Genomic DNA, 60,948 nt, shown 5'->3' on the forward strand with positions numbered 1-60,948 from the left:
ACTACCATCCTACATCCACCCCACCCCCACCCTACCTGTTCTTCTATTTTACCTCTACTACTATCCTACTTCCACCCCACCCCCACCCTACCTGTTCTTCCATTTTACCTCTACTGCGATCCTACCTCTACTACTATCCTACGTCCACCCCCGGCCACCCTACTCCTTCTTCCATTCTACCTCTACTACCATCCTACCTCTACTACCATCCTACATCCACCCCAGCCCCACCCTACCTGTTCTTCCATTTTACCTCTACTACCATCCTACATCCACTCCACCCCCAACCTACCCATTCACCCATCCTATGTCCACCCCCACCCTACCCCTTCTTCCATTCTACTTTACTACCATCCTACCTCAACTACCACCCTACCTGTTCTTCCATTCTACCTCTACTACCATCTTTCCTCTACTACCATCCTACATCTACCCCTCCCTTCCTGTTCTTCCATTTTACCTCTACTACCATCCTACGTCCACCCCCACTCTACCCCCACCCTACCCGTTCTACCTCCCTACGTCTACTACCACCCTTTCTACCTCTACTACCATCCTACCTCTACTACCATCCTACATCCACCCCACCCCCACCCTACCCATTCTTCCATCCTATGTCTCCTACCACCCTACCTGTTCTTCCATTCTACCTCTACTACTATCCTACATCCACCCCACCCCCACACTACCTGTTCTTCCATTTTACCTCTACTACAATCCTACCTCTACTACCATCCTACGTCCACCCCCACTCTACCACCCTTCTTCCATTCTACCTCTACTACCATCCTACCTCTACTACCATCCTACATCCACCCTACCCCACCCTACCTGTTCTTCCATTTTACCTCTACTACCATCCTACCTCTACTACTATCCTACTTCCACCCCACCCCCACCCTACCTGTTCTTCCATTTTACCTCTACTGCAATCCTACCTCTACTACTATCCTACATCCACCCCACCCTACCCCTTCTTCCATTCTACCTCTACTACCATCCTACCTCTACTACCATCCTACATCCACCCCATCCCCACCCTACCTGTTCTTCCATTTTACCTCTACTACCATCCTACATCCACTCCACCCCCACCCTACCCATTCACCCATCCTACCTTCCACCCCCACCCTACCCATTCTACCATGATACCTCTACTACCATCCTACGTCCATCCCCCACTCTACCCCCACCCTACCCCTTCTTCCATTCTACTCTACTACCATCCTACCTCTACCACCACCCTACCTGTTCTTCCATTCTACCTCTACTACCATCCTTCCTCTACTACCATCCTACATCTAGCCCACCCTCCCTGTTCTTCCATTTTACCTCTACTACCATCCTACGTCCACCCCCACTCTACCCCCACCCTACCCATTCTTCCATCCTACCTCTACTACCACCCTACCTCTACTACCACCCTACCTGTTCTTCCATTCTACCTCTACTACCATCCAACCCTACTACCATCCTACATCCACCCCACCCCAACCCTACCTGTTCTTCCATTTTACCTCTACTACCATCCTACATCCACTCCACCCCCACCCTACCCATTCACCTTTAGAAAACTACATGGGGTATGGACTACGTTGCGTGTTAACTAGTAATCCCACATAATTCCTTTTTTAATTAAACTACTAAAAAGCAGTATCCCTCTAGACAATAAAACACTTAATAAATGATCACATCCAGACAAATTGCTTATGGTTAAAAACTGGTTCTATATTCTATAATTTCACATAAGAAACAATGATTACAGAATTATCAGAAACCTCTTCTGTCTATCTCAACAGTGACAGACAATTAAACTATCACTAGGCCCTTGGTAGTTACTATTAATAATCAAACATAGATAACTTCCAACAGCACATTAATGTAAAGGAGACTCAACTTAGGCACTATGGTATTAATGATTACCGCTTAATACAAGTCTCGAAATATCAGGAGTCCTGTTCAGTACAACTTAAGACAGTACTAAAACAAGTCAGTTAAATATCATGCACACTGCATGAATAATAACAGTCAAGAAAATACTACTCAAATCTAAGCTAGACAGCGTTTAGATTTACTTACATAGGCACGAAATATTGTGGTTCAAGAAACCACTAAACAAATCTCTACTTGTGTATGTGTACGGAATGCACAACACGAGAATACAACAATATATCAGTGGATCTAGACTATAGGCTATAGCAGATCTAGATCAGTAGACCAGGTATAGTCTAGGCCTAGAACTAGTGCATGTAAAATATGTGTTAGTAAGCGTACGCACTCAACAACAGGCACTCAGTCAGTCAAAATAAGGCATCACAATGATAAACAATGCAAGGCATAAATCACAATATAATTAACGTTACGTGAGTCATTGGAGTTGAAATTCAGAGTAGATCTTCTTCAAGTTCTAGATAGATGTAGAAACTAGCTAGTCGAAAACAGTGGTCGATGAGCTGGTTGTCGATCGCGTAGAAAATGCAGACGATGATCGACGCTAGATGAACGATAACAATGATACATGAAGACGATGACTAGTCTACGTCTACGGTGATGAAGACAATGATGGTGCAGATGATGATGAAGACAACGATGATGAAGACAACGATGATGAAGACAACGATGATGAAGACAGCGATGATGAAGACAACGCTGGTGAAGGCGATAAGGTTGATGATGATGATGAGACAGTCAATCGAATACAATAATGATGCAGTCGAGGTCAATAGATCAACTTGCGATGCAGGTCGAAGAATCAAAATGTACTCAAGACAAATATATATCATATGAAGTCGATGATAAAAGGTTGTCAAACAATAATGCAGGTGAGAAAAACGTTAGATCATATTAAATGTTCTATTCTCACTGCTGGTGAATTAAAGTGTCGTCAATGCTGAACATCGAGAGAGTCAAAATATATCTTGCAAAACGTACAAGATGTAAATAGGTGAGCACGTCCACCGGAATGGTCCGGGGACGTAGCAATTCAATCCTCGTTGGATACAATTTTTCAGGTACAAATATCAACACAATAACAGCATGTGTGTATACCAATATTAAAACAGCTCACTGATTCCCGCACAGGAAAATCAGAAGAGCGCCAATCAACTACAGCGCGATTGGTTCAAAACAAGCGCACATGTATGTTAATAAGGCACGTGATCTAAATACTTATGAATAAATACGCGTACATCTATGTTAATTCATCATGTGATGAAAATACTAATGAATAAACATCGTTATATAATAAATCGAGTTAAAACCAGTTCTGAGGACATGGCGTAATACCAAATCCTCGAACTCTCAATGACTTCTAAAGCGGCCATTTTGTATTAAAAACACAATATGTATACCAGTGAATTATAAGTGAATGCACTGTAACATTAGTCGCTACACACCCATCCTACGTCCACCCCCACCCTACCCCTTCTTCCATTCTACTGTTACGGCCCTCCATCCTAGAACGGGTCGTGGATGCTGGAGGGCTGGCCTGTCCCTTGCCTCTATTACCGTCATCTGACGAAGAATTTGCCATCCTGAATAATGCGAGCGGTTTCTATTTGGCTTGTAGTTTAGAGGCCCTGACGTGGCTCCGTTTTCCCAAAGTATATGAGTGTGGAGATGAGAGGTGTTTTGGATAGCTGGACGTGTATTCTCTATGAGAGGATTATATTACATCAGTCTATGGAGACTCAACTAATTACACGTTATGAAACGATGGATTGTTTAACTGTATACTTTATTAATACAAACATAAGTCAACTTCTCCAACACGTTATCATAGTTAACACCGACACCAATTACCTGGATTAATCTCAACAAGTAGTAAAGGCAGGTATTGCCTTTTGTAGGAACTCTATTTCTCGCTTCCAGTCCTTTTCCTTACTTTAGCTCAGCTGGAGCAAAGCGGAGAGTTCGCTATCTGACCAAGACGAGAGCCAGCGTCGAAGTGACGAAACCTGTGCTCGATACCGCAATTTATAGCATCTGAGACCCTCTGAGAGCTGCTTTACGCATGGTGCGTCCGTAATCGCGCTCTGAGCCCTTACGCCCCAAAAGCTTACTGCCCTCTACGTTTTCTGCAAGATAACTACCTGTAACGGGCTGGTCCGTTACACAGCACCCCTCTTCAAGGAATGTGTCCTCACATTGTCACCCTCACATTAATACGAGGGGTTTCCAAAAAATATCTATAATCACTAAAACATATTGAATTATGCATCGCTGTATTAACCATACTGAGAGTTAGGTCCTCTACTCTTTAAGACTACTGACATGCATATAACAATGAATGCCCTCTATATCTTTCATAATCTCTTTCTATGAAGTTCTCATATAAAAACAAGTTCATTCTATGGACATTAACTCTGAATATAACCATTACAACGAGTGCTTTCTATGCCAATTATTTTCATGAATTTTTGTGCATTATGACACATCCTTGAATTATCCCAAAAAGATAATGGTGTGGCGTTTTACAAAGAAATGAATAGCTTACACTACGACATAAAAATGATAAAAATATATCCATGTATAGATATAAGCAATAAGGATGCCTTTTGTTTCCTCCTGAAAGCTGTTGTCTTATTAACAGTTCATCTTTGTTTTTACAGTTAGTTCGTTTCCTGTCCTTCTAGGTATTCCTTGGCTCATTGTTCTTTCTCCTCTCTTCTCTGGTAATACGAGTGGATACTGTTCCATCTGGAAGGTAGTGACTCGTATCGGTAGGTGATCTTCATCCCTAGTGGAAATGTTCTGTTTTCTGCGTCACCTTACATCCGCCTCCAGCTTGACGCAGGCTTCTAGCGGCTCGGAACAGTTGATCACCATCTGTTTCTTCCTCCGTCTCAGTAGCGACGTCTTTCCTGTAATAAGGCTCTCTCGTCCTGCAGGTACAGTCTGCATCTCCGTAGTTACAATGCGGAAGCAGGTTGTGGTCTTGCCTTCATGGCGACACTGAACTGATCCCCATTTGGTCTCTAGAGTAGCCGTCTCCAAGTCAAGCTTCGCTCCTAACAACAGAAGATTATCCATGCCCAAGACTCCATCGCCGCATACATCAGCGATAATCAAAGTGACCCTTGCCTTTCCCTGGCCTATTGTCACTTCAGTGTGGATCTTGCCGTCCACCTTCATATTTGAGCCGTTTGCAAGCATTATTCTCTCTGTAGTTGGTTCAATGGAAGGCTGCTCTATCAGTTTCACATATCCTGCTTTGGAGATGTATGTATCGGTAGCCCCAGTGTCTACAAGAAAATGTAACTGTTGCCCGGCGATGATAACTGGTATATACATGCCCTTTAATGTTCCTTTGTGCATCTCGCTATTGTGCTTAGAGTTGCCTATTGGTTCTGTGGTATTTGTTATTGAGGGGCTGTCAGATCTTGCTGCATTGGCCGCACCATGCACGCCTCCCTGAGGTAGCCTTTCCTCGTTTGTTGAGACCTGTTGTTGCTGTTGTTCAGTTTGCCTTTGAGCCTCACTCTTCAGCCTTTTTCTGCACTTTTTCTTGATGTGCCCCTTCTTTCCACAGTAGAAGCAACATCCATCAGATACAGCTGATTTCTCCTGTTGCTGCTTTCCATCAGAGTGAGCGGTTTGGTGAGACGCCTGAAAAGCACCCTTTAATACCGCCACCAATCCTACAAGTTCCTCTTTCAGGCTGATCAGGGTGTTCACCACTTCAGAGGTTGGGTCGGCTGGCTGTTGATCCATTTCCTCTTCCTTTGTCATTCCCCTACAGTACTTTGAGGTCCCTCTAGTGCCCATCCTCTGATCTTCAGAATTGTGAAAGGCCTCAGCTACTACAGCTACATGAATCACCTCGTCTAGTGTCTTATCCTGAGAATTGAATATAGCCTCTCTGAGCTTGGGTTTCAGTAGAGCATCCATGAAATGCCCTTTCGCCAATCTCTCTCGTACAGCATAGTCCAACTCTGGATAAGCTAAGGAAGTTAATTCTTTGATGTTTTGCCCTAGCTCTTTGAGTGTTTCGCCCTCACGTCTCTGCCTTTGCTTAAGCTCCAGCAAATGATTTTCGGCTTGTCCGTCATCCGAAAACCTGTTAGCCAGCTTTTTCTTCAGATCATTGAAGCTCATTCTCTGCTTCTGTTCCCGCAGCAATCTCAAAGCCTGCCCTCTCAAACATGATGCTAAAATCTTTCCTGCTTCTTCATCACTCCAGCCGTTCACTGCACGGCAGGATTCAAAGTGCTCGCAGTAGTCAATCCATGACGTAGACCCATCATATATGTCAGGCGTAATAGAAATGCCTCTATTCCTTGGTATGGCTGCATGCAATGACTCATCCTTTCGATGTAGCCTCTTTATCCGTTGCTCTTCATTTACTTTCACTGCCCTGCTTGACAGTGACGAAGTCTGGATCCCTTCTGTATTCGAGGATTCTTCTTGTGACTTTAATTGTACTTCATCCGAACTTGACGTCACATTACTGGATATTTGCGTGTTGGTACGCCTTTTATGTTTCTTCTGCTTCGACCTTTCTTCGGTAGCCTTTATGTTTGAGAACCCTTGTGATAGCTCCTCAATCCTTGCATTAATTGCCGATATCTGCTGCCTCAATTCGGCGATTTCCGTCAAAGCCGTCGCCTTCTGCTTTTTCCTACTTGTTGAACGATGTACTCCAGAGTTAATGGAAACTGATTTATCTCTCGAAGTAGAATCACTGCCATCTGTTCCAGTTTTCCTCTCGTCCTCCATCCCACTTCTGACACCAAACGTGTTACGGCCCTCCATCCTAGAACGGGTCGTGGATGCTGGAGGGCTGGCCTGTCCCTTGCCTCTATTACCGTCATCTGACGAAGAATTTGCCATCCTGAATAATGCGAGCGGTTTCTATTTGGCTTGTAGTTTAGAGGCCCTGACGTGGCTCCGTTTTCCCAAAGTATATGAGTGTGGAGATGAGAGGTGTTTTGGATAGCTGGACGTGTATTCTCTATGAGAGGATTATATTACATCAGTCTATGGAGACTCAACTAATTACACGTTATGAAACGATGGATTGTTTAACTGTATACTTTATTAATACAAACATAAGTCAACTTCTCCAACACGTTATCATAGTTAACACCGACACCAATTACCTGGATTAATCTCAACAAGTAGTAAAGGCAGGTATTGCCTTTTGTAGGAACTCTATTTCTCGCTTCCAGTCCTTTTCCTTACTTTAGCTCAGCTGGAGCAAAGCGGAGAGTTCGCTATCTGACCAAGACGAGAGCCAGCGTCGAAGTGACGAAACCTGTGCTCGATACCGCAATTTATAGCATCTGAGACCCTCTGAGAGCTGCTTTACGCATGGTGCGTCCGTAATCGCGCTCTGAGCCCTTACGCCCCAAAAGCTTACTGCCCTCTACGTTTTCTGCAAGATAACTACCTGTAACGGGCTGGTCCGTTACACTACTCTACTACCATCCTACCTCTACCACCACCCTACCTGTTCTTCCATTCTACCTCTACTACCATCCTACCTCTACTACCATCCTACATCCACCCCACCCCAACCCTACCTGTTCTTCCATTTTACCTCTACTACCATCTTACATCCACTCCACCCCCACCCTACCCATTCACCCATCCTACGTCCACCCCCACCCTACCCCTTCTTCCATTCTACTCTACTACCATCCTACCTCTACTACTATCCTACATCTACCCCATATAGTCTACCCTATCCTACGTCTACCTTCTACTTGTTATCCCAGCCTACCTCTACTACCACCCTACCTGTTCTTCCATTCTACCTCTACTACCATCCTATGTCCACCCCCCCCCCCCCCACTCTACTCCCACCCTACACGCTCTACCTCCCTACGTCTACGACTACCCTTTCTGTTCTTCCATTCTACCTTTACTACCATCCTACATCCACCCCACCCCCACCCTACCCATTCTTCCATCCTACTTCTACTACCACTCTTCCTGTTCTTCCATTCTACCTCTATCCTATCCTACGTCTACCCTCTACTTGTTTTCCCAGCCTACCTCTACCACCACCCTACCTGTTCTTCCATTCTACCTCTACTAGGTGTCCTCCGCTGCATAGCTTTCCCAAAGTTCTCTCGTATAGTAAGCAACTCATCCTGTATGGACTCACTTCCTTGGAACTAAGGAATGAGCTTCTCCTTCGTTTTGGTGAAGGTTTGCTCCAGTCTGATCGTTATCGTAACTTTTTGCCCCCTACTAGACAATCACAGTCCCGTACGCGATTACAACTTCGGAACTCTCATAGTCTTGACATTCCATTTTGTAGAACGCAGAGATATAGGCTATCAACTATCCCTTCTCTGTCAGTCCTTTTGAATTCCTCATTGTAACGCAGTATATCAACTTATTTATTTATCTATTTATCTTTCTCCCTGTTCATAGCTGTGTTATTTTTGTGAGATTTCACGTAATATGCAATGATCTTCAATGATCATCTATAATGCAGTTCATTTTAATATGCAAACCTATTTATCATGGATATTCCCTGTTCTTTGATCTTATTCTACACTATCTTTACTCCCTTTTTTCTTGTCTTCCCTCTTCCCCTCTCTTCTTCTATTCGTATCTGTTTCCTCTCTATTGTTTATAAGATGCATGATTTTTCTTTTCCTTGAATGCCATTAGTTTTGAATTCGTCATTGTAACGCAGTATATCAACTTATTTATTTATCTATTTATCTTTCTCCCTGTTCATAGCTGTGTTATTTTTGTGAGATTTCACGTAATATGCAATGATCTTCAATGATCATCTATAATGCAGTTCATTTTAATTTGCAAATTTATTTACCATGGATATTCCCTGTTCTTTGATCTTATTTTTCACTTTTCTATACTCCCTTTTTTCTTGTCTTCCCTCTTCCCCTCTCTTCTTCTATTCGTATCTGTTTCCTCTCTATCGTTTATAAGATGCATGATTTCTCTATTCCTTGAAATGTCAGTAGGGTCATCACAATTTTCTTTTTTCCTTTTTTTGTTTGTCTTTCTTTCTTTCTTCTTTCTTCCGCCTTATAAGCAAATAGTTTTACTGTGTATCACTATCCGTTTACATGCAAGTGTATTGCCTTATTGTGTATTCTCAATTCTTTACTTGTATAATTATTCTCTTTAACACGTTGTTGACATATTGCACCTTTAACTCTAATAACTTTGATTTTATTGTTCTTCAATGTAATATACCCATGTTACTTTACCTCGTGCAATATCTTTTTGATAATATTATCCTTGTACTTTTAGGTTGTTACATTACGTGCTTTATCATGTTACTCATGCTTTGTGTGAAACCCCTTTTCCTTCCTCTTCTCTTAGGTCCTCATCTTTTTCTTTTTTCTTTCTCTTTTCTTAACCCCTTTCCTCAGCTATTATCACCTTTTCCCTCTTTCTTCTTTCTTTACACAATACATTTCTAGTTCCGTTTTTCTCTTTCTCTTTCTCTCTCTCTCTCTCTCTCTCTCCCTTTTTTTTGATGACACAGAAGGTTTTTAAGGTTTTTAATATTTTTAATATTTGTAATATATTTGAATTTTAACGTAATATTTGTAATATATCTCGAGTTTGATGTAATATTCGTAATATATTTAGATTTTGATTAAATGTTTGTAATATATTTAGATGTTGATGTAATATTTGATTCTCATTTTGCATAATTTATAGTCGTACGTTTTAGTCATTTATATTTTGTTCGTTTATTGTGTTGTATATTGACTTTGTAAATTGAATTATTTCAGCTTCCCAGCTGCATTTTCTTTTATTTCAATGAACCGAATCAAATCAAACTACCATCTTATGTCCACCCCCCACTCTACCCCCACCCTACCCGTTCTTCCATTCTACTCTACTACCATCCTTCCTCTACTACCATCCTACATCTACCCCACCCTCCCTGTTCTTCCATTTTACCTCTACTACCATCCTACGTCCACCCCCACTCTACCCCACCCTACCCATTCTTCCATCCTACCTCTACTACCACCCTACCTGTTCTTTCATTCTACCTCTACTACCTCTACTAGATTCGTACATCCACCCATGCACCACCACCCTACCTGTTCTTCCATTTTACCTCTACTGCAATCCTACCTCTACTACTATCCTACATCCACCCCACCCTACCCCTTCTTCCATTCTACCTCTACTACCATCCTACCTCTACTACCATCCTACATCCACCCCAGCCCCACCCTACCTGTTCTTCCATTTTACCTCTACTACCATCCTACATCCACTCCACCCCCACCCTACCCATTCACCCATCCTACGTCCACCCCCACCCTACCCATTCTACCATGATACCTCTACTACCATCCTACGTCCATCCCCCACTCTACCCCCACCCTACCCCTTCTTCCATTCTACTCTACTACCATCCTACCTCTACTACCACCCTACCTGTTCTTCCATTCTACCTCTACTACCATCCTTCCTCTACTACCATCCTACATCTAGCCCACCCTCCCTGTTCTTCCATTTTACCTCTACTACCATCCTACATCTAGCCCACCCTCCCTGTTCTTCCATTCTACCTCTACTACCATCCTACCTCTACTACCATCCTACATCCACCCCACCCAACCCTACCTTTTCTTCCATTTTACCTCTACTACCATCCTACATCCACTCCACCCCCACCCTACCCATTCACCCATCCTACGTCCACCCCCACCCTACCCCTTCTTCCATTCTACTCTACTACCATCCTACCTCTACTACCACCCTACCTGTTCTTCCATTCTACCTCTACTACCATCCTACCTCTACTACCATCCTACATCCACCCCACCCCAACCCTACCTGTTCTTCCATTTTACCTCTACTACCATCTTACATCCACTCCACCCCCACCCTACCCATTCACCCATCCTACGTCCACCCCCACCCTACCCCTTCTTCCATTCTACTCTACTACCATCCTACCTCTACTACTATCCTACATCTACCCCATATAGTCTACCCTATCCTACGTCTACCTTCTACTTGTTTTCCCAGCCTACCTCTACTACCACCCTACCTGTTCTTCCATTCTACCTCTACTACCATCCTATGTCCACCCCCCCCCCCCACTCTACTCCCACCCTACACGCTCTACCTCCCTACGTCTACGACTACCCTTTCTGTTCTTCCATTCTACCTTTACTACCATCCTACATCCACCCCACCCCCACCCTACCCATTCTTCCATCCTACTTCTACTACCACTCTTCCTGTTCTTCCATTCTACCTCTATCCTATCCTACGTCTACCCTCTACTTGTTTTCCCAGCCTACCTCTACTACCACCCTACCTGTTCTTCCATTCTACCTCTACTAGGTGTCCTCCGCTGCATAGCTTTCCCCAATGTTCTCTCGTATAGTAAGCAACTCATCCTGTATGGACTCACTTCCTTGGAACTAAGAAGGAATGAGCTTCTCCTTCGTTTTGGTGAAGGTTTGCTCCAGTCTGATCGTTATCGTAACTTTTTGCCCCCTTCTAGACAATCACAGTCCCGTACGCGATTACAACTTCGGAACTCTCATAGTCTTGACATTCCATTTTGTAGAACGCAGAGATATAGGCTATCAAGTATCAACTATCCCTTCTCTGTCAGTCCTTTTGAATTCCTCATTGTAATGCAGTATATCAACTTATTTATTTATCTATTTATCTTTCTCACTGTTCATAGCTGTGTTACTTTTGTGAGATTTCACGTAATATGCAATGATCTTCAATGATCATCTATAATGCAGTTCATTTTAATATGCAAACCTATTTATCATGGATATTCCCTGTTCTTTGATCTTATTCTACACTATCTTTACTACCTTTATTCTTGTCTTCCCTCTCCCCCTCTCTTCTTCTATTCGTATCTGTTTCCTCTCTATTGTTTATAAGATGCATGATTTTTCTTTTCCTTGAATGCCATTAGTTTTGAATTCGTCATTGTAATGCAGCTATATCAACAATTTTATCTATTTATCTCTCTCACTGTTTATAGCTGTGTTACTTTGTTGAGATTACACGTAAAAATGCAATGATCTTCAATGATTATCTATAATGCAGTTCACTTTAATTTGCAATTTATTTACCATGGATATTCCCTGTTCTTTGATCTTATTTTTCACTTTTCTATACTCCCTTTTTTCTTGTCTTCCCTCTTCCCCTCTCTTCTTCTATTCGTATCTGTTTCCTCTCTATCGTTTATAAGATGCATGATTTCTCTATTCCTTGAAATGTCAGTAGGATCATCACAATTTTCTTTTTTCTTTTTTTGTTTGTCTTTCTTTCTTTCTTCTTTCTTCCGCCTTATAAGCAAATAGTTTTACTGTGTATTACTATCCGTTTACATGCAAGTGTATTGCCTTATTGTGTATTCTCAATTCTTTACTTGTATAATTATTCTCTTTAACACGTTGTTGACATATTGCACCTTTAACTCTAATAACTTTGATTTTATTGTTCTTCAATGTAATATACCCATGTTACTTTACCTCGTGCAATATCTTTTTGATAATATTATCCTTGTACTTTTAGGTTGTTACATTACGTGCTTTATCATGTTACTCATGCTTTGTGTGAAACCCCTTTTCCTTCCTCTTCTCTTAGGTCCTCATCTTTTTCTTTTTTCTTTCTCTTTTCTTAACCCCTTTCCTCAGCTATTATCACCTTTTCCCTCTTTCTTCTTTCTTTACACAATACATTTCTAGTTCCGTTTTTCTCTTTCTCTTTCTCTCTCTCTCTCTCTCTCTCTCCCTTTTTTTTTGATGACACAGAAGGTTTTTAAGGTTTTTAATATTTTTAATATTTGTAATATATTTGAATTTTAACGTAATATTTGTAATATATCTCGAGTTTGATGTAATATTCGTAATATATTTAGATTTTGATTTAATGTTTGTAATATATTTAGATTTTGATGTAATATTTGATTCTCATTTTGCATAATTTATAGTCGTACGTTTTAGTCATTTATATTTTGTTCGTTTATTGTGTTGTATATTGACTTTGTAAATTGAATTATTTCAGCTTCCCAGCTGCATTTTCTTTTATTTCAATAAACCGAATCAAATCAAACTACCATCTTATGTCCACCCCCCCCCCACTCTACCCCCACCCTACCCTTCTTCCATTCTACTCTACTACCATCCTTCCTCTACTACCATCCTACATCTACCCCACCCTCCCTGTTCTTCCATTTTACCTTTACTACCATCCTACGTCCACCCCCACTCTACCCCACCCTACCCATTCTTCCATCCTACCTCTACTACCACCATACCTGTTCTTTCATTCTACCTCTACTACCTCTACTAGATTCGTACATCCACCCCACCACCACCCTACCTGTTCTTCCATTTTACCTCTACTACCATCCTACCTCTACTACCTTCCTACATCCACCCCACCCCCACCCTACCTGTTCTTCCATTTTACCTCTACTACTATCCTACGTCCACCCCACCCTTCTATGCCTACCCCCACCATACCTGTTCTTCAAGCCTACCTCTGCTACTATCTTTCGTCTACTACCACCCAACCTATTTTTTCAACATCTACTACCATCCTACATCCACCCCACCACACCCTACCTGTTCTTCCATTTTACCTCTACTACTATCCTACGTCCACCCCACCCTTCTATGCCTACCCCCACCATACCTGTTCTTCCATTTTACCTCTACTACCATCCTACCTCTACTACCATCCTACATCCACCCCGGCCCCACCCTACCTGTTCTTCCATTTTACCTCTACTACCATCCTACATCCACTCCACCCTACCTGTTCTTCCATTCTACCTCTACTACCATCCTACCTCTACTACCATCCTACATCCACCCCACCCCACCCTCCCTGTTCTTCCATTTTACCTTTACTACCATCCTACGTCCATCCCCCACTCTACCCCCACCCTACCCCTTCTTCCATTCTACTCTACTACCATCCTTCCTCTACTACCATCCTACCCGTTCTTCCATTTTACCTCTACTGCAATCCTACCTCTACTACTATCCTACGTCCACCCCCACTCTACCCCACCCTACCCATTCTTCCATCCTACCTCTACTACCACCCTACCTGTTCTTTCATTCTACCTCTACTACCTCTACTAGATTCGTACATCCACCCCACCACCACCCTACCTGTTCTTCCATTTTACCTCTACTACCATCCTACCTCTACTACTATCCTACTTCCACCCCACCCCACCCTACCTGTTCTTCCATTTTACCTCTACTGCAATCCTACCTCTACTACTATCCTACGTCCACCCCCACCCTACCCTTCTTCCATTCTACCTCTACTACCATCCTACCTCTACTACCATCCTACATCCACCCCAGCCCCACCCTACCTGTTCTTCCATTTTACCTCTGCTACCATCCTACATCCACTCCACCCCACCCTACCCATTCACCCATCCTACGTCCACCCCCACCCTACCCATTCTACCATGATACCTCTACTACCATCCTACGTCCATCCCCCACTCTACCCCCACCCTACCCGTTCTTCCATTTTACCTCTACTGCAATCCTACCTCTACTACTATCCTACGTCCACCCCCACTCTACCCCACCCTACCCATTCTTCCATCCTACCTCTACTACCACCCTACCTGTTCTTTCATTCTACCTCTACTACCTCTACTAGATTCGTACATCCACCCAACCCCCACCCTACCTGTTCTTCCATTTGACCTCTACTACCATCCTACCTCTACTACTATCCTACTTCCACCCCACCCCCACCCTACCTGTTCTTCCATTTTAACCTCTACTGCAATCCTACCTCTACTACCATCCTACGTCAACCCCCACCTACCCCTTCTTCCATTCTACCTCTACTACCATCCTACATCCACCCCACCCCCACCCTACCTGTTCTTCCATTTTACCTCTACTACAATCCTATCTCTACTACCATCCTACGTCCACCCCCACTCTACCCCCACCCTACCCCTTCTTCCATTGTACCTCTACTGCCATCCTACCTCTACTACCATCCTACATCCACCCTTCCCCCATCTACCTGTTCTTCCATCCTACCTCTACTACCATCCTACTTCCACCCCACCCCCAACCTACCTGTTCTTCCATTTTACCTCTACTGCAATCCTACCTCTACTACCATCCTACGTCCACCCCCACCGTACCCTTTCTTCCATTCTACCTCTACTACCATCCTACATCCACCCCACCCCACCCTACCTGTTCTTCCATTTTACCTCTACTACCATCCTACAGCTACCCCTACCTTACCCACTCTACCATCTTACCTCTACTACCATCCTACGTCCAGGCGCGTAGCCAGGGGGGGGCGGTGGGGGCGGTCGCCCCCCCCCCCAAAACGCCGGCCAAAAAAAAAAAAAAAAAGAGAGAAAGAGAAGAAAAAAAAGAAAGAGGACGTAGGAAGAAAAATGGAAAAGGAGTCGAGAACGGTACAATGAATCGTCAAAGCTTCCGCGCTTCGCGCGGGAAGGGGGAAACTGAGTTCAAATTAAGAAATATGAGTCGGGAAAGGTACAACGAATCGTCTTCTTTCTCTAATAATTTAATGAAACGTCAAAGCTTCGCGCGAGAGGGGGGGGGGGGACAGAATTCAGACAAGGATTAAGAGTCGAGAAAGGTACAACGAATCGTCTTCTTTCTCTAATAATTTAATGAAACGTCAAAGCTTCGCGTGAGATAGGGGAGGGACTGAATACAGATAAGGATTAAGAGTCGAGAGAGGTACAACGAATCGTCTTCTTTCTCTAATAATTTAATGAAACGTCAAAGCTTCGCGCGAGAGAGGGGAGGGACTGAATTCAGACAAGGATTATGAGTCGAGAAAGGTACAACGAATCGTCTTCTTTCAAAGCTTTCGCGCTTCGCGCGGGAGGGGGGAAACTCCCCCCTCCCTGCACCCACCCCCCTAGGGAGCGCGCTTCGCGCGCTCTTTAAGTGATTCGCACGCTTCGCGTGCTCACTACCGCCCCCCTAAAATGAATCCTGGCTACGCGCTTGCCTACGTCCACCCCCCCCACTCTACCCCCACCCTACCCGTTCTACCTCCCTACGTCTACTACCACCCTTTCTGTTCTTCCATTCTACCTCTACTACCATCCTACATCAACTCCACCCCCACCCTACCCATTCTTCCATCCTATGTCTCCTATCACCCTACCTGTTCTTCCATTCTACCTCTACTACTATCCTACATACACCCCACCCCCACCCTACCTGTTCTTCCATTTTACCTCTACTGCAATCCTACCTCTACTACTATCCTACGTCCACCCCCACTCTACCCCACCCTACCCATTCTTCCATCCTACCTCTACTACCACCCTACCTGTTCTTTCATTCTACCTCTACTACCTCTACTAGATTCGTACATCCACCCCACCACCACCCTACCTGTTCTTCCATTTTACCTCTACTACCATCCTACCTCTACTACTATCCTACTTCCACCCCACCCCCACCCTACCTGTTCTTCCATTTTACCTCTACTGCAATCCTACCTCTACTACTATCCTACGTCCACCCCCACCCTACCCCTTCTTCCATTCTACCTCTACTACCATCCTACCTCTACTACCATCCTACATCCACCCCAGCCCCACCCTACCTGTTCTTCCATTTTACCTCTGCTACCATCCTACATCCACACCACCCCACCCTACCCATTCACCCATCCTACGTCCACCCCCACCCTACCCATTCTACCATGATACCTCTACTACCATCCTACGTCCATCCCCCACTCTACCCCCACCCTACCCGTTCTTCCATTTTACCTCTACTGCAATCCTACCTCTACTACTATCCTACGTCCACCCCCACTCTACCCCACCCTACCCATTCTTCCATCCTACCTCTACTACCACCCTACCTGTTCTTTCATTCTACCTCTACTACCTCTACTAGATTCGTACATCCACCCAACCCCCACCCTACCTGTTCTTCCATTTGACCTCTACTACCATCCTACCTCTACTACTATCCTACTTCCACCCCACCCCCACCCTACCTGTTCTTCCATTTTAACCTCTACTGCAATCCTACCTCTACTACCATCCTACGTCAACCCCCACCTACCCCTTCTTCCATTCTACCTCTACTACCATCCTACATCCACCCCACCCCCACCCTACCTGTTCTTCCATTTTACCTCTACTACAATCCTATCTCTACTACCATCCTACGTCCACCCCCACTCTACCCCCACCCTACCCCTTCTTCCATTGTACCTCTACTGCCATCCTACCTCTACTACCATCCTACATCCACCCTTCCCCCATCTACCTGTTCTTCCATCCTACCTCTACTACCATCCTACTTCCACCCCACCCCCAACCTACCTGTTCTTCCATTTTACCTCTACTGCAATCCTACCTCTACTACCATCCTACGTCCACCCCCACCGTACCCTTTCTTCCATTCTACCTCTACTACCATCCTACATCCACCCCACCCCACCCTACCTGTTCTTCCATTTTACCTCTACTACCATCCTACAGCTACCCCTACCTTACCCACTCTACCATCTTACCTCTACTACCATCCTACGTCCAGGCGCGTAGCCAGGGGGGGGCGGTGGGGGCGGTCGCCCCCCCCCCCCCAAAACGCCGGCCAAAAAAAAAAAAAAAAAGAGAGAAAGAGAAGAAAAAAAAAGAAAGAGGACGTAGGAAGAAAAATGGAAAAGGAGTCGAGAACGGTACAATGAATCGTCAAAGCTTCCGCGCTTCGCGCGGGAAGGGGGAAACTGAGTTCAAATTAAGAAATATGAGTCGGGAAAGGTACAACGAATCGTCTTCTTTCTCTAATAATTTAATGAAACGTCAAAGCTTCGCGCGAGAGGGGGGGGGGGGGGGGGGGGGGGGTGGGGGGGGGGGGGGGGGGGGACAGAATTCAGACAAGGATTAAGAGTCGAGAAAGGTACAACGAATCGTCTTCTTTCTCTAATAATTTAATGAAACGTCAAAGCTTCGCGTGAGATAGGGGAGGGACTGAATACAGATAAGGATTAAGAGTCGAGAGAGGTACAACGAATCGTCTTCTTTCTCTAATAATTTAATGAAACGTCAAAGCTTCGCGCGAGAGAGGGGAGGGACTGAATTCAGACAAGGATTATGAGTCGAGAAAGGTACAACGAATCGTCTTCTTTCAAAGCTTTCGCGCTTCGCGCGGGAGGGGGGAAACTCCCCCTCCCTGCACCCACCCCCCTAGGGAGCGCGCTTCGCGCGCTCTTTAAGTGATTCGCACGCTTCGCGTGCTCACTACCGCCCCCCTAAAATGAAATCCTGGCTACGCGCTTGCCTACGTCCACCCCCCCCACTCTACCCCCACCCTACCCGTTCTACCTCCCTACGTCTACTACCACCCTTTCTGTTCTTCCATTCTACCTCTACTACCATCCTACATCAACTCCACCCCCACCCTACCCATTCTTCCATCCTATGTCTCCTATCACCCTACCTGTTCTTCCATTCTACCTCTACTACTATCCTACATACACCCCACCCCCACCCTACCTGTTCTTCCATTTTACCTCTACTACCATCCTACCTCTACTACCATCCTACATCCACCCCACCACACCCTACCTGTTTCTTCCATTTTACCTCTACTATTAAGAGAGGGAACATACATGCGCGTACCCTAGATAACACTGAGTGGGTGGGGGGGGGGGGGGGTGGGAAGGGGAAGAGAAAAGTCGGGTGAGAAAGGGGGAAAGACAAGGAAATGGCGCTAAGTGACAGTAACGACGAATAAGGGAAAAACTGTAATCGGTAGATTTGGGGTCATTCCAGAAGGCTTGGGAAACGTTATTGAATGGAGGGGGCCGGGCCGGCCGCATAAAATCTCGAGCCATGGATTCAAAGTTAAACGTTACACACAGCCCCTGCTTTTTGAAAAAAATTGAAAAGGGCACAATATTTTGGATGTCTTTCAAATAGAAGTTATATACTAAACAGTCAAATTTTAAATGAACGGTAGGGCCGCTTCACAACTCTTATTTTGCCCTTCATTTGGATTCAGCTCATACCAACTCGCTTGTGCTTATATTAAATTTTGAACTCATGTTAGTAGTGATAATGGACAGCGGCGGCGATCCTGGCCCGATAGAGGGACACGTCCCCCCGGAAATTTAGATATATAGCTAGAAAGAAATATACATGTAGCGGAAAGAACGTACATATTGGACTAAAGGATTTTCTAGAATGCATAATTTCAGCATTCTACATTGCAAAATCACGCTTGGTCTCTACGCCCCGCGGCCCTCGCCCGATAACACAAAACTAAGATATGACGCTCCCGGTCGCGATTATTTCATGGTTGGTGTATAAATAGATCTTTTTCCCCCTTTCATTTCTACTGACCTAATTGTATGCTATCACAATCATGATTGTTTCATTTTCCCTTTAAAGCATGCGTAGCTAGGGGCGGTAGGGGCAGTAAAAGGACATAGGACGAAAAAAGGAGCAGACAAAGAAACATTTTTGACAAGTCTAAAACGGTACAACAAATCATCTTCTTTCTCTAATAATTTAATGAAACGTTAAGCTTCTGCGCTTTGCGCTGGAGGGGGTAATCTGAATTCAGAGTCGGGAATGGAACAACGAATTATCTTCTTTCTCTAATAATTTCATTAAACTATGAAAGGTCAAAGCTTCCGCGCCTCGCGCGGAAGGGGGAAAATGAATTCAAACAAGGATTAAGAATCGAGAATGGGACAACGAATCATCTTCTTTCTCTCATAATTTAATGAAGCGTCAGAAGCTTACGCGCTACGCGCGGGAAGAGGAAAACTGAATTCAGACAAGGATTTAGAGTCGAGAATCGAACAACGAATTATCTTCTTTCTCTAATAATTTCATTAAACTATGAAAGGTCAAAGCTTCCGCGCTTCGCGCGGGAGGGGGAAAACTGAATTCAGACAAGGAATAAGAGTCGAGAATGATACAACAAATCATTATCTTTCTCTAATAATTCAATGAAACGTCAAAGCTTCCGCGCTTTGCGCGGAGGGGAGGGGGAATGAATTCAGACAATGATTAAGAACTGAGAACGGAACAACGAATCGTCTTCTTTCTCTAATAATTTAATGAAACGTGAAAGCTTCTGCACTTCGCGGGAGAGAGGGGGGGAACTCAATTCAGACAAGGATTAAAAGTCGAGAACGGTACTCTTAATTCTCTAATGATTTAATGAAACGTCAAAGCTTCCGCGCTTCGCGCGGGGGGGGGGTGTGGAAACTGAATTCAGACAATGATTAAGAATCGAGAACGGTACAACGAATCGTCTTCTTTCTCTAATAATCTAATGAAACGTATAAGCTTCTGCGCTTTGCGCTGGAGGGGGTAATCTGAATTCAGAGAAGGATTAAGAGTCGAGAATGGAACAACGAATTATCTTCTTTCTCTAATAATTTCATTAAACTATGAAAGGTCAAAGGTCAAAGGGGGAAAACTGAATTCAGACAAGGAATAAGAGTCGAGAATGGTACAACAAATCATTATCTTTCTCTAATAATTCAATGAAACGTCAAAGCTTCCGCGCTTTGCGCGGAGGGGGGGGGGAAATGAATTCAGACAATGATTAAGAACCGAGAACGGAACAACGAATCGTCTTCTTTCTCTAATAATTTAATGAAACTATGAAAGGTCAAAGCTTCCGCGCCTCGCGCGGAAGGGGGAAAATGAATTCAAACAAGGATTAAGAATCGAGAATGGGACAACGAATCATCTTCTTTCTCTCATAATTTAATGAAGCGTCAGAAGCTTACGCGCTACGCGCGGGAAGAGGAAAACTGAATTCAGACAAGGATTTAGAGTCGAGAATCGAACAACGAATTATCTTCTTTCTCTAATAATTTCATTAAACTATGTAAGGTCAAAGCTTCCGCGCTTCGCGCGGGAGGGGGAAAACTGAATTCAGACAAGGAATAAGAGTCGAGAATGATACAACAAATCATTATCTTTCTCTAATAATTCAATGAAACGTCAAAGCTTCCGCGCTTTGCGCGGAGGGGAGGGGGAATGAATTCAGACAATGATTAAGAACTGAGAACGGAACAACGAATCGTCTTCTTTCTCTAATAATTTAATGAAACGTGAAAGCTTCTGCACTTCGCGGGAGAGAGGGGGGGAACTCAATTCAGACAAGGATTAAAAGTCGAGAACGGTACTCTTAATTCTCTAATGATTTAATGAAACGTCAAAGCTTCCGCGCTTCGCGCGGGGGGGGGGGGGGGGGGGGGTATGGAAATGAATTCAGACAATGATTAAGAATCGAGAACGGTACAACGAATCGTCTTCTTTCTCTAATAATCTAATGAAACGTATAAGCTTCTGCGCTTTGCGCTGGAGGGGGTAATCTGAATTCAGAGAAGGATTAAGAGTCGAGAATGGAACAACGAATTATCTTCTTTCTCTAATAATTTCATTAAACTATGAAAGGTCAAAGCTTCCGCGCTTCGCGCGGGAGGGGGAAACTGAATTCAGACAAGGAATAAGAGTCGAGAATGGTACAACAAATCATTATCTTTCTCTAATAATTCAATGAAACGTCAAAGCTTCCGCGCTTTGCGCGGAGGGGGGGGGGAATGAATTCAGACAATGATTAAGAACCGAGAACGGAACAACGAATCGTCTTCTTTCTCTAATAATTTAATGAAACGTCAAAGCTTCTGCACTTCGCGGGGAGAGAGGGGGAACTCAATTCAGACAAGGATTAAAAGTCGAGAACGGTACTCTTAATTCTCTAATGATTTAATGAAACGTCAAAGCTTCCGCGCTTCGCGCGGGAGGGGGTATGGAAACTGAATTCAGACAATGATTAAGAATCGAGAACGGTACAACGAATCGTCTTCTTTCTCTAATAATCTAATGAAACGTTAAGCTTCTGCGCTTTGCGCTGGAGGGGGGAATCTGAATTCAGGGAAGGATTGAGGGTCGAGAATGGAACAACGAATTATCTTCTTTCTCTAATAATTTCATTAAACTATGAAGGGTCAATGCTTCAGCGCTTCGCGCGGGAGGGGGAAAACTGAATTCAGACAAGGAATAAGAGTCGAGAATGGTACAACAAATCGTCTTCTTTCTCTAATATCAATTAATGAAAGGTCAGAACTTCCGCGCTTCGCGCGGGAGGAGGGGGGGGGTGGAGCAGGGGGAGGAACTAAATTCAGACAAGGATTAGGAGTCGAGAATGGTACAACGAATCCTCTTCTTTCTCTAATAATTTGCCCGAATCTTTTCTCGTATATTTTGGTGATAAATAACACTTTCACAAAATACATATTATCCTAAAATTTTTGCTCGCTCGCTTCGCTCACTAGCTAGCCGAATTGTGAAACCAGAAAATTACTTTTTCGGGGCAAAAGGCTTCAGCCCCCCACCCCCCCCCCCCCCCCCCCCCCCAATGAAAATGTCAAAAAAATTACCGGTATGGTGCTTCTAATATGACCTTGTCAGTATTGGTATGTTGAGTTGAAAAACGGTCTGCGCAAGTTTCAAATTTCCGGCCCCCCCCCCCCCCCCCCCCCCCTACTGGAAAATCCTGGATCCGCGCCTGTTTTAGGATACCGTCATACCTTTGGGGCCTATGTGCATTATTTTTCCCTCTCTATTTACTTCTTCCAAATTATATTTTCAATATCAAATCAATTATATAACGAGTATTTATGAGACTCTAGAATAAAAACTGGCTGAGAAAAGACATTTTGCCTAAAATTCCTCGTCACAATAAACAAAAAAGTACGTATTGATAAACTATCACATTACGGTATCCTTCAACTAACTTTTGATTCGACTGTCGAAAAAAAACACTAACCGGCTTTTCTTCAATTTAAGAATCTTTACAGAAATATGCAAATCGCTTGATGATGTTAATATGATAATGACACTATTTATTATTTATTTTAGGAGAATTTATATGTATATATTTCTTTTTGAACATTTTTAGCCCCAAAACTTGTTTCGGGTTATTCTTGATAAATCAAATGGATCGTGACAAAGACTATGTTCTTGAGCTGCTAGTATCGTGATATATCGATATCATGGCTGTCATGGCTTTGTGAAACGGTTTATACGCTTCATGACATCTCCGTAGGTCGCCGACAAAGATATGACTGTCCGATGGAGTTGGTTTCGAGAAAACGGCTCCCACTGATCTCTACGGAAAAATCGTACCGGCGCGCGGCGATAGTTGACAACAAGAGCGCCTGCAGTTCTAGCCAACACACATTTATATCGGATACACGGTTACGCGAGGCTGTCGCTCGCTAGCGCTCAGTCATCATCAACAGCTCAGGGGCAAAATCCAAATTGAAATTCGGGGAAATGATAGCTGTAAAACGGAAGTTTGCTCCTGGAATATCGATTGGTGGGGGTAGTGGAAGGTTGCCCCCTCATCCACAAGGTGGTGATAAAAATGGGATCAGAGGTCCAGGCAGGTGCATGCGTACGCAGGGGGGGGGGGGGGGGGGGGGGGGGGGTGGGGTTAAACCCCCCCTTGAGTTTTTGTTTATGTGTATGTTTTGTGTATGTTACCTTACCCCCCCCCCCCCCCCAACGGAACAAAATGTCAAATTTTGAAATTTCGAGACAAAAAAAAAAAAAAAAAATGTCCTCTTACCCCCCCCCCCTCCCCCCTCCCCCCCTCCCCCTCCCCCCTTGAGCCGATTTTAACCCCCCCCCCCTTGAAAAAATCCTGCGTACGCCACTGGGTCCAGGTTAATACACCAGTTTACAGTTGTATCAGTGCGCATGCGCAGACAGTTGACCTCGGGTCATTGGCCCCGGAACGGGGCCAATAACCTCTGACCTCTGGTAGTTATGCGTAAATTAAGATTGCGCCCATGCAAATGATGATGTGCGCGCACAACGCAGCGCGTAGGGCAGTGATATCATCAAAATTTGCATGGGCGCAATCCTAATTTGCGCATAAATACATGACCTCTAGGTCATTGGCTTTGTTTAAAATGGCGCACACAACTGTAAACTGGTGTATTTAATAGCCCCACTTTTGAAATTTTACCTTTATCGAGTCTAAAGGAAATGCATGGTTACCTGAAACGGCAGATTTTTCCTTTAAAAATCTTTGGTGGGATAGTTGGAGGATGCCCCCTCATTTACCAAATACTAGAAGTCCAGTTTTACTAGCACAGCTTTTTGAATTTTACTTCATTGTCTCTATATCCGGAAAATTTAAATGTTCTGCTATGAGAATGTAAATCTTGACATTATCCTTGCTGAGTGATTCAAAGTGATGATTTATCGGTTAGTATTATAAACAAAAAGAAAGTAGACCAAATGATGATTTAAATGGTCATTAGACAAAATGATAATTTTTCTCTCTTTACCTCTTCAGAGGGACGTTATCATTCAATTTCAAAATACATATTTACAAAACAAAAAACGAAACTATATATGAATTATACAAGACCAACATAATTTCTTAAAATATCAATTAATTCCTTTCATAGCAAAAGCGCTCCTCACAATTTCTGTAAATTTGGCAGTTTAACGCTACGCGTACCGCCTTGACCGGACTGTGCGGTATCTGTGCAGTTCTGTGTGTAGAGAGGTCGGGCCGTATTGATCATTATTTCTTGGGGGTGCATAAATTGCTCTAATTATACGTACGCGTGTAATGCGCAAGTTTATTGTGACGGCACTAAACCCATCCCACTCATTGTTCCCCTATTTTCATAATGGTACTGACCCAATGAAATGTGCAGTGCGCTCACGAGTACGCGCTGCGCTGTGTGTACATGTACTGTACTTATGCATGTTCAGTTTATATATGTGTATGCATAGCATTACGTACATGACATGCATACACGGCTAGCTGGCACAAAACCCTGGGTCGGGCTTCTAAAAAAATGGGACATGATGAAGCATGATTTGACATGAAAATTGACGGGGCTAAATATGTATCAATCAAATGAGCTTTATAAGTATGAAAAGCTTACGTATCATACGTCATTGTCTGGGATTGAGGATTTACAAATTTGACGCAAAACGCGTTGCTGCAAAGTTAAAGATTGGTATATTGAAAGGCAATCGAGCACAGTGCGACCGATCAATGGACATTATGTGTGAGGAAAGTAATTTTTTTTAAATGGATTGTAAAGTTCAACGTCAAAATGACGGAGGTTTTTTTTCAAGTAAGGCGGCACGGTGTTACATGGAATGTAAAGGAAATGTTTCCTTCTTCTCATATCTCGATTGAGGATATTATACTCAATTTCGATTTTTAATGGTAATGCAAAGTGTAAAAAGATGTCGAGAATTTTACAATATGCCATGTAATATAAAATGCGCGCGGGTCGGTTGATCTCCCAAAAGGAGCGCGAAGGAATTGATATGATAACATTAATATTACTTTCTTAATTTCTTCATTATCGAAATATTTCATATTTCATATTTTCTTTGTATTTCAAATAATATTTCAATGATGGAATAAAATTATTTATAAACCTCTTTGGATCGGTTTGTACCTCCCCAAAGTTCCGCTTTCATGATATACCTAATCTTTGTATATAATTATGTATTTATCAAGAAATTAAATAACGTAAATTTTTCTGTCATTTCTTTTATATCCAATCAATAACATTTTCATATCGATTTCAAATTCTGTTTTAAAAATGAAATATACAATTCGTGAGATAATTTCCATAAAACTTTTCTTGCAATGAAAATTAATGCTCAAAATTTCACATTCGTTAAACTGAACGATTTTCAATGTAAAGAGATTATTTTTGGAGGGCAATATATTCCCTATGAATTAATTTGAAATTATATTGTTTGATATCATTGTCTCTTATTTATTTAAGTGAACTGAAATAAATCGTGCATGTCAAACAAATGTTTCTAGCTGGTAGGCCTAAAAAAATGTTTGTTTGTTTTCTATAGCATTAAAGGCATAGTAACTTTTCGATTCAACGTTTATAACATATAAAGTTGTCCCAATGTAGATTGTTTCATTGAGACCAAATGATGATTAGACGAAATGATGGTCAGACCATCGTAATATGAGTAAGATAGGAGGGAAAGGAAAGGGAAGGGTTTCGGGATAGTTCGTGTTTTAATAGAAGAAAAACTCAAAATTTCAATTCTGTATAATAATATGAGAAATATGAAACTCTTTTTTTTTTTTTTTTTTTTTTTAGTATTCAGTCTTTTTCTGAAGAAAAAATAATTGTTTTTGTTCTAGTTTTGAGGTTGAAATAAATGTGTAGGGCAGTAATATCATTATATTATGTTTATTCGTCTTTTCGTCATATTTATACATTGTGAACTAATGAACAATGTGTTGTATTTATGTTTGTTTATTAGTTGATAAACAAGCAACAACAAAAATATATCACAGTGAAAGAGTCGGGCATAATATACGTTTGAAAAATAAAACAAATTATATACAAAATAGATAAATGGGAAGTTTTGAGGCAATGACATCATGAACTCATTTATTTTTGCATATGCATTATAGGGATGTTTCAAGAAATATTTCTTTAAAAAAATGAGGAAAACTGCCAAATAGCATAACTTCCTTATTTTTTGTCCAATTTTAATCAACTTTGCAATGTTGTATTCTTGATTTGTCACTCTTTTAATTGTAAAATCTTTAAATCGGACCGGATTAGTCCTTAAATATTTTTTTAATTGGAATCAACTTTAAAACGGACAACCCATCTGCAGTATTTGCTGATTGGCTTTGTCTATATAGGAAAACACAGCTGAGGTCAACTTATTAATATTAAATGGGCTATAAAATGGCCAAACTTGGATCACTTTCCTCTCGACATTAGAGACTCGCACCCTCAATGATGAAGAACATAACAACTCATTATCTCAATAAGTGAGCTTCCTCCATCAATTTTACACGTATATATGCATTTACTTTATCTGTGCAATATCACTGTCGTAATGTCACATTTGGCATGTTTTTTTAAAAATGTATTATAATTATGTTTAATACACGTATAGGTCTATATTTTTTTTTTAGGGTTGAATCACACTCCGGATACAAATTTTCCCTATAGATCATATTGTGCCACTTTTTTTCTGCTGCTGTCAATGGTGTGGTCACGAGTCGGCTTGTGATTCAACACCTGTGGAGTTTTGTAGGCTTTGTCTTGATGAATCTTAATTATTTGAATGTGGTACATGTATTTCTTAGATTGTCCTTGTCACATAAATCTGCAACACTGGTTGCATCTGGTTGGGAAAGAAATATCGGTCGGCCAAATTTTCGGGACAAACAAAGTGCTCTCACCCCCCCCCCCCCTCCCCCTCCGCTTATTCAGCGGTTTTCAAATTTTACCTCCCCCCCCCCCCCCCCCCTCGAAAAAAATCCTGCGTACGCCCCTGGGTGAGGGCGGTCTGCGGACTATAGTTATTTGGTTAACTTTGCCCAAGGTCTGGCAGCACAGCCGGGTGCACCCATTGGTCAAGTACTTTTGTGTGATTTGCTATTCATTGTTTTCAATTCTGTAGTTTTTATATCATGTGGTTTCTGCCAAATAAAACAAGGAATTTGCCATGAACAATCTGCCGTTTTCCAGCAATCATTTCGCAAAGTCTAAAGGAGCCTTTATATTTCCTCTTGCAGAGTATGATAAAGTGAAAAATTGTAAATGTGGGCTTGTAAAACTGGTCCCACTGAAACCACCAGGGGTTGAATGAGGGGGGCATCCTCCCACGTATACTATCCTACCAAAGATTTTCCAGGAATTATTATATATATATGACGTTTCCCTGCAATCAGTTTCCCCAAAGCTCTGCTTGTTTCCTCTTCCATGCAGATTGTGATATCGTAACATTTTGAAAATGTAGGGTTAATATATAGAACTGGGCCTGTGGTCCCACTTTGTATCATCACACATTCATTTTGTTGTGAATGAGGGGACATCCTCCCATGCAAGGGCGTATCCAGGATTTGTTAAAGGGTGTTTTTTTTGCCCGATTCGTGAGAAAATATTTCTGCTTGGGGGGGGGGTGAACACCCAAAACACCCCCCCCCCTCGCATTTATAGCATTGTAAAGGAAACCTCATTCCAATAAATAACTTTACTTATTCTGAGAGATGTATAACATTATTGTCCATTAACCTACAGGATTCCCCACCAAAGTGTGTGAGAGAGGCAGGCGCGGATCCAGGATTTCTTAGGGGAGGGGGCCCAACTTTTTTTTTTTTTGTACCCGAAAATTTGAAAATCGCGCCGGCCGAAAAGTCGCTCAGTGGGGGGGGGGGGGGGGGGGGGGGGGGGGTACAGAGCACAATTTTTTTTTTGCTCCCGAAAATTTGAAAAACGCGCCGGCCAAAAATTCGCTTAGTGGGGGGGGGGGGGGGGGGGGGGGGGTGAGCACATTTTTTTTTTTTTTTGGATCCTCAAAAAAAAAATTCAATTTGCACCCCCCCCCCCCCTTGAGCGCCAGGGGGGGACGGGCCCAACCCCCAAAAAAGGTAAAAATCACGTGATTTTACATGGTTTTTTTCTCAAGGGGGGGGGGCCCGGGCCCCCCGGGCCCCCCCCCCCCCCTGGATCCGCCACTGGAGAGAGGCATAAAGCAACACAAATGTACAGTATCTCAGCACGACATGAGCATCGCCATTTCCTTGATATATGTGAAGTCGTTTACAGTACATGACTTTGCATTCAAATTTATGGAAGCTTCCTTACCAGGTGTGTGTGGTGTTGAAGCATTTCATTGACCTGCTATTATAATTTGTACTAAAATTATTGCCAGAACGCACATTGCATAAAATAACCGGTGCTCTTCTGGGGTGAAGGTTTCTCATAAATGAAACATTTTGTCAACTGCTAAAGTTTAGTATTTTAAAATTAATTAGTTACTGTTCACCTGTTATATATTTTTCACCAATACAATTTTTATCTTCTCACTTATGCCTTTTCCTTAGTGAAAAGTAAAGGTTTTGTCATTGATTTAAAAAGTCTTTCCAACTAAAGTGCATGATACATGTACAACTTCACCCGTGGTACGTCACATTTTCAAGAAAATGGCTGCGCCTATGTATTCCAAAAATATCTTCATTTATACATCTCTTGTACACTTTCTTCGTATACGGAATATATCATTCAAAGGGCAGGAATATATCTCAATTTTCAGAAGACATAGACTTATTCTTTGGGGTGAGATTTCGTTTAACGTGACTTGGACCGTGAGACTCACGAAATATTTGATGCTGGGTGTAGATGCAAACTTTTTCAAATTATTATATGAAATTATGTTGCTTCAAATATAGTTCCCTTTATGAGCAGGCTGACTAATCAGAAGCAACTTCCAGTGACGACACTTTCTCTCTCAAGTGGCTAGGCTACTAGATGTTTTATGTAGGTCAGTGTCGATGCATTTTCGACACTTTTGACACGCGTATTGTAATACGCGCGCCATCACACGCTACGCGGCGATGTGCGCGCTTGTAAGTTGCATGGGAATTCCCCTCTTTCTTTTTTGTTGTTGTTGCCTATTTCATACGTCACAATAGCCTTACCAGGCGCATGTCGTTGGAATTAAGCAAGGGCGTATCCGGATTTTTTAAGGGGGTGGGGGACGGGGGGGGGGGGGGGGGGCGAATCAGCCACCCGGTGAATAAGCGGGGGTGGGGGTAATGAGCACTATTTTTCAAGAGTCCCCCCAATTTGTGAGAAAATATTTAGGGGCGAATCAGCCAGCCATTTGTAAACATCTGAAACAAAGATAAAGGGTTTCTTTAACATTCAAAACACCTAAAACACCACCCCCTGTTTGTCAATGGGGGGGGGGGGGGGTGTTTAAACACCCAAAACACATCCCTCCCTCGATACGCCAATGCTCCCATGTAGTTTTCAAGAACTTAATAGCCGTTTTCCAGCAATTATGGCCAAAATGTCTGCCTTCAATTCTGTTCGATTTTTTTTGTATAGGCCTATAGCTTTATAGTGACATTTTAAAATTGGATCTCTAGTAAAATTGGACCTCTGTACTCTTTAACCATCATGTGGGTAACGAGTGATGTGGGGGGGGGGCATCCTAGCTTCCACTATCCTACCAAAGGTTAGATCGTAGACGTAGGTCCATGGTTCCACTCCCGGAACAATATGCCGTTTTCCAGCAATAATTTCCCCTTTATCTTTTTATTCCGTCTATATGCAGATTGAAATAAAGTGAACATTTAAAAAAGTGTGGCTAGTAAAATCGGACCGCTGGTCACACTTTTACCATCATGGGGGGGGGGGGGGGGTAATCCTTCCACTAACTGACAAAAAAATTCCAGGAACAATATGACTTTCCCAGCAATCATTTTTCCAAAAGAATGTTGCATGCTCTGCACCGCACCGTGGGCTCTGGAATATCAAAGCCTCGCGTAACTATGTATCCGATGTAAATTTGCGTTGGCAAAAGCACGTGTGCGCATATGTGTATTATATTTTGTCAGCTGATTCTGCACATGTAAGTACTATACCGGTACGTAGTTTCCTACGAATTATGTTGTTGTCTGTCTAGCTACCGCGCCTTGGTACTTGGTAGCTAAGGTGATATACATTTTAATGGGATATCGGTGAACTTTTACTTGTGACAGTTTCACGAAGCAATGCCCAATGAAACCTGGCATATAATGATAGATCTACCCGCCTAGCCTAGCCGCCCAGCTGGCACCTGTAATCATGGTAATCAGGGCTCAGGCGGCGGGTCATGAAATCTAGATGTGTTATTGTTTAAGAATCAAACACATGAATTGCTAATATTAGATCTTTACAGGTTTAGATACTTGGTCTATTAATACTATTATTAATGAATTATTAGACCCTGCGTTTAGTAAATACTGTTGATGTTATCGACCCTTTTTTTGTTTCAACAGATTAATTCCAAGAAGGCAAGAATTTGTAAATTATCATCATGCCGAAGCGAAGATCCAAGCAGCCTCTTCACCTCGACTCCAACGATGCTCCAAGTGACACCACCAAGAAAGCAAGAGGCCTGAGCAAGAACACCAAATTAAGTAAGACTCGAGATGTGGCTCAAGAAAACAATGGCAACCAAGATGCAGCTGACATGGCCAACATAGGCATAGCTTCTCCTGCAGAGGCATTGCACATCTCATTCACCCCATGAAGGTAACTATTTCGCTGTTGCAAGAAAAGGGCCTTTCTTCTTCTAGAATAAAAATCTCCATTTACTTCAATGACAATTGCAAGATCACCTCCTAAACTCTAAAGGGATGGGGAAGGCTGTAACCATTTAAAACAGGTTATTTTCAACTTAATAGGCCCCTTCATCTTCATGAATAGGACTCTTGAGTTTTGAAAAATACAATTTGTACCTTCCTCCCCCCCCCCCCCTAATGTTTATTTTGTGTTTATTATCTTTTTTACATTTTACATACAGATTGAAACATTCATGGAAGAGTACTGGGAAAAGCAACCTATCGTCATATCCAACAGAGAAAAGCATCGGGACTACTTCCAATCTCTTTTTACAAGGACAATTTTAGAGGGGTTGGTAGCAGAAAAGAAAATCTCTTTCATCCAAGACTGTAATGTGTGCAGGTACAAGGGAGAAGTGAGAGAATCGCTGAATGGGAACGGAATTGTGAAGCCTACTAAACTCAAGGAGCTCTTGGATCAAGACAAAGCTACGATTCAGTTTCATCAACCTCAACGCTTTCAGGTAGGACACAGTCACACGTAAGACACAGTCACATGTAGGGGATAATCATCACGTTTTAATGTTTATTGTGGTGATGATCTTCTGCATCGTCATCTTTACCATCTATATCATCATCATCATCATCATCATCATCATCATTATTATTGCCACCACCATCGTCATCCATTATTATGATCACCATCTTCACTTTCACTTTCATCATCATCATCATCATCATCCTTATTAGATCATTATCACCAACATCAGTTTTATCATCATTGCCACTACCATTGTCATCATTCCTATCATCATCATCATCATCATTGATATCACCAATTCACTATAATCATCATCGTCACACCACCACCATCATCATCTACCTATGGGTCCCCTAAAGAGGGTCTTCAAGTCTTCTCTTCATCTAAATTCTAAATACATCTGTAATCAACTCTTATCTGTTCATTCATCTTCATGTCCACTGTCCGGTATATCCATCTTGTTTATGTTTATCTATAGTTGGGAAGTATACTGGCAACTAGGGGTTCAGTTCTCAATGGGCCTCATTTTTTTTATCATTTCATGAAGTTTGTGTGCAATCAAATTTAAAGATAAAGGTGAGTTCTGGTCATCAGATTGCATTGTGAAAGAAAAGGTGTGGAATGGATCAGAAAAAGTAGCATGTAAGTATTTGTGTGTACTGCAATGTTCTGGAAGCTGGAGTCATCAAAATCATAATAAATTTGGCCCAGTCTTGGTAAAGTAACAAGCACTGCACACAGAAAGATGTATATGGGACTACACAAATAGTGTCGGGGGCTACTAACCTTGATTTCCTAATCTTTCTATGCTCATTACTCAGCCAGTATACAGTTTCTACCAAAATTGTTTGGCAAATGACATTTATTTGTAATCTTGAACATTCAGTGTAATTTTCATTTGATTCTATGAGAATTTTTTTTTTTTTTTTTTTTTTTTTTTACCAGAACTCACCTTTATCTTTAATCTAAAAAAATGATTGACTGATTCCATGGTTTATGCCTGTGTGACATTACGCCCTCCCTACAGGAAAGTGTTTGGAATCTCCTTGAAAAGCTGGAGTCTTATTTTGGCTGCCTGGTGGGATCTAATATCTACATGACACCCAAGCTATCACAGGGATTGGCTCCTCACTACGATGATGTAGAGGTAGGCAGGCAAACTAAGCTACAGTAGTTATTTGGCTTTCTAAGTTTGGGTTTTGTATGTACCGGAAACAAATACTTGAATTTCAATCCAAGCAAATTATTTTCCAATATTTTGTTATTAGTTTTTATTTACCGGGTAGCATAAAAAGTGCTTAAAAACAAGTTTTCTTTTATAAATGTAATGCTTCCTGGGAGAAATTTGAATTAGATGCGGGTTCAAGTCCCGCTGGTTCCAAGATTTGTTCTGACTTGTTTTTCAATACAGATCGATCAATCAATCTTATTTACTGGGTGTAAGCCACAAATATGTTTAAATAACAATTTTTCTGTATTGAATTATTACTTATTTTAGCATCACATTTTTTTTATTTTTTTTTTAAATTTATTTTTGGGCATTGCCATTGCTGCAATCGATTATATTGATTTAAAAAGTATGTGTTTATTCAAGATGTTTTTTTTAAAAGCATAATTAAATGAAACTAAAATACTTTGGTCTTCGGTAAAAGTGAGCAGCTGTCAAGATCTTTCTGGGGTATTTCTTTCTTGCGTGTAGGTGTTTGTACTTCAGCTGGAAGGGGAGAAACACTGGCGTCTCTACAAACCACCCACCCTTCTCCCTAGAGATTATAGTAGAGATCTTGATCAATCGGAGCTAGGAGAGCCAACACATGACATCGTTCTTAAGGTTTGTTACTCGGTCATACTCTGTGTATAGTGAAACCTGTATATAAGGACCACTCGAGGGAGACAAGGAAAGTGGTCTTTTTAGACAGGTGGTTGCTAAAGCATGTTTCACTGTATTTGTTTCAAGATTTAGATTTGAATTTATATCCCTTTTGTTAAGCTTTGTTATTTCTGTTCGTTTGCATTTATTTGGATACTATCGGAAGTCAAAGAAATTTAAAATTCTAATGGATTGATCTGTTCTCCATGTACATGTACTGTCCATTTTGAAAGCCATCAGAAGGAAAAGGAAAAATAGCAATGAAGGTATTATGGTGTCATTCTTTCTTGCATGTATTTACTGGGTGCCCACAAAATATAGACGTGTTTATACTCCATATTCTTGGTAATAATTTTCAGATTAAGAGTTATTATGCAAAAAAGTCTATTTTATTAGTTTGTTAGTCACTGAGCTCTGGAACTGAAGGTCTGGGGTTCCATTCCTTGCCAGTTCACTAATGATGTATGACCAGCCAATAATCTGTAGATAAAGTAAATGGTTACTAGTACCTGCCAAGAAATGAGTGCTGTGAAGGCAGTCATGCTTTAGCCGGGTAATAATAATAATAATGAACGAGCACCAGGAGTGTCAATTATAACAGATTTTAGTGCTTCTCCATGACCCAGCTCATTTTTTTTTTTTTTTTTTTTTTTTAGTCATTATTATTACTATTATTATTATTATTACTATTGTTATTATTATTATTACTATTGTTATTATTATTATTATTGTTATTATTGTTATTGTTATTGTTGTTTTTGTTATTATTATTATTATTGTTGTATTGCATCATATTCAGTTCAGTCAGTAGACTGGTGATCCTTTCTTGCTCTGATCTCTCAGGCAGGGGACTTGATGTACTTCCCACGAGGAACTGTTCACCAGGCAGATACTCCAAGTACTTGTAGCCACTCCACACATCTCACTATAAGCACATATCAAAGATCGTAAGTTCCTTCACAGTTTCTACTCCTTCAATCATTGGCTCAATGACTCAAGCTCTCAAGGTCATGTATTTTTCCCCCACGTCCGCAGCCCGGTGACTTAAGCTCACGCACGCCAGCTATTCTCCACTCCTGACGACGGATAGTCAACCTGTTCGAAACGTCAAGCCACTCCCGCAACTCGTCCTCTCCAAGCACTATAGTTCTCCTCAGAACTATAAGCTAAGAAAGATAACCGACAGTCTTTTTCAAGACTACACCAACAGTCCTTTTCAGGACTACACACCCTCAAGAAAGATTACAGAGAGTCCTTTTTAGGACTCCTCAATCTTTCCTCTCTCTCACATGGTACACCCGCAAGCCTACTGTATATCCTTCAATCATTTCGCCTTTTATGAGTTTGAAGGCCATCAGAATTGAAACATATATTTTTCTGAAATCCTTGAATAGAGAGCTTCATTTGCGATAGACCAGTGGGATTTGAAATCTAGTAACAAAACCAATATAAAAAAAGCTTAATATTACCTTGAGAATCGACTTTGTCATTACTCCATACGAATCTGCAATGTTGGTATGTTTTCAATATTCAGTATTCCATTAACATTTATTTCTGTATTTAAAGGTAACATGAGATACATATTAACAGTGTAGGAAGGAGTCAAAATTCCCTGAATTGAAGGATGAAGCTTGTGATGGGGTTGGCTTAAACAATATACTAACAAATTACATGATAATTACAATCAACATAAACTACCTGTATAAAATAAGGAAGAGAGAGAGAGAGAAATTTCAACACTTTGAGAAATCAGGCTCACTGGTTTACCAATCACTTTGGAACAGGTGAATATGTAATTCATGAAATGAAATGAATGGACACTGTCCATTTCACCATTGTGTGTGAGAATCCTGTAATAGTTTCCTTGCATCTCCTTACATTTCATGTATGAGGCAAGTCAGGCAACCCAACATAAGAGTTTCATAAATGAAGCATATAAGCTGAGGTAAATAATAATGGTGTTGATATCTCTTTACATATAGTTCTTGGGGTGATCTACTGAGTATTGCCCTCCCATCCATGATCCAGACAGCTATCTCAGAGAACGTCTCATACCGTCAGGGTCTTCCTCTTAGATTCGTCTCAGATCCTAACCATCAAGTAAGTAGTGATGTTCATCTTGGTGTATTTAACCATTGACAAGCGCAATCTCTGGCACTCTGGCTGAAGTCCAGGGAATGTTTCACAAAGACTAAGATTGACTTTAAGTTGGACTTAACTATGTTAGGCCGTTCATGCCACTGTTTGCTCTCACCATTTACTGGCATTGGTCTCTCAAGGGACTTACAAATCATGGTCACAAATCTACAGAATTTAAATTTTTTGATAATTCATTATTGAAGGAAAAAAGATAGTATCTCAAGATCTTAGTAGTAAGAGCAAACGGTGGCATGAACGGCCTGCCATAGTTAAGTCCAACTTAAAGTCGATCTGTCTTTGTGAAACACACCCCTGGTGATATTGTGGTGCCTTGAGCCTTCGCCATATGCTCCAGTGACATTTGCTCTAGGATTGATTTTATTACAGATATGGCATACTGGTTGAAGTCCTTTAGATGATGTTGGCTCTGACATATATTCTTCTGCAGCAATTGCTCATTGATTGATTACATCGAAGATATATGGTTAGGGTTGGGTTTTAGGTTAGGTTTATGGTTAGGGCTACGTTTTGTGTTTAGTCAAGGAATGAGTGTGATAAGGCTCTGGAACTCCCGCCCACAGCATACAGTTAATTGTACCTCTCTTGTACAAAAGACCCAGCTCTGTCAAAGTGTAGATGCTGTTTGTACTCCCTTTTATACCTTTTACCAGACATAGTATATAATTCGTACTGCACCTCAACAGTACAAAGATACATGTGAATACAAAGAAGAATTTGGTTAGTGTAGCATATATTGACCTTGGAGCAATGTGTTGTATAATCAATCTTGCAATTTGCAGGGCCCTTGTAGCAGGATACAGTAGAGATGGTGTTTCATCATTGAAGTTGCCTCGCAGGAGACTCGTTTGATGGATTTACCAAGGTTATACTTCCATATGTGTACATTAAATAAGGCTTACCATTGTCCTAATCCCATTGGAGGGCAGTTCAGGCTAAGCCCACCTGGCAACGGCTAATTAGCTTACATATCTTGAATCGTTTCCAGGCAAGCAGCAGCGAGACTGGTAGAAAAATGGCAGATTTGATATCTCAACTGAGCAGCCATATTGAGTCACATGGTCAGGAAGCAGCCAATGAGATGCTCTGTGACTTCATAGCCAATCGTCTTCCGCCCTTTTGTGATGGGGAAACTGACCTTGCCCCAAGAGGTTAGTTACACAGCACTCTTCATGAAGTTTCAGAGATTCTAAATTTGCTTGTTTGGGGGCAGTTTTTCCCAATCCCTCAGTCTTCCACTTTCAATGTATTTTCTCTCCCTCAAAGTCCCCCCCCCCCCTATATTTGGCTATAGGTTATAGGTTTTCAATTTTCAGGGTTTTTTTCAGAGAAATTGTTATTACTGCACAACACTACGTGCACTAACACATTGCTTTTCAATATCAATTTAACTACATTTGTATCAAGTAAACACAGAATACTATCATTAACCTGCAATGTTTATTATAATGTTCAACAGGTTTTCCTTAGAGACATATTGGTATGATTGTATAAGTTGTGAATTGTTTATGTATGATCACCTGGAAGGAAAGTTTCTTCATTCTTTGGAAGAAGACAATTCTATTCTATTCTATATACATTATTTTGATATTATGCCGGTTACAATCACATGTGAACGTGTGAATTCCTACTTTTTGTGTTATTTGTGTTAAATGATGTGCACTGAACGTTTTTCTTTGGATGAATGAATCGTTGAACCAAATTGAATTCATTCTTCTTCAGGTCCAATGCCATCGTCAGACCAACAGGTACGGTTACGCTTTCCTGATCACACTTTCATCGTAAAAAGACAGAGTGAAGAGGACGAGGAAGAGGAGGATGAGGAAGAAGAAGAAGATGATGAGGAAGAAGATGAAGATGAAGATGAAAAGGAGTTTCAAGTCTTTGTCTATCATTCTCTTCATAATTCTCACCTAGAACACATGATGTGTAGTGAACCTAAAGAGGTATGTTCGAGATGCTTTGTTATTCCATCTACTCAAAGGATTTGGTAGTGGTTCTAGAGAGAAGTGGTTGTTGGGGGGGGGGGGGGGAGATTATTGTCACAGAATAATAAAATCTACGTTTTCATTTGAACAATCAAAGAAATCTGTTAGTCTCTCTAGATACAATATGTGTCATTAATTTTGAAAGAATCTGTATGAAATTTTAATATTATAAACTGTATGAAATGAAAATACCATTGTCATCGTTTTCCTTATCTTCAGCATTATCATGATCATCTTTTTTATCTTTATCATCTTCTCAGTCTCCATCATCATCTTCTTCTTTCTCTACATCATATTATTCTTCTTTCTCTACCTTATCATTTTCTTCATCATCATCGTCATCATCATATTCTTCTTTATCTTTATTATCTTCTTCTTCTTTCTCTACCTAATCATCATCATCTTTATCATCATCAACATCTTTATCTTTATCATCTTCTTTTTCTTTCTCTACATCATATTCTTCTTCTTTCTCTACCTAATCATCATCATCTTTATCAACATCTTCTTCTTTATCTTTATTGTCTTCTTCTTCTTTCTCTACATCATATTCTTCTTCTTTCTCTACCTTATCATCATCTTTATCAACATCTTCTTCTTTATCTTTATTGTCTTCTTCTTCTTTCTCTACATCATATTCTTCTTCTTTCTAATAATGATGATCATCATAAGCATCTTCCACAGCATGGACCCTTATGAGGTCACTTCTGCTCTATGCACAGCCTTATCTAATGTGTCATCACACATGGTTCTCTTATTAGGCTCTTGGGATCCAGCTACCGAGGGAGTGCGAGCCAGCTCTCAGGGCCCTTCAGGAATGTCCGCAATCATGGAGGAACGTCAGTGACATCAGTCAGGATGATGCAGGCTCACAGATGATCATGTCTCTGTGGGCAGAGGGCCTGGTAGAGATCAGAGATACAGAGGAAAGTTTATGATGATGGCCTACCTACATCCATTGTAGTTCAGTCATGGAGGAACGTTAAAGACAACTAGAGGATGGTGTCAGGTGACTCGGGTCACTGATGATTATGTGACCTGGTGAGGGCCTGGTAGAAGTCAGAGATACAGAGGATACTTTATGATGTAGGCCTACCTACATCCATTGTAGAAAGGGACACTAGTAGTACAGTCATGGAGGAACGTCAAAGACAAGAAGAAGATGGTGTCAGGTGACAGATGATCATGTGGCTGATTGTGGATGAGTTAGCTTTACATCCATGATAGAAATGGATGAGAACTTGTATTTCAATTGCGGAGGGAATGTCAAAGACAATTGGAGGATGCAATTCGGGTACAGATGACGTCCCTGTGTGCAGGGGAAATGCAGGGAATAGAGTGGTGAAGTGTGACGTCATCAAAAATCTATTTTTGGAATTTCTCAATTGTTTCTTCATTTTTTCGAAAGACCACCCAAAATAATGTCCAAATGTCGAAAACCAATTAGGTTAAGTGATGTATCTGGTTCATAACATTACGAGCCAGAGCATATAACACTGAGTTCCCATAGGCAATCTTTTTATTCAGATGGTCATATCTCGGCCAATACTTAACCTATTCAATTCGTTTTCGACATTTCAACATTGTTTTTGGTGGTTTTTTGGAAAATGAAGAAAAAATTGAGAAATTCCAGGAATAGATTTTTATGATGTCACAGCTTCGGTACTCTATAGTTGACGATGTCAGGATGATGTAAGCCTACATCGATTGTAGAAAAGGATGAGAACTATAAGTTTATGGATACTTGAGTCAACATTTGCATTGAAAGGAGGTATTGAGAACTGCTGAGATTTGTTTTGTCAGTGCTGTTATGATTGTATAAAATAAACAATGAGACTTGCAACTCCAAGATCTTCCTTCTGTCCTACATTGTGTTCCTACATTGTGAATCTATTGTGATGTATAATATCAGGGGGATTCACCATAAATAAGCTTGCATAAAACTGTTAGGAGGAATAAAAACAGTCGACCTCGTGTAACTTGACTTTGCATAAGTTGACGCTACAAGATGGTCGGAGCATGGACTGAGGTGGGAAAGATTGTGCAAGTCGTAGTATTTTCTAAGGTCCCGACAGTTTGGGCTTACGTAAGGTTGACTGGTGTCTAAAAAGAAATCCTTGTACTAACTCTGGTTGACCTCAACACATTAAGCACAATACTTTTTTGTTCACATTTAGTTTATTACATGCAAAAGATATATACAGTTCAAGAATGCACAAGTAATTTAATAGTAAGTTTTTCATATGCTTATATAATTTTTGAAATGTATTTTACAATTTTCCTTTTAAATAATCTCATATTTACACAATCTTTGTCTCTTTCTGTAATTGAGAACTTTTAGTTTTTTGTGGACAGAAAGGATGGAATCACAATACAATTTGCATCTTGGTTTACTTCAGAGGAATTATTTTTCCCTGAAAATGATAATATCAACAATTTCACTTGACTCCTTCAAGAACACAAATACATGTATGTATAAAAGATTTTCATCATGGACATCTTTACAATTTGCATCTTATATGTTGGACGGATTCATGACCACAACTCCACATTCAATACTACAGAAAACTTAATACTGACTTCCATTTTAACAGTACATGACTAACGTCTGTTAAAACATATACAATTTGAGTGAGGCGCAATGGCTCAGTTGTAGAGAAGTGGTTCTGGGTTAGAAACCAATTTTGATGCACTAATGTCCTTTGGTAAGGCATTAATCCTCACAAGTTAAAGCCATCGGTTACATGCTTTCTTACCAGTCAGGTAAAACAAACATACCATCTGACCTTTAATCAATTAATTATTCAATCTTATATTTGCATGGATTCTATTCTTTTTCTAATGCATTTAAACAAATTGATTTTACATCATAAAGAATATAATTTATTCATATCATTTGTCATCTTTGCATAATATAGTGAATTTGCTATAGTTTATCTCTACACAGTTGAATAAAGCAGGAAGCTCCAATACACATGCATATATCTTCTTTCTTCTTTTAATTTATGTTCAAAATCTTGCTCAGTGATGAGTTTTTACTTGTACGGAGGGAAATGGATTGTAATCATGGAAGCTTGCAAGTAACTACATCAGCAGCCATGCTGGTCAATAATAATGAGATAGACTATACCTTATCCTGTGTCATATACATATATTAACCCAAAGCAGTTCAGAGAGCTCTTATTTTCTAAACTAATCAGTTTTTCATCTTCAAATTGGAAAGAGTTAATCTATTTTCCACTCCATCATACTTTTATGAAATGAATTGAATTGGTCAATTTTAACCCCCCAAAAATTGACCATTCGGATACAAAAATATGGATTTTTTGTTTGTTTTCCCTTTACCCGGCATTGCCAATTAGAGACTATAATAACTAATTACAATTAAATTGCTATAATCGTCTCCAAATTTCTGGGCTCTTGCTGCTCCTCTATAATCTGTAATTCCCAGCATTCTGGATCAAAAGGTAGTGCAAAAATGACACTAAAAGGAGACACTGTTCTGCTATGGGTGAGAAGTGGAAACACAGGCATATATAATTTTGAGAACAATTATTTTTTACTTGGTATTTTTGTAATGCATATTTACAGCCCTTGGAAATCGAGACCCTGTGGAAGGGGGAAAAATATAAATTCATGTCATTTCATATGTGAAAATATGCTACAAAATGTATGGTTGATCAAGAAAGAGAGTGAGGGAGAGAGTAAGAGAAAATAATGCATGCTATTTCACAAAGTTGCACATTGATACTCTAAAAACACATATAAGTCAAAGGCATAACGCCACAAAACTTATAATTCTATTTTCCATTGGTCAGAGATGCCGTTTCCATATAAATGCAATGGCATCACGTTACAAAAGTTTGAAGGCATTATCTTTTTTCCAAACAATAATTTTTCTCAACTTTTCTACATGGTTTCTATCCAGGCACTTTCTTTTCAGAAATTCACCTTATTATTAGAGAACCATATTGCAAAGAGATAAATACCAGTGACAGTTTGAATGAGAAAAGGTGATGAAATTCACTTTAACAGCGCCTGGCCGGCCGGAGTAGGTTTAAGCAAACCATGGACTGCATCAGTTTATGTCTCTTGCATAGATGTCCTAGTGACCGACCTCAACATGTCCCCCGTGACGGGCCAAACGTCCGGTGCAGAGAGCTTAGATTGCTCCTCTTGATCTGACAGCTTCTTGTGCGTATGGATGGGTTTAGTGTGACCTTCAATGCTTAAGAGCTTTAGTTCCAGGGGTCCCAGTTTAAGGTAGTCCTGATGGGTTTGGAGGAAAATAGAAAAGAAGAAGTTGTAGATGTTGGTTTAGCTTCGAGATAAACTAACTGTACTATAGCATGCATACCATCTTGAACAGATGGACTGCACCATGATTTTTATTGCCAATCTTAATGTATCCAATTTCCAAACTCAATTGAATATATTTGATATAATTGACCAATTTTTAGTCAATTTTCAATCCACGCTATCGCCACTATGGTATTCGGTTTAGAGGGCAGTACTGGCCATATGGTATATGAGTATATGTGGCACAGGCACGTGTCTCATAAATACATATACAATTGGTCGAGAACTGGAAAGTCTGATAGAAATGATAGTTCAATTCCATTCAATTCAATTCTGGTTCATTGTAAATAAAAACATACTGAATAAAAAGTCCAGAGACTCATACAATTCAGTTTACAAATTATAAATACATACAAGAATAAAGAAATCAATACTTTTAGCAATCTTTTTTATATTAATTACTGATTCTAATGAACTAAACAACTAATTTCAAACAATCGTGAAATAATACATGTTTCAATTATGCAATTAAAACGTTTAAATAGTAAAATATGTTGTTATCATTTTCTAAATGTCATATGCAATTATGTAATACACTTTCAAATTAATAAATAGTCTTTTTTAAACCTAGTTAACATTTCTTTAAAAACATATTTATATATAGATGATTATCCGAGAGATATGATAATTCAAAATATACAATTTATGTTTACTTACAGAGTATAGTCCTATCATTTTACAGGTAGTATGAAATCTGATTTAATCCGATTAATTGGCATGACAAGAAATTAATTAATTACATCTTGGTCACATATGGTCATAATATTGAGTGAAAATATCTATAGATTTGAATTCAGGATTCTTGTGAAGTGGGGAATGGGAGACTGCCTGTAACGTTCTGTTCTCATTTTGGGGGTATTGAGCTGGAGAGAGTTGCGGAGAGTGCGTCGTGAGATAGTTTGTCTGGTTTCAGGTAAGAGATGGCGGTGGCGGTCTGAGATCAGCAGGGACTTAGCAAACTTTTCGCAAAGAACAGAGCGTCGTTCAGACAGTCTGACAACACTCAGTGACTGTAGAAGTTGAGCATAAGACATTGTGTCGGGAAATGTACCAGTGATAATACCCAATGCTAGCTCTCCTCTGCAGCCGCTCAATGCTGTTTACTTGGACAACAGTTAAACTAGATGACCAAACAGGTACACCAAATTCAAGACACGGACAAATGTACATCATGTATATCAATACCAAGTCCCGAGTGTTGACACCATTCCTTTTCAGTTTACTAAGTACATATAGTTTGCGTGATGCGTTGTTGACGATGGTTTTGATGTGTAGATCCCAGTTTCAGAGCCAATAAAATATAAGCAACAGATTATGAATATGCCTACATAGTCCTTACACAATTATTGGGGGTGTTCGTGAAACCTGAACAATATTTTAGTAAAATCAGGATTTTTTTTTAATTGATACTGCTGTACATTCTGTATTGACTAGGGAAATTTGCCCGACATTGACTCTGTATCAACAAAACACAAATGACTTTCTTGGTCTTATCAAGTGCATCACTGAATCTATAGAATTGAAAGTGTCATAGGAGAGTTGTCCAAAAGAATCACTGTTTCCTTCGCTTGAAAATTTGCAGCACACGCCAAAAGCACCATCTTATATTAAACCATTCTCTGCTGCTATTTAAACAAAGTTAAAATGTTATCTGCAAAACTAAAAGTCAAATTATCCGACATTAAGATTATGAAGGCATTCAGTTGTGGGTTAAAACACTCTTCCACTAATCAAAGAAACCAATGTTGCTTATAAACCAAAATATCACTAAAATGTTTGCTAACAATGGCACTATTATCTGCTTCATATAGTAGCTACTCACATCAAAATCTTCATCGTCAAAGTTGAGATAGTTATCCAAGCCGCCCAGGTATTCCTCTTCCTCTCCCCTATGGCGAGCGTAGACCTCTTCATCATCTTCCTCCTCCTCCTCCTCATCCTCTCCCTCGCTAATGGCTTGGCCTTGCTCGGGGGGTAGAAGTGAGAAGACTTTCTGCTCTACCGCCCTCTGGGTCGCACTCTGTGGCCTCTGCTTACGAGGTCCTGACATTTAAATCAAGGAAATTGAATCATGGAATAGGATTACTCATAATTATAACTCTGGTAATTATAACTGTGGTAAAACAGGTATCAACGCAGAAATAAGTAGCCATTGCTCCAAAACAAGAAATATTCTACCCAGTTTTGACGATAATGAAGAATAAAAATATGTAACAACACATCTTTTCTGATAAGGCTCTCCTCAGCATTCACCATGCATCTCTCTAATACTGTTCATAATTTGTCAAGTGAAATTGATGTTTCTCCCATTGCTACAGGTTCATTTGTTCATTCTGTCAATCAACATCTTTGTGCTTCAAGCACTTTTTATCTATAGTAAGATAAGGGCAGCGTACTATAAGAGTTATGATCGATCAACAATAAGGCATAGAGCAACGGGCTCACGATCAATTGGGCAAAAAGAATTTCCGTTTCGGTTTAATAAAATTTGGAGTGGATTATTAGGCTATTATTATTATTATTATTATTATTATTATTATTAAATTTGATAAATACAAGATGAGCCATAGACTTACACTCAATATTAACCTTACGATCAATTAAAAGGCTTTATAATACATGGCCCTGGTTACACAAGGATTTTTATTGTTATCCTAAAGTCCCGAAGTCTGTGTTGTGTGTTACGTGCCCCTCCTGTTTCATGGATGCTGGCTATATATATTAAGATGGAAAACACTCAATCCTCAGATAGGACGTTAAATGGAGGCCCTGTGTAGAGGAGAGTCACCACCTTCGCACATTAGGAACCCACTGCACTATTCATAAAACAGTAGGGCCGGGGAACCCCGGTGTTGTGGATCCACCTGCATAACCCCAATCAGTTATACCAGGAGGAGAGACCCAAGGGTTACAGTGATTCAGTTCACCTTCCACCTCCCAGGCAAAGGTGACGCCAAATACATAACCATAATAACGGCAACTGAGGGCAACAACGGGTCCTACATATTCTGCATATTCACTAAATCTCTAAATCACTTAATCATATCTGAACAAGGCTTTAAAGAGAAGGTTGAGCTCTGGGAAGAGGTGAAAATGATTTGTGAGCATTATCATTGTTATTATGCATGTAGGGAAGAACATCAGATAAAAAATGTTCCCTGAAAAGCATTGCTCTTCAAATGCTTTCGTGTTTTAAATATGGCATGTAACAACATAATAATTGGGACAGATTTTTATGCCACATATTCGTGTAGCCCCATACATCTTTCTGTGTACAGTGCTTGAAACTTTACCAAGACTGGGCCGAATTTCTTATCATTTTGATGATTCCAGAACCTTGCAGAACACACCAATACTTATATGCTAGATGATCAACCTTTTCTGATCACTTCCACATTGTTTCTTTCACAATGCAATCGCATGACCATATCTGAACGATGCTATAAGTATAAGAGATAAGCCTACCTTGTGTGAGTGGCAGTACAGGAGGTACCATATCGCCCTGACTGATAGCTGACGTAGCCAGATCAAACTCAAGGATTCCTCCATCAGTAAGGTCCTCATTATCCTCAAATTGGGTCAGGTAAAACTTCCTAAACAAGATAAAAATACATTTGATTTAGCTTTGATTGATTGATTGAATGAAACAATTACTTGATTGGTTGATCGACTGCCAAGGCTCAGCGAAAAAAATACATAGTAGCAGTGAGCAATAGCCCTGATCAATAGAAAAAGAGCTGTAGTAAAAAAAAACACAATGTACTACTTATATATCACTGTGAGAAAATCGCACCTATACCACGCTAAATCCTAAAAGATATCTTGCAAGAAGAACATAACAGAATTTTTAACACTGTAGGGGCATCATGGTTATCACATATTAGCTGAAAATGTTTTCACTTTGGTGATCATATTTTCAAAATTCGCCCACAAGATAAAGACATGTCAGATTTTTATTTAAAAAAGTTATAATTTTTGTATTGCCTCTAGTCCAGTCTATAAAAATGGTGAAATGACAGTTTTTTTTCTTCAAAAGGCATGTCATACCCCTCCCCCCCCCCTCCAACAACACCCCTGATTGACTGATAGTTTCATAAATTATTTGTCTATTTATAGCTAATCCTTTTCCATGAAGACTATTTGTCTGACATCATAATAAGTGTGTAATTATCCAATAAGGACAGGGAATAATTATATGCAGTTCAAGACCATTAGTTGTCTGGTTTCAACATTTGATTTGATTGATTGATTGATTTATCTCTGTTTGATTTTCTTTTTCTTTTGCATTTTTACAAATATATAACAAACAAAACATTGCAAATTTTACACATTTCAAAGGAATATAATGTTGAATAAAGTAACTACATGTAATCGAAAACATCAAACAGGAGGGTTAACAAAGTTGCATTAACAATATTACTATTGCCAATTTGAAGAACAAAATGTGATCAATTCAGCCCTTAAAATGCAGATGATATCCAGATCTACGCATCGTTCCTTCCCAATCAAAATGACGCAAGTCGGACTGTCAAACTACTCAAAGCTTGCGTCAAAGATGTGCAAACTTGGATGAACTCGAACTCACTCAAACTGAATGATAGTCAATAAAACTGAACTAATTTTATTGGTACCAAATCAAATCTTGCTAAGATACAGTCGTTCAATATATCCATATCAGATTCTGTAATTAGTCCTTCCTCGCAATGTCGTAACCTTGGTGTCATGTTAAACTCGTCTAGGTCATTGTCAACTCATGTTTCTAGTATTTGTAAGTCAGTCAGATATCAACTGAGAAATCTAGGTTTTATTAGGAAATACTTAAGTCGTTCAACCACAGAGAAACTTGTACATGCTCTTATTTCATCACGCTTAGATTTCTGTAATTCTATTCTTTATCTACTCCCTAACACACAACTTTCTCGACTCCAGAAACTGCAAAATACTGCTGCACGTATTGTCACACTTTCTTCTCGTAGAACCCACATCACCCCCATTCTCAAAACTCTTCACTGGCTCCCGGTATGTGACCAAATTATTTTTAAGTTGTTGTTGCTAGTTTTCCATTCCTTGTATGACTCTGCTCCTTCCTACAATATCAAGTTGATTGTTAAGTATAAGCCTACAAGACATCTTCGTTCGTCTCAATCCTCCTTATTAGTTGTCCCTAAGACGCATAGTTCATGGGGGGATAGAGCATTTTCTCATTCTGGTCCGTCCCTTTGGAATAAGCTGCCACTTTGTATTCGTAATTTAACTGCCCTTCATGACTTCAAAGTTGCTCTAAAAACCCATCTCTTTCTAAACAGTGCTATTTAATCATGTCAAGGCAGTAGCGTAATAATTTGTGTTGTTTTAGATTAGTTTATTTTAGTTAAGAAAGTTATATTTTTGTGATAGTAATACATGTATGTACAGCGCCATGAGCGTCAGAGCCTGGCGGATACCGGCGCTATATAAATATCCATATTATTATTATTATTATTATAAAATGAGTCCTGTCCATGAAGGGTAGAATTACCGGATGAATAAACATTCTCACCTTTAAATGTTCTGTCTGAAACGTCGAGACCATCTCTTTCTTTGAAAGATCTACCATTTCTTGTCGGAACTATAACCATAAAAGAATTACACAACAGTCCTTTTAAGAACTAATACATCTCTCCAAGAAAGAATAGCCCAGTCATTATAAGGACTACACACATGGCGAACCCGTTTAAGTTTTGCTCACTTATTCTCACCTTGATATTTTGAGATCTTCTGTTCTACAGTCAAAGAGTTGACCCATGACCTCTAGATTATCCCTTTCCAACCCCTCGACCTCCTCCTGGAGTAGAATCGTTTCTTCCTTGTGAATCTCCAACTAGCAAATCAAATTAAAATACATTCAAGTTTTATTTCCACATCTGATTAAAACAAACACAAGTACAATTTATATGCATATATACAACAATGTTGAAATGAAACATCTTCATTTGTTATCATAACCTGGTGGGAAAAACAGAGGCCAATGGCCTATATATCAAGGTTATTTTCAAAGATAATACAAATTTACTTAAAAATTTTCTTAAATATACTAAAAACAAGATAGAAATACAAAGATTAAAATGACACACAACATCAACATAAAGAATTAAACCAGACAAATTCATTACAAAACAAGACAAAACAGAAAGGGCATTTATATGTAAAAATAATCCTAGTTCACATATTCATTTACAAGACATTATCATCTGTCATTTTTATTTTCAACTTGGTGAGATCAAGGCTATAGAAGTACAGCAAGCTGTGTGAAGAATCAATTGGCTTGAGAAAGTCCACAGGGGTGGATCAAAGCTTGGCTACTTGAAAACATGTTTGCTAGATGCCACAACCAATCAATGTTTCTCTATTATTTCTCCTTCTTTAAAGGGCTATGCAGCATGATCTGTAGGAAGACTGCCAGTTGTGAATGCAGGCAGGCACACTAATCACTAGGCTTACACCCATCTCTTTGTGAGAAGTGTAGTGTAGTAACGTGCAAAAGGTGTGAATCTCCTACACATAGGGCCTCCCTCTAGCTAGTTTAATAACGTTCTGTCCCAGGAACGGAGTGTTTCCCTCGATCTGAACCAGAAATATATCTTTCATCAACCTCTGAACATACAATCTTCAGATTTCAGTCCTATTTCTTTATTTGATGGACTTTGTGATTTGTGAAAAATGCCTTATCTAAAATCTGTTGGAAATTTTAGAATGATCATCCAAGTGTGCTTATAGGAAACAGATTTGAGACAACAACAAAGAAAAGAAAGGAACAGGGGGAAAAAGAGGTGACAACTCACTTAGCAATTTATTGCATTTTGCCAAAAACTTCCCAATCAAGGTATTAAAGATAGATTGAAGCACTATTCAACCACTGTGATTTTCTGGTTTTTTTTAATAATTACATTGTACTTTTAATTTCTATCATTGTTTTGCATATATATATATGTGACAATATTAAATTCTTACCTCTTTCTTCAACCAATCATTATCAATTACTTCTTGAGAACTAAACTTGTCCAGAGTTTTAATTGCTTTCTGTGGGAAAATAAACAAATAGCACTAACAACATGACGGATAAAGAAAGCGGACAAAATACACAGTTCCTCATTTTACCCTAAACAATTGCTATGGTAGACAAAGGAACATCCCTTCACTGATATTATGTAAAAATGTGTAGAACAGGGGAATATGCATGTGACACCTGTTCTACACATTTTTACATAATAGCAGGGAAGGGATGTTTCTTTGTCTACCATAGCAATTGTTGAGGGTAAAATGAGGAACTGTATATTTTGTCCGCTTTCTTTGTCCGTCATATTCATAGTGTAGGCAAGAGAAATATGGATGGATATCATCAAATATACAAATGAGATTTACATCCTGGAAGATGGGAGATTTCAAAGGTCTTAATAATAATAATAATAATATAATAATAATGATAATAATAGCCTAATAGTCCACTCCAAATTTTATTAAACCGAAACGGAAATTCTTTTTGCCCAATTGATCGTGAGCCCGGCAGCCACTGAGCAGCGCCAGATCGACGTTGCTCTATCCCTTATTGTTGAACGCCAAACAAGGTAGCAACAACTCCCATCTTTTAACGGCTTTTGGTATGACGCGGCCGGGGTTCAAACCCACGACCTCCCGGTTGTGAGGCGGACGCTCTACTGACTGAGCCAACACTCTCGTCTTGTCAGTAAGTGTGCATGCATGCAATATCTCTGAGCCCAAGTCCGACTTGGGATCCATGCGAGCCCTAGTATCCGCAGGGTTTACGTTATCCTCTAACCGTCTTCATATTCCTTATCTGTTTACTAATAGAATGTCAAGCAAAGTATTCTGGGAATTGGTTTTATACATTCATACACAAATTATTTGTAGGTGATTAATACTCTTCAAAAACATCTGAGCAATATTACACTAAGGTTTCAAGTGGCATTTCTAGGAATTTAAACCACATAATTCACCAATAGACCAGTTCGTAGTTGGCACATGGGTCATATGACCCCAAATATCCACATATCTTTTAAACATAGATAAATCCAACTTTGTGCCTTTTGGAATAATCACAGCTAAATTAATCATTGAGGGGATTCTTTGTTTGCCCTCTTGAAAAGATTACTTCCACCTGTGTTCAATAGAATTCATCACAGGTGCATGCATGAATAATGATTACATAACTTTCATGAGTCTCAGTGGGATTTACAATTCTGTTCAAGTGACCTTTATCTGAGCATGCGCAGATCAATCCGCGCATGCTCAGATTGTATCTACGAACTGGTATATTATCAGAGCATTTAATAAGCTTTTGTAACACAAAGAATAAATTCTTATTTACATAATAGTAATGCCTAGCTGCATGTGTACTTGCCTCTGAAGCTATGTATTTTTGTTCGTCTAATCTTTCCGTTGTTTCTTTCTTGATCTCTTCCTTGGCAATGTTCAAGGTCCTCTCTAAATGAGCTGTCATTCAATCAAAGAATGAGAGATATTTGTTCAAAATCATTCATATGTATGCAGAGCTCACATCAGTGCATAACAACTGAATTTATTTTGGTTCATGAACTAGACATGAACTACACCTTGGTTTTCAAATACATGCATCTAGCATAGTGATTTTAACATCATCTGAGCAGCTAGCTACAGTAGCAGAGTACCAAAATGATTGGCCTATTTGAGACTCTCCTTACAAGGACTGCTGGTATGACCCCAGCTGGTGACAATTATCTCTTGATACCTAAAGCAGGCATGGGCAAATCAAGAAAACAAATATAAAGGGCAATATTTTTTTTTTTTAATGAATTCTATGTGGCATTATCCTATTAGCAGTACCGCAATTAATATAGACAAAAAAGATACACAAATTCTAGTTCGGCTCAATCACATAGTGACTGTATTGTATTACAGGTCTCATGCTTTCAATTTGTCATAATTACAACGCTAGATGTAGATTAGATTATTGAGTGGATTATATTTACAGTTGTACCTCCTTGACAGGGAGGTGAAAGAAAAGGAGGCGAAACTCTTGTAATTTATTCAAACGCATTCTTGAGTTCTAAAGCGTAACAATGGGATGTGTAACATTCCACTTGGCTTTGAAGTTCCATGCTCTGAACCGCGCTTCCACTGCGGGGACTTTCGGAAGCCAGGCACCAGTTACAAAATATTAAATTACCAGCAAAATTTCAGTGTAAATCAAAAACTTTATATGGGGATTTTATTGGGAATAGTACATCAAACAAATCTTCAAATTTAGAACTCCGTCCTTCCTTTAATTTGTGTGCCAGAGTTGGTAAAAGAAAAATTACATCCTGTCAAAAATTCAATATTTTAGGATGATGCGCTAATTTGTGCATGCTTTAATGTCCCGTTATTTGATCCATGATTTACAATCTTCAATAACATTAAGTTTGCTAATGCGTGTTTTCGCGTGTTTTTTGTATTTTTCAAGTTTAAAAAAGGATAAAATTACACAAGTTTGTGTTCGCTTGTTTTACTTGTACACATTCAACAATGGATGAGAAATCATTGGAAGGGACAGCGAACAGTTGCTGTGATACCATTTCCTGATGTAGGAATTCTAAATCCTGAAATTTCATGCGCTCTTTTATCTCACCACCTGGTCAACAGTTGCAGATTAGCGCATAACTTTTCGGCGGCTTGGAGCATGGGGTCAAAGGAGAGCGGCTTGATTCCAGTCCTTCTCTATCACGTCCCTGCTCCTTGACTAGATAAATAATCACATGCAAGGGGACGTCGCTTCACTTCATTTCATATTTATATCCAAACCTCTACATACCTGTCATTTCTTCAAAGTTTTTCTGCATGTCCTCCAACTCTTCTTGAAGCAGTTTGATATGCTTTGCATGCTCTATGCTTCCTTTGTCCTTATACTCCGTCCATTTCTTCACCTGAATCAGGTCCTCATCGTACTGCTTCATTGTCTCACTAATTTCGTTCTTCAGGTCTGTAATGGCAAAGGGAGCAGGAAAAAAACAGTTAAGGAGGGGAGATACCAGAGAGAGAGAGAGAGACGGTGTGTGTGGTGAAGGAGAAGGATAGGGCCGGAGAGCTAAAGTGAGAGAGGAGAAAGCTAAGAGAAGACAACTTATTTAAGATTTCTTCTAGTATAGTCCTAAAGTACAAATTGAATTGAAAAAAACAACAACATAATGTTAGGGAAACCATCAAATTGATATGGCTTCATGTTTTTTAGCCCCTCTTTCAACTTCAACAGTCTGAATTTGTGAACATATTCTTTGACAAATAAATAAAGAAATTTCTCCTAATTTTTTTAAAAAAATGAGGGATGATGGCAAACCTTTAAAAAGAGAGAACTTACTTAAGATTTCGAGTATTAGTCCTATAGTATAAATCAAATGTTTTTAAACAAATTACAAAATGTTAGGGAAGCCATCAAATTGATATGGCCTCAAGTTTTTTAACCCCTCCTTAAAGATTCAACTGCTACAGTCTGAATTTGTGAACATATTCTTTGACAAATAAATAATTAAAATTTCCCCTAAAAAAGAAATTAAGCAAATTACATTTTTACTGCCAACACCATACTCCATAAAAAAATTGCAACAATTAGCGTTAAATAATCCAACGCTGAACAAACTAAAATCATGTCAATATGACAAATGTTAGTCCTTTCCACTTGACTAGACTGATTTTTATTATTGATTTTGTTACAGAATTACTGTAATTTGTACAGAACCAAGGATTTACATTGGGCTCGCCAAGTCAGTGGACTATTATAGTCACCATTTTTAACGTAGTCTGCTTTTAATATCAAAAAGGGCCTATATTTGACGAAATCAAGCTTAAATATGTTGAGTTGGAGTGGATGAGCCTTTGATCGACTCACCCTCTATGGCTTTCTCCTCCTCTTTGCAGGATCTCCATTTCTCCTTCAAGGATGTCTCCACCTGCTCCTTGTTAATGACAGTCACCTGTTCCAGCTCCTTGTCTCTCTCCTTGGCCTGCTTGAGGAGGGTTTTGATGTGGTACAGCTGCTCCTCCTTCAAACGCTCATTCTAATGTCATCAAGGTGTGGGCAAAAGAGTGGGAAGATTCAGTAATACCTAACCTTTCCTAAAGGCCGGCCATTTCCATGTGCAGTTTGTCATAATTCGCTGACACTGGACTTGGTGGAAAAACCACTAAAGGCTTTGTTCAGATATGACGCGGCAAAACCATGGCGATTCTTGTATGATGACATAATTATACATCACATTTCTGCATCTTAAAACACGTACAGAGTACAGTGAATAGTCTCTTGTTGCAATTCATTTCAAATTACCACGTGATACCTCAATAAGCGCTCTGCCTTGTCACAATGTCTATGGCGGAAGTATTACATTACGTGACGTCTACGGTGAAGTCGGTTTGACAGTGTGACTGAGGTTGATGGGTGTTCAATTCTTGCACACAGCAAATTGGATGTCCATTCAAGAAATACCCCCCCCCCCCCCCCCCCCCCCCCCCCCCCCGGGGCCACTCTTCCCCACCACCCCAGTTTCTCAGATTTCTGATTAATGAAATTAGAAATTCAACGGCTTTCACTCCTCCCTCGAGGAGGAATAGCTAAATCAATATTAAAGATACTATGTCCCTTTTGCAGCCAACCTCAAATGCTGTAGAACTTTGCAGGAATTATGAATATGTCCTATCTGTGAAATTTAAACGTTAGCAGTGTCCTCATATTCAAATTATGCAAAGAAACCCATTTACTTGCTAGACTTCACTGTCAGACACTATTGAGTGACTAGCTGACTGGCTTTTTTTCTCCTTTGGTAATATCATACATGAAAAGAGTTAGGGTACATGAGCATTTGTCTACATCAATAACCCACTTCTTGTGATGGCCAAGATTAAACTGATTGAATCTTTGCGCAGCATAAAACGTATAACCATTCGGTACAATAATCTGAAAATCAAGACTATTACTTTTGGGCTCTATAGCCCTAAAGTCGATTTGACAACTAATAATTGTTATTTTCCCACTTGAAGACATTTTCAAGCCCCACCTTTCTTAGGGAAGTTCTAAAATAGTATTATCTTTCAAATGTAGTTGAAATTTAACTTTTTCAATTTTTTGGCCTGCAAATGGGACATAGTACCTTTAAGGTAAGTATATCAATAAAATATAAATGGTAAGTTTTATGCCCGGGGCCAAGTAGTGCGATTGTCTACTACATTGTATTTGAAGCCAACTGTGCTTTAATTCTGACTAAAAAACTTAAATGCACTGAAATTCCAGTTGTTTGAATTCGTATCAATATCTAGATCCTACATCAGAAAGATATTTGATTTCTATGTCTAATATAATTGCAATTTCTTCAAAAATCTTATCGTAGGAAGATCGTATCTAGTGTGAGGTAATAGTTTAAATCATATTGTTCTTACCCTCTCTTTGTTCCGCTGGCGTTTTTCCTCCAAACCTTTGATCTCATACATAAACTCCTCCAATGCATTTTCTTTTACATTGATCCTGTGAATGGAAAAGAGACAAATTAGCTCTATTTACATAGCAAGCAAACAGTGTTGGTTTTTCTCACATTCTGGGGTAACTACCCTTAAACACAACAAAAACCCACGCAAATTACACAAAAAATAAGTATTGTGCTTCTGAAAGTATTAAAGGTACTACATTATGTCCCATTTGCAGGCAAAAAAAAAGGAAAAGGTTAAATTCCAACAGCATTTGAAAGACAATACTAATTTAGAACTTCCCTAAAAAAAGGGGGACTTGAAAATGTGGGAAAAAGTGGGAAAATAAAGACTATTAGTTGTCGAATTGACTTAAGAGCTATAGAGCCAGTAAGTAATAGTCTGATTTTCAGACCATTGTACCGATGGTCATACGTTTAATGCTGCGCAAAGATTCAATCTGTTTAATTTTGGCCATTACAAGAAGTGGGTTATTGAAGTAGACAAATGCTCATGTACCCTTTACATTTCATTTTATGTACGTTATTACCAAAGAAGAAAAAAGCCAGTCAGTCATTCAATAGTATCTGACAGTGAAGTCTAGCAAGTAAACGAGTTTCCTTGCATAATTTGAATATTAGGACACTGCTAACGTTTAAATTTCACAGATAGGACATACAGGGTACATGACATATTCATAATTTCTGCAAAGTTCTACAGAATTTGATGTCGGCTGCAAAAGGGACATATCTTTAAAGGGGCTCTTTTTTTCCTTTGGTTGCCCAAGCTGTCAAGATTTCAAGAAGTTGTGAAAACAAATTTCTTTTTTTACTACCGGTATGCAGATTTAAGTTTTATCAATTACCAATTTTCTACTTCATGGGGAGACTTACTGATATGCTAAAATGGCTTCCCTGATGGTCATCTGAGGCTCCTTCTCTTTCTTATCTTTCTTTGCCTTTCCGCTCTTCTTCCCGCTCTTCTTCCCTTTCTTCCCCTTTTTCCCCATAGCTGTTGGTGACGATCTTCAACCCTGGCAAAGTTTCAAGAAACAGATAGCAAGAAGCTGTACATTATTTGTGTTACAATTCCCATTGGACCTGCCAATGTACCCATTTACCTCACCTGAGTCGAGCGTGGCAAATGTAGATGTTAGTCAAAGGGAGTTAGTTCTGCGCCGGGCAGGAATCAAACCCTGTATACATAGTGTGTCCAGTCAGCTAACTTATCCATTAGACCAGAACACCCAACTGAATGGATATGAACATTTAAAACCCATTCACAGTGAGAAAGGTAAAAAGGTGGTAGTTACATGTACACAAAGGTATGAAACATGATCAAAAAAAAAAATCTAAATTGCAGAAACTGTATACGTATACTTCATAACACCTTTTTCAACCGTATGTAATATAACAAACAATTGTTTTCACATTGACAATTTGATACCTAGTAGCGAAACTAATAATAGCGATTAGTTTAGTATACAGGCACACACACAGAGTTCGCTGAATTTAGCGAACTCCCTTTTAACACTAATCGCTATTATTTACAGTAGGTGTCGTGATCTAGTGGATATTATTAGCCTTTGTAATACAAAGTATGATTGAGTGGATATTTCACATGGTTCCCAATTTGAGTCCCACTGCGTTCCTTATGCCCCTTGGCAAGACATTAATCTACATTAGCCACCCTCAACCCAGTTGTTGGTTATCCGGTAGGATGCAAACGTTAATGTGGTTGCCCAGAAGGAAAAACCAGTTGCAACTGGTCCAGTTAGACCAGTTAAAACCAACTGCTGAACCCTGAAAATTTTAATGGGATAACTGGCCCAGTTAGAATTTGACCATTTGAATTCCCAACTTACAATTACGGCATGCGCAGATCTTTCATCCGATCTCAGCCTCATTTTCGTAAGTTGGCACCTAGCCTAGCCGACATGGGCCCTTCAGATTGGCTATCGCTGTTCTCCATTCACTCATTGCTATACGATATTTGTGCGAGGAGCAGGTTTTTTTCAATACCAAAATTATAATATTTCAGTCAAACCCTCTATTTTTTATGATTTTTTCACTTAAGTATTTCACTTAAGTTTAAGTTTTAGAGAATAGATCTACTTAGACAAACTATTTTTTAAGTTTGAACGATTCTCATTTTCATCATATTTAAGGTACAAACTGAAAATTTATTATGAGAATTTCGTTGATTTTTCTTTTTTTATGTGTTTGCAATGCCGTGTGTGCGTCATTTATGTGTGAAGTGCGTCACCTGTTACTGTTTGTAATGTTAGTGTTACTTTAAAGCAGGATGGTTCAAAATCTTTGTGGTGTGACGTAATATTACGTATTGACTTTGCCATTGAACTTAAGTTGTGCTTAATTTAAGTAGGCCCTCTCTCACTTAAGTCGAAGCCGCCCGAGCGGATCGGCCAATGAGAGTGCGTAAACTCACTGAGTGAGTTCAAGTACGGTGTTCGGTGTTGGTGTTGAGAGCGTGGAAAGGCTGCTGAACCGAGCTCGAACACCGACGGTCAGTTTAGAAGGACGATACCGATCACGCGTGCGCGTACGCCTGTGTGTTATCGATAGCTCAACACCAGCCTCAATGCCGAGTGACGTCCTCCTCTACAGGCGAAAAAGTCTTGCGATAAAAGCAGAAATTCCAATAAATTACACAATATCGAATATCAAATGTAAAGTCATATTAACAAATCAATAGATAAAATATCATTTTTCTTGAAATACGTATGTATACCAGGTCGAAAATCCAATAGAGACCATTGGAAAAATTCTATTGGTCTCTAATGGTTTCTGTTGGACCCATAGAATTGAATCCAATAGAGACCATTAGAAAAATTCTATTGGTCTCTCATGGTTTCTGTTGGACCCATAGAATTGAATCCAATAGAGACCATTCAAACCATCAGAAACCAATAGAAACCAATAGCACCCATAGAAACCAATAGAAATAGAAACCAATAGGACCAATAGAAACCAATAGAAACCAATAAGATCAATAGAAACCAATAGGACCAATAGAAATCAATAGGACCAATATAAACCAATAAGACCAATAGAAACCAATAGAACCGATAGGACCAATAGGACCGATAGGACCAATAGAAAACCAATGAGACCAATAGAACCCAATGGGACCAATAGAAACCAATAGGTCCAATAGAAACCAATAGAAACCAACAGCTAAATCTATCTCATGCATATTCATGATCACTTTATACGTGTTCACAGAAAATTACATTTATCATAATTTGTTAAGCAACTTATGACATTGTACATCAATTTTGTGATTTTTATTTTCTTTCGGCAACTAATGACCAATAGATTATTTGTTTAATCATGTTACAATTTCATTCACGTTTTAGCAATAGATATATTGATTTTAATGATTACTAACCAAGAAACAATTCATGTATGTTTATTATATAGAATAGTACAAGCCTTCAGTTAAAATAAAGGATATTCATAAACTCACTTCAAGTGATCTATGTGATAAAGTTAATGCAATTGAGATTAGAATATACTTTTTTTGGTGGACAGTTGCTAAAATCGATTTTGATTTATCATTATTGATTTACCAATAGAAGCCATTGTGACTATTGGTTTCAATAGAGAATTCAGAATATGGGACCATTAGAAACCCATAGAAAGATCTCTAATGGACCAACAGGAACCCATAGAAAATATCTACATGTAATGGACCAACAGAAACCCATCATAGAAGAAAATATCTAATGGACCAACAGAAACCCATAGAAGACATGGGTGGATGCTGGTCCAATAGAAGCTCTCTGTTGGTCCATCAGCATTTCTTTCTGTGGGTTTGTGTTGGTCCAATAGATATTTTCTAATGGTTACTGTGGGTCCATCATTTCACTTTCCCTATTGAAACCATTAGACACCAATAGCTCTAATGGTTTCTGATGGTCCAATAGGATCGGATCCTAATGGAATTATATAGCTCCAAGGATTTACAGCTATTTTTACTCACTCCAGCAAAGCGTAGAGAGTCAATACTAATGCGTATTGACCTTTAGCACTGCATACTACTTCTACTTCTACAACGATACTCAGCAGGATCCATAAGTCAGGATGTAGTGCTGAGGAATACTTGCTGTGAGGCAGGTATTATTAGACCACCAAATTTTCAAAATTTCCCAAACCTTTGTATTACCTTTAAGACAAAATCCTATTTTTGGACTCTTTACTTCCTATTTATTATCATTTCTTGTTCAAATCATGAAGCAAATATTATTATTATTTAAACAAAAAAAGAATTCCCGAAAAAAAATCACAAATTGCCATGACAAAATATTCATTTCAATTTTCACTGTTTCGGAGGCAGTTATCGGCATAGCGAACCAGTTTTCGGTTGCATGTACAAAGTCAATAGGAAGCGCGCGCTCACCGTGCGTTTCCGCGCTGATCTATAGCACTAGTGGTCGGAGCAGGTATCTCACACCAGAGCTCCCCATGCCGAAAACTAGTTCTGCAGTGATCGGAAATTGGAATCTGAATTAGACAGAGATATCGTGTGCATTGCCATGTCCGGCTGCATTGATTTAATACATGCGATGAGATACTTTTGAGCTTGCGACTCACACAAAATCAGGCTCTAAATCTGAAAAATACTTGAAATAAAGCTCATTTTATGGTACCCATATTTCTTACAGACACGCGTAAGCTACTTGATTTTTCAGATTCGGGTAGCGGGACCGCCGATTACATTGCTAAAATGTGATATTTTAGGATATATTTTCCATTGCAAATGTGATTTTTCAGTGAGTATGGCATGGTATGGTATGTGTGGGATATGTGATAGACTCTATGCTATTATGCGATGTATTTTAAAGGGATTTTAGTTTACCATGCATCCAACGGACCGGCCGAAAACTGGTGATGGTCGATTACCCCCTCCTTTACTCTATCGGAAATACGTCATAGAGTATAGGAGCCGGTAATCGGCCAGCTCCAGTTTTCGGCCGATTGGTTGGATGCAAGGTAAAATCACTCTAAAATACATCGCATAATAGCATAACACATATCCCACACATACCATACCATGCCAGTGTCACTGAAGAACCACATTTGCAATGAAAAATATATCCTAAAATATCACATTTTAGCGATGTAATCGGCGGTCCCGCTACCCGAATCTGAAAAATCGAGTATCTTACGCGTGTCTGTAAGAAATATGGGTACCATAAAATGAGCTTTATTTCAAGTATTTTTCAGATTTAGAGCTCGATTTTGTGCTAGTCGCAAGCTCAAAAGTATCTCATCGCATGTATTAAATCAATGCAGCCGCACACCGCAACGCACACACGATATGTCTGTCTAATTCAGATTTCAACTTCCGATCACTGCTGTGCCTGTCTTCGGCCAGGCGAGCACCAGGGAGCTCCGGCGTGGGATACCTGCTCCGCCTGCTTGTGCTGTACATCAGCGCGGAAACGCACGGCGCGCGCGAGCGCTTCCTATTGACTTTGTACATGCGGCCGTAAACTGAAACGCTCGGCCGATAACTGGCTCCAAAACAGTAAAAATTGAAATGAATATTGTCATGGCAATTCGTGATTTTTTTCCTGGGATTCTTTTTTTGTTTAAATAATGATAATATTTGCTTTATGATTTGAACAAGAAATGATAAATAGGATTAGGAAGTAAAGAGTCCAAAAAATAGGATTTTGTCTTAAGTGGCCGAAAACGGGCTCCTTTACTCTATTTCCCAAGGTCAATCCCAACATCAGCCTGATTTCAAGTTCGGTGTTGTGGCTGGTGTTGGTGTTCTCACAACACCAACACCAGCTTTCAACACCGAACTTGAAATCACTCACGTTAGGCCTACAGCGCGCAGCGCTCATGCACAAAGTTCTTCGTGCACTGCACTGGTTCGTCTGCAATCAGGTCACGTCCAAGTAAGTTTGTGGGACTGTAGATCTATACATTTTACTAGAATTTAGGGCACCCGCGTCCAACTTTGTTTACCCTTGCTTATTCTTCAGCCGAAAATGTATTCTAAATGTGAATAGACTATGTAATTTTAGAATATTTACCTCTTTAACTGTCCATTCTTAAGAACTTGACTAGTGACTCAATCGAAACCAACATAAAACCCCGAGATATTGTCGAGGAAAGTCGTGTAGGCCCGCGGTATCCAAGGAACAACAAGCTTTCGATGCTTTCAGGTTTAAAGATATCACGTGCATATAATCGTAGGCCCCCAACGTAAAGCATATTATTCCTATGAGTTTCGCTGATACACATACTTTTTCGAGCTAGACTTAGACTGCGCTGAGCGAAGATGCAAAATTAAAGCGGCCATCCCCCCCCCCCCCCCCCCCCCCCCTTTCCTTCACCCCAGATGAATTATATTTTCCTACTCCTATTGATGTGATTTTTTTTTAAAATGTGATTTCAAGCGATTCACCATGCATAT

At 40.0% G+C, this 60,948-nt stretch overlaps 2 protein-coding genes across 4 annotated transcripts; one reads left to right on the forward strand and one right to left on the reverse strand.

Annotated features, from left to right (window-relative positions):
- The first annotated feature begins 30,297 nt into the window (after window positions 1–30,297).
- LOC584413 (ribosomal oxygenase 2) lies at window positions 30,298–38,829 on the forward strand. Of its 2 annotated transcripts, XM_030994793.1 has the most exons (11): window positions 30,298–30,424; window positions 30,834–31,089; window positions 31,361–31,642; window positions 32,687–32,806; window positions 33,359–33,490; window positions 34,373–34,476; window positions 35,512–35,629; window positions 36,675–36,837; window positions 37,409–37,632; window positions 38,436–38,579; window positions 38,727–38,829. In XM_030994793.1, the coding sequence occupies exons 2-11, from the start codon at window positions 31,084–31,086 to the stop codon at window positions 38,757–38,759; spliced, it is 1,326 nt and encodes a 441-aa protein (XP_030850653.1). In that variant the 5' UTR covers window positions 30,298–30,424; window positions 30,834–31,083; the 3' UTR covers window positions 38,760–38,829. The 2 variants fall into 2 exon arrangements, with proteins under 2 accessions (XP_030850653.1, XP_011679283.2); XM_011680981.2 differs by having other exon boundaries at window positions 30,377–30,439; window positions 38,436–38,829.
- A 1,004-nt stretch (window positions 38,830–39,833) lies between these two features.
- LOC584368 (coiled-coil domain-containing protein 83) lies at window positions 39,834–60,702 on the reverse strand. Of its 2 annotated transcripts, XM_030994794.1 has the most exons (11): window positions 60,566–60,702; window positions 55,389–55,528; window positions 54,472–54,556; window positions 52,931–53,099; window positions 51,860–52,027; window positions 50,432–50,523; window positions 49,024–49,092; window positions 47,772–47,893; window positions 45,499–45,626; window positions 43,856–44,076; window positions 39,834–41,943 (listed from the first exon to the last, which is right to left on the reverse strand). In XM_030994794.1, exons 2-11 carry the CDS (start codon window positions 55,502–55,504, stop codon window positions 41,758–41,760), a joined length of 1,356 nt encoding a protein of 451 aa, XP_030850654.1. In that variant the 5' UTR covers window positions 55,505–55,528; window positions 60,566–60,702; the 3' UTR covers window positions 39,834–41,757. The 2 variants fall into 2 exon arrangements, with proteins under 2 accessions (XP_030850654.1, XP_030850655.1); XM_030994795.1 differs by lacking the exon at window positions 49,024–49,092.
- Between the last annotated feature and the right edge of the window lie 246 nt (window positions 60,703–60,948).

Source organism: Strongylocentrotus purpuratus, unplaced genomic scaffold (genome assembly GCF_000002235.5).
Source record: "Strongylocentrotus purpuratus isolate Spur 01 unplaced genomic scaffold, Spur_5.0 spur5_scaffold_21, whole genome shotgun sequence".
Taxonomy (NCBI): domain Eukaryota; kingdom Metazoa; phylum Echinodermata; class Echinoidea; order Camarodonta; family Strongylocentrotidae; genus Strongylocentrotus; species Strongylocentrotus purpuratus.

Excerpts from the sequence above, each read along its gene's own strand:
- LOC584413 (XM_030994793.1), top strand. Across the intron at positions 34,477-35,511 it reads ATAAGCACATATCAAAGATC|TTCTTGGGGTGATCTACTGA; the intron begins GTAAGTTCCTTC and ends CTTTACATATAG. Across the intron at positions 38,580-38,726 it reads CTCTGTGGGCAGAGGGCCTG|GTAGAAGTCAGAGATACAGA; the intron begins GTAGAGATCAGA and ends GGTGAGGGCCTG.
- LOC584368 (XM_030994794.1), bottom strand. The coding sequence starts at position 55,504 with ATGGGGAAAAAGGGGAAGAAAGGGAAGAAGAGCGGGAAGAAGAGCGGA. Across the intron at positions 50,524-51,859 it reads AAACTTTGAAGAAATGACAG|CTCATTTAGAGAGGACCTTG; the intron begins GTATGTAGAGGT and ends ATTGAATGACAG. Across the intron at positions 47,894-49,023 it reads ATGATTGGTTGAAGAAAGAG|TTGGAGATTCACAAGGAAGA; the intron begins GTAAGAATTTAA and ends TTGATTTGCTAG.